Source organism: Manacus candei, unplaced genomic scaffold (assembly GCF_025592945.1).
Source record: "Manacus candei isolate 608988 ecotype Guabito, Panama unplaced genomic scaffold, ASM2559294v1 h1tg000013l, whole genome shotgun sequence".
NCBI classification, from domain to species: Eukaryota; Metazoa; Chordata; class Aves; order Passeriformes; family Pipridae; genus Manacus; species Manacus candei.
Window position 1 is genome coordinate 4,958,326 of NW_026138061.1, and position 72,089 is coordinate 5,030,414.

Here is a 72,089-nt window from a genome sequence, read left to right on the forward strand (position 1 = left end):
TTTGACTGCAAAACACTGTGTATGTGCTTCAACATTTAGCTGGGCAGATTTTGCCATTAAAAAAAAAACCAACATAATTTTCAGAAGTGGCAGGGAAAGAATCAATTCCTACCTAAGTAACAAGGAGTGTTCTCCCAATAGCAATACTTTTTAAATAGCTGAGAAACATAGGCAGACTAGTCAGGGGCAAAGCTTGTCTGCAAGGTACCAGACTGGAAAGTTGACACATTAGTGTTAGTTCCTATGTCAGCTTTCAAACAGTTTCTGTCATAAATGTTTAATTTAGTTTTTTCTTCGATTACATTCTTGCATGAATAGACAAGAAAAAAATGTCAGACTTGCAACATATTTGGATATGTTAATTTTCATGGGCTAAAAAATCTCACAGGACACTCTCTGAAGCGTCTTCAGTAACTAACAAAACTTAAGAGTTTTTAAATAATTAATGTTTACATGAACATGGTTTTCTGAAGGGGAATTTTGGTATTTTATTGGAACATCTAAAGGTTTCTTTTTTTTTCTCCTGAATACCCTAGATTTAGAAACAGAAAAATGTACAATTTTTAGATGATATTTCAGAATGGTTTGACCCAACTCACTTTGCTTCACATGTGAGCCACACTAAAAGTGTATGCGGCCTGCTCCCATTGCTCAGCTAATGAATGATAACCTTTGATCAATAATTAAACAAGTCAGTTGTTTTCAGGCATTAGTATTTTCCCTTTTCCACACTGACACAGCCAGGTTCCTCTCAAGAAAAGCCAGGCATGGAAGAGAGAGAGATCGAATGATCTTTTAAGGTGAGGGGTTTTTCTTGGGTAAAGTTGAGGTCTACAAGGTAGATAATCTCACTGTTTCCACAGTCCTTGAACAATACTGCACACAAATCTCTAATGCAAATAACTTCTCCTAGTAATACATTGCCATTGTACATGATGGATCAGATCAAACTTTAGATCTAGCCCGACTGCTGGCTCCCTGGTTACAAAAATAGCCAAATTTTTCTTTTTTACCTCGATCTATATATTTCTATATTTCCACCAATGTGAAGCAACAAGTTATGGCAAAATTAAGAAGAAAAAGAAGTTCTTCTGATACAGTCAGGTTCAATCAGAAGACATCAGCATCAGCTTGTTGTAGTCATTGCTGTGTGAAGTTTGTGTTGTATGATACAAGGTGTCACAGGCTAGATCCTTTCTAGCTTTAAAAGTCCATGAATTCCTCTTCTAATCAGTCAGTCACTCCTTACAGGAATATCTTAATCACTTGCTCTATGTAACAGACAAGAAATGGACAGAACTGAATCTTTCTACTTCAAGATGTAAAGTTATGTATATATCATGTATGATTCATGCACAAAAATCACACTCCGGATAAAATAAAGTGTAGACATTGATCATTTTTTTCCAAGCAATTGCTTATAAATTTAGTAAGCTGTCTGCCTTTTAACACTTTTCAGTCTGTTCTCATTACAGACATGGCATAAAGCTTTGTAGTAAATTTGGAATTTGCTGAGTGAGAAAATGAAGATTTATACAAAGCTAAATTGAACAAATGGTGAATAATTGATTTAACTGACCTGACAGCTCACACTGTGCTTGTAAATAATACATAACTTTGTACTATACTGATAATTTAGTATTCTGCACTTCTACATTTCTTTTTGTAACTTACTGCAAGGAGCAAATGATCCTTGAACACCCTAAAAAATGCAAAAATATGCTTACCAAGCATATTCTGGTACCCCAGTTGTAAATTGCAATAGTCTGATACCATGCTGATAAAGCAGCTTCTTAAAGAATTTCTGCCCTTTTGTCTTTTGTGTCTAAAATATTGTTGGAGAGATAACATCAATATAACTATTACATACTATTCCTCTAGCCACCAGCTCCAGGAGTCAATCCCCTGTGTAAGTTGACCCAGCACTGCCATGAAGAACAGAATCACAGTGACTTGTAACAGCAAATGCTCGTGACTGTTCTGCGTTTCCTTTTCCTTCAGTGCAGACGTTTGAATTCTTAATCAAATGCATAAGCACAAGCTATTGTTAAACTGGTTCCTGAAGTATGCATACAGCCCTAAGCTGATATGTATGTCTGATACCTTCATTGCCTTGTAACTACTGTAATAATCCATATAATAAGGGTGTGAAAGACAGCCACTAGGAATTGGCAGCCTTCCATACCCACCTTGCAGAAGTGCAGCTGTTTACATAAAAGCACAGAGCAGTGGAGAATTTCATCCACTTTATGTTAGGATCTATTCTCTTGCCATTGAAATACATCCACTTGGAGAAGACAAACAACAACTCTTTAAGACGGCAGGCAGTGTAAGGAATTAATATACAGTGACTCTGTATCACATATGAAAATACAAACTGCTGTCCGAGCAACCAGCTGAAAGGACTGGGAGCTGCATGCTGCCCATGGATCCAAAAAAATTCTCCATAAAGCCAGTGGGAAGCACATACTTTTCCAAGATCTCACTCTTGGAGAGAGAGCTAGTATGTGTTATCACTTTGCTGAACCTTTTCTAACAATCTTATCTCTGGGAAGTCACTATTAATACATTGTGTCTGTGAGCTGAAGCACACATATAGCTCTGAAATGTGAAATTGCCATTCCCAGTGCAATTTTAATCCAAACTGCTGCACTTCTATCATTTTAATACTGTATCATTTTTACATCATAATGTTTCTGTGCAGTGTGGCTGAGTTATGATAGCTGCAGAAAAATTCTGGGCTTGATTCCAGCTGCTTTCTTTGAAAGCAGAAGACACCACTCTCCTCTCTGTCAGATGATGTTTGTGTTAGGATCTACCTATTGTCCTTCACAGTCATTCTGCCCTCTGACTTCTCAAATTTATCCAGTCCTAGCACGTGACTGAAGTCCCAAAGTAGATTGTGTTTCTGGCATATGCCTTGGTAAGGAGCGTGGAGCTGAATGCAACAGAGGAGTGTGGTTTTGAGGACTGGGCCCCAGGAACAGGACCATGTTGCCTGACTGCAGCCCAGTAGTAGAGCTTCTCTCCTATTTGTCCCCTGGCAAATCAGGATATGGTAGATGAGCCACAGAGTAGAAGAGAGGCTGAAGTGTCATGACATATAATCACATGAAGTCCAGTCTGAGGAGCAAGTAGAAGGAGTTCATCACTCAAATCTCATCTTCAAGTTCTCAAGACTCATCCCTTGGTCAATTTTTGTTTGTTTTTGTTTGTTTGTTTGTTTTATTTATTTTGTTTCTGACTTTTCAGAATTTTTTTTCCCCTATTCCAGCCTGGATGAGTTTTTCTTTTAAACACCCCCGGAAATGGAGGTGAAAATTAGCTTACTGAGCTATTAAATATCTAAACTCTGTGACACAAGTGTGATGCTTGTAGAAGATGGACCAGACAAAATCAGAATGACCAGGTTTATGATGAACCTGTACACTACAAGGGCTTTGATTAAATGGAGCCAAAGCCCAGCAGACTGGGTCTACAAAGTAGTGAATGAGGAAGAGAAAAAAGACAGAGAGAAACTTGCAGAAGGAGAACTGTAGATGTCTGTGTCCCCTGTATACAACCCACACACACCCAGCTGCAGAGCTCTGCAAACCCTCTGCTGAGCCAGGCCTTCCCCGCCGGCAACAAGTTCTCAAGGGAAAGTCTGTCAGAAACTAGTATCTCTTTTACCTTTCCCTTTATCATGGTCTAGGTCAAATAGATTGGGCAACAGACAGGACAGGGCCGACTGACTTTGCAATGATGAATTTTTCATGCTGATTTCTCAGTGAAGATTAGAAAAAAATTCCGGGTTTGTTGCAACAACCTTTTATTTTATGTACATACCTGACGTTCTCCTGTACAGCCCCTCATATAAAGATTCTTGCTCTTCTCATGGTAAAATAACATTGTATTGTTATCCCATACCCTTCCTTGTGTTTGATTTCATGCCTGATTTTGAGGGTCTCTGCTCCAAAGGTAGTTCTCAATATGATAGGTTGCTTTCTCCATGGTAGTGTGAACAGCAGTAGCTGATGGTAGACTGCAGTGTGCATTGCGTGGGACTAATCCAGAGTAGAGATCAACACTGCTTGTTTCTCTAGGTTTAGGTTTTGCTTTTATCTTACAGGTATTTATGTTTCCTGATTCCCTGTTTGCAGGCAGGAGAGAATGAACAAAGTCCAGACCCTGTGGACTCTGACCCCAGAGAAATGACTGCTTCCCCTTTATAGAGAGAGTCTGCAAGAGGCCAATATTCCCTTCCTTCCCCAACACTTAGGAATGGTGTGTGCTGCTCTAACAAAACAGATGTGTTATCTAAAAGCTTTTGAACCTTACAAATGAAGCCCAAATGCATCATCTACTTCAACTAACAAAAGGAGCTAAAACATAGAGTCCTAAAGGGGGGAATGTACCACTTTGATACTGACAAGAGAAAGACAGGGTCAAGTGTCCAACACTATTTTAAGATAAGAGAGGAAAAGAGAGAACTTGCAAGGCTTTCTGGCCAACCTGGAACAATGAAACAAGGTTTTAAGGACTAAAATAGTCTTTTTGCATTTTTTAAAATCTTTCCACCAAAAGACCAACACATTCACTGCCTTTTTTTTAACCTGCACACAGAGGAACTGAGGCAAAGCACAGATAAAGATTCTGTGTAGACAAGCACTCCTGCATACATGAACTGGTGGCAGCAGTGCCCATAGTGAAAGTCTATTTTCAGGGCCAAAAATTATGTTCTCTCCCCTAGTTGTAGGTGGAGGGATGCTTATAAGTAGACCCAGCAAAACTCCCCTTTCAGGTGTTTCTGTCCTTCATATTTCTCAGGGACCTGTGTCTCTTATTTCAGTCTGGTTGTGCTGAAATAACTTACCTGGTCAGGCTGGGACATAGCCATATTGTCCATCATGCAGGGTGTTCAGGGCAAGATGATGACCTGGATGAGTTTGCCTACTCCAGCACAGGTATACAATCCCCCAAATGCAGATGCTTTTGTCCACCCTTTTTCTTTGAATCACATCACTCACTTGGAGGCTATTGGTCTTCTCTCCAAAAGCTCTCAGAGATGTGTCATCCAGTCTCTTCTGATGCCAGCTGCCTTCAACCTATTTACTAATTCATGTTTCTCCTCCTTCCTGCTTGGAGGGGAAGCGTCTTTGTCCCATTCTTGCCCCAAGGTCTCCTCTGCTTTGAGAATTGATTTTGGTCTTAGGAAGGACAACAGTAAAGTACTCTTCTACTCATAGTAGAAGCCACCCTAATTTGATCATTCTGTTTCTCCGTGCCTAAAATTCTTTCCTCCCTCATGAAGTTTCCCTGGCTTCCAGACATTTTTATTTAATTACAGACCTCTTCATTAAGAAGTTTTTATTCTGTCTTGATAGAGTGAGATTACTTCTCAGAACTCCACTTTTCACTGGTAAAAGGTTTATTAATTGATATTTTAATTGACATTTTATTTTATGTTTATTTATTAATACTTTAATATTTAGACAGTCTTCTTTGGTGATTTGGCAACATATAAAAAGGTCTTAAATATTTTCAGTATGTTTTTAGGGGACACTGTAAGTGATAAAAAAAAGCCAAGGCCAAGGCACAATCTGAAGTAGAAAAATACAAGCATATAGAGGTGCTGGATATTCAAGGTGTATGTCTTCTTGGTTTGATTCTTTGTACTACAGATATGACGTTCTTAAAAAGGTATTTTGATATACTTACATCACTTGGCAGAATGATTGAACATAAGAAATGTGTCACCAAAGCAAAATAAAATAAAGCTAATATCAAGCTTTCAGAGGTTCTATCACAATGGAAAAAAGTAATTCCTTTAAAAAACAAAAATCCAGATGACCTGAAGCGTAGATATGTTTCCATCAAACTTTTAAAATGGTAAATTTTTAAAAATGATAAACTTTTTCAACAAAATATTTTTGAGTGCATTTTATTTGCATCAGGTTTTCTGAAACGGTGTTCAATTTCATAGCTTTACTGGAAAAGCCTGAAGTGTGATACCTTTTTTTCCTCCTGTGTAAATAGGAGTGGTAATTCCAGGGTTTACATGTTAATCCAACCTTCAGGCTGTAAGGAAAACATAAAGTTTATGGGACTATCAGTAGCATTCTTGCAATGCTGAACATAACACTGTGGAAAAGAAAGTGCATGTTACACATAACTGAGTGAATGAAAAAGTAAAACTAAGGCAGTGGGAGTTTGAGTTAGTCGAGGGTAAGTAATCAAGCAAAACCAAACGAATAATGGCAGCTGTAGAAAAGTCAGCAAAAGAAGTAGTTTAATTGCAAACAAGCAGCAAGATGGGACAAATTTAGATGACCTGCAGAATTCCTGGGGTTTATCTGAAAATAACAACAGAAGGCATTTAGAGTGCACAGATAGAACGAAGTAGTGAAGAGTTCTGCATATTTTACAATTAAAAAAAAATAAGGTATTCAAAGACACATGCACTAGGATTGAAAAATGTAGTACAAATTCTGTAGGAAACATTTCCTCAAGGAGAAATCAGGGGTCATTAAAAGGTTACTTTTAACTAATGCTACTTGATCAGTTGTTAGTGTTCAACTTCCTCTGAAGTGACAACGCGTTAGGGTGACCATTGCCCTCTTCCAGCAATTATTGGTGCCCTGGCAATTGCACTCAGTTTTAATCAATTAGAGTCCTGAATGGTGCTTTTCTTGGTTTCAAACAAAAGAGCCAACTGTTGGACCAGAGATGTCCACTTCTTTCTGGCAGCTTCCTGTTTTCTTTCAGAAACTTTTTGAAGACCCTGTCGGGTTCAGGAACGATCATGATGAATCCCTTCTCCGTCAATGTGGCACTAATTATGTGATTCGCGTTCCAGCAGAAATCCATATAGTCGACAGAAAGCAAGAAGACAAGACAAGAGCTGCCATCCTGGAACTGAGCAAAGGCCTATCTGCCATCTGGTTTCAAATCTCCCCCAAGGTGTGGGGATGGCTGTCTAGAGAAAAGTTTAAGATTCTCGTAGCTGGGAGGTAAGGCATAATGTTTCTCCTTTTCTCCCCTTTCCTACTCCAGTTGGTCTGTTTTATATCTGTAATGTTTACATTTTGGCTTTAATTTTGAAGAATGAAGTTGAACAACCAGGAGGTATCAGTTAACAATATTTATAGCTCTGGATATTCTTGTTATATGTATGAATATAAATCTTATCATAACTCCACTTATTCACCTCTGGCAAGAATTCCTTGTTTCAGGTGCATGTGTCATTAATGATACATAGGCTATCTCAAAGACAGAACAACTACTGGCCTAACAGCTGAAAGTCCCTATGGAAAACATACACAAGCAGCCCTGAATGGACATGGTATTGCTGCACCATTACCCATGTCCGTTGGTGAGCCAGGACACTCCTTAATCAAAGGCAAACACTCTGCAACACTTGTTTCAGTATGCATTTTTTACTAATGGGATCAGCTTGAGGTATTTTTATTTTCCCACCATGTGTTCCTGCCTCATACCTTAGCACAGCACCTTCTCAGCTGGGATAAGGCAGCAGGCTGGGTAGTTGTGTTGTGCAGTGGCTCTGGGAGCTTGCAGAGAACCAGGCTTGGAGAAGCTGGATTACTTCCCCATTCCAGTTCACAGTACAGCCAAGCAAACAGTTGTGCTGAGACTAGATGGCTAACTTCTCCTCTGATGTTGTTTTATGATATGAATCTCCTATTGTTTCCCTCCACTCACCCATCTGTATCCATCTATTGCTGTGTTTAGAGTTGGAGAGAGCCCTTTTTGTTCATGTTCATAGCAATTTGAGGACTGTGGGGTTTGGTCCCTGATTGAAACTCCTTCAATTCTTGCATTAATTGCAGTAGCTGAAAGGCTTACCCCAAAGCTTATTGGAAGGCCGTGTGTTTTGGATGGCTCGATGTGACTGTGAGACAGCTATGATTGGCTCAGGTGAAAGTTTTCTTCCTGTCCCACGAGAGCTTAAACTCCTCTGCTGAGAAGTGACTTCTCATTAAACCACAGTGACTTGAACACTGTGACTGTCTGTAGCTTAATTCAAAACTTCTTTTCTGGAAGTCTTGCAGAAGAAAACATCTGTTCAAATTTTATGCTGTTGTGGTGCTCATGTGAACTTATGATCTTGGACTTAAGATTCAGTAAAAATATAGTTGCTATAGATCACATTTAATGAATGAGTAGCTCACAAGGTAGTTTATATTAGGGATAAAAATCAGAGAATAGGGAATTTACTTCAACTACTCCATAGAAATAAAAAAAGCCTGTTCTTCCTCCTGTCCTCCAGCATACTTTTCTCACCAGATTATCCCTTGCCGCTGGAGAACCCACTCCTGGGATGAATCTTGGGTTTTATTTCTTCCTCCTGAATTATTCATTGAAATTGATCTAGTGGTGTAAAATTTAGTGGCACCCAACTCATAGATTCGTAGTATTTCTGTATTTAGAAAGTCGGTGCTTTAAAAAAAACAAATTTAAGTCTCAGAGATTTTAAAACAACCTTTGACAGTTGTAGTCTCTAAGTGTGAAAGATTCAGTAGGTAGTTGCCAGATTATTCAGTTTTGTGCACTGAATAGTTAAGATGCAGTGGTCTGTGTTTCAGGAGAGGGAAGCCTTTAATTAGGAAATGAGTCATTAAAGAGCTTTCTATTGACACCTGGCACCAGCAGGAACACGCCTGAGGCTGACCTGAACTCTGTTTCTTCAAGGTGAACTATGAAGTAGTGAAGAGATCTTTTTGTTGTTTTACAACACACAAGGAGGTCTTGATACTTGCAATGTCATAACTTATTCCTCAAAAAAGGCCTTCCTGGGAAAGCAGGGCAAAGGAATGCCTGATTGAAATAATTATAATAATAATAATACCCCCCAACCTCCAAAAATCTGGTTAAATTTTGCAAGAGGAAAGGGAGGTTGGAGTTTATTGTAGAGATGAGCAAGATACATCAATGTTGCTGTGACACCAAGACAGTTCTTATATTATCAGTAAAATACAGGAACCTCCTCCCAGCAGAGCATCCAGTCAAACTGCAGAGTGGCCTGTCTGCAATATTAATTAGCATTGCATTGTAGAAGCAGATCTGGACAGTGTGACAGGTTGTAGCAGGGACTCAGTGTTCATACTGTCAGAATTTGGGGGGGTCCCTGTAGACTACCTAGAATGTATTGGACTGAATCACAGTACTTAAGCTGCAGGTAAATTTTCCTCAGCTTTTGGTTCAAGGACAGCTTCATATCCCATGCTTAAGGTAGAAGGCACACTTAAACACAGAAAAATCACACAGTTAAGCATTTCTTGCCTGTGTTGGTTTTCCAGTCAAGACATCTGTGTATAAAGAGTCCCTAAAGAAAGGAACAGGAAAAAAATATTTTGGTAAATAATGTGACTTGGTAGGATAGAGGAGTAAAGACTTTCATGGATTGACTAAGAGGTTTTCTCTCTGCTGCATAATAGAAATTATCTCTAGGGAATAGGAAAATCTTCTAATCTTCATACAATATCTGAGCAAGCTTACTTTTTCTCCACAGATGCTTTGTTTTTTATCCCACTAAAATTCCCTGCATCAGATCCTGAAGCAATCACTGCAAATTAGAAGTGATACAAATTCAGCCTACTGTTCTTGTGCACAAAGGTGGTCTTACCTTACAGTTCGTGATGTCATGGAACTTCTTTTAATAATAATAAAAGTTGATTTTTATTTATTATTTCTATTTTACTTATTTAATGCCCAATTCTTTTATGATTTTGATGGCATAAATCTAAAACGGAATTACTCCACATTTACATCCACCCTCCTGGGTCCTGAATTTGTTTTGTGTTGGTGTGAAAAATATCTGTCACATGCTTCTTCAAATCCCTTTTCCCTCCCTAGATTATGTACACAGAAACTGTGTGAAAATTTCAGTGGAGCTTTTCTGATTTGTACTATTGTCATGAGTGGAAGCCCCTCTGCCTGTGAGGAGGGCACTACACAAGGGGTAACCTTCGTATGTTTAGGATGAGCAGTGTGAATGGGGAGACCCTGCTCACACATCCCAGATTCACAGTTTAACGATTAGCCATGAGTTTTAATAAACTTTTTTTTTCCTTTAGCAATTGGATACTATTCTCCTAGAATACTGAAGGTGAATGAGGAGCTGTGAGGAAAACATCAAACAGAAAAATCCATGGGAGAGAGACTGAGTCCGAGTCAGTTACCAGAGCTGTGCTGTTGCTGTCTGCTGCACAGCTCCATGTTCAGAGTCAGAGTAGAAAAGGTCTCCCTTTCATAGACCCATGACGTGAAACCCTTACAGAGGATTTTCCTTCATATTTTTGTTGGCTTCTGAGGGCTTTGGATCATACCTGTGTGCCATACATAGCTTACCATCTCCTGGGGACAAAAATAGAGAAAGGCAGTGTTAGCTTGACTGCATTGGTTGACAGTCACCGTTGCTAGACCCAGTGTCTTGAAAATCAGTGAGAAGTTGCTGGCGTGACCTGCTGGTGAACTACAGCCACGGGGGAAGGAGCAAATATTCCAAGGAGATGAAGCAGGTCATGTACTTGCATCTGATCTGAATAACTGCTGTACAAAGGAAAAGTGAATGCAGCCGGCACAGCCAAGCTGGTATTTCATGACCTTCTGATTGCAGAGTTCAAGATATCGTAATTTCTTTTTTGCTGGAGGCTTCTAAGTCGAGGGAGGAGGAGTTTGCAGTGGTGAAGCAGGAGAGAGTAAATTTCCTTTCTGAAAAATATTCTTCCGGTGGAAGCAGTGTATTGTTTCTTGAAATGGACAAAGTTATTTTCTAACTTCCCTGTATCCTGTCACCTGGCCCTTCCTTCCTCCTCCTGATACCGCAGTAAAATACACAAACATACAATCTATGCATTATTTGCATCATGTCAGGATTTATATTCTGATCGAGGGTGGTGATTTATACTTGTTGGGTTCTCTACAGACCACATTCCAGATGTGGAATGAATTTTACTGGCATTTATTAGTCACTAGGGGTGACTGAGGATGGCTTCCTTTATATCCCTGACATTTATGCTCTGGTGTAGCTTCCCTTTTCCTTACAGTGATGCTTTTCCTTTTAAAAGAGTTAAAAACAAAAGGAAAACAAAAGGAAAAGAAGTCCATTCTATAGCAGTGCAAATATAATGGGACAGATTATGTTTATGGAGAAGGATGTTTGGAACAGAAATCCCATTCTTCTAATAAGGAAAGAAAAAAAAATAAAGCACTGATTACCTTTATTAACAAGCTGTTGTTGATGCTTCCAAGATTTTAATCACCTTTACAAATGCTGTTATGTCAGCACTGACTTTCTAAGCTTGTCTGTTCTAACATCTGAGCTTTAAGTGCATATGGTAATAGCGAACCCTTTACTTTTCTCTTACAAATTAAGAGCTGGGTGAAAATTTTAACTTAAAAGGAAAAGTGTGAGATAAGTCTTCCCAAAAGAACAAGAAGACACAGCTTCTTGGGTATTTTTTTACACATAGAATATCAAAAGATCGATTTTATGGCCAGAGCAAAAGAAACTGAGGCTTGAGACACTCCACAAGCTGCATGTGGCAAGGACCACGCTCATACTACCTGTTGAAGGAAATGCAAGTAATGCAAGTTCAAGAGAACAATAATATGAAATCTAATTTGCATGTGGTATTCTTGAGACTGATGAGAAGCAGAAGCGAGCTACTTTCTTCTTTGTGAGTGTTGTCACTGTGCATTTTTAGCCTGCAATTGAAATGGTGTAAACTCTGATGGATGCCACATGACGCAAAATTTAGAGAGCAACAGAGGGAGTGATCATGGAGAAGGTGGATGGGAGAAGGGGTAAGAACTCCTGAGAGAGGAAATTCTTTTGGTAGAACAGATTTAATAGATAGAGGTGGGATTATAAAGCAAAGGTGCATTACATGGGGTTAATCCACCCACTGCTATTCCTCCCAATTTGGAATTTGATTATCACATTGCAACAACTATTGAAGCTCTGCCTGAGAGGCTCTTTTGTTTGTCCAAACCTGACATGCCAAAGGCTAAGAGAAGTCTGTCGTTGGGTGGAACACTTTGGGCTTGGTAGGGAGTGTCTAATGAAATTTTTGCTTTCAAACTAAAATCAAAGTGTATAACTCTGTTATAAAGTGGGTACTTGCTGACAGCCAGAAGATGCTTTACTTTCTGTTTGATTCTGCTGTGCCCATACTGCCTTTTTTGTACTGCCTTTCAGTGGGGAAAGAGGGTTTCCATGAATGATGATGAGGGGTTGGGTCTGGCTCTTGTGCCATTGACAGCTCAGAAATGGTAACCGCAGGGGACAGGTAGAGCTATTTTGTCATAGGTTTCTTTAAGAATGTACCATCAGATTAGGTGGGGTAAATCCCGTGGAAGAAGAAAACAGCTCGCCGGAGTTTTTCAGGGATGAACTCATTGTGAGAGCACAGGATAAGTATAAACAAATAAGTAAATGAAGAGGTGGCTGGAGCAGATAAGAGGAACAGCTCAGGGAATTATTTATAAGACATGAGAAAGCAGACAGCATATGTGATGGGTTTAACTCTGATGGTCCCATTAGCTACAGGCACTACTGAGTTTAAAGAGTCCAAAGTTCCTGTGACAGCTAAGATCAATAAGAATCTGTTCTCTTTGGTATTTATTACATGAAGGTTAGGTTAATGGATTAAATTGTCAGATTAATTTGATAGTTGGTTCATATAATAAATACTAGCCCTTACAGGGAAATATTAGTTGACTCTTTTGACTATGACCTAGCACATTAAAATAGGGCAACTCTTTGCCCTCTGTTGTTTTTCAGAAAAATAAACAAATTGTGCGAGTGGGTTGGGAGTCTTATGCATATGTTCATGATATGAATGAGTTTGTTTCTCATGGCCAATAACTCAAACAAAACAGTAAGCGAAAAACCCCAAAGCAGCTGATATTATCATTTACTCTCCCAGGGATAGACTCAAAACAAGCTAGCTTCCACACAGGGATTGGTTCACTGATCCACTAAGACCGGTGTGAATCCTTGTTATTCTTTCAACAGGCATGAGATCAAACCTCTGCTTCTCAGACTCTGTGCTTTGACTCAGCTGGTGGAGTTTCTTTTGCCATTACAGTTTGTGGGTCAGAATCAGGATCAGCGAAAGGCATTGCCACAGCAAAGCAGTGACAGCTGGGTGCAAAAATGATAATGGTACTGGTGCTTAATCACTGTACATCAGGACACAGGACAGGCAAGCTGGAGTCATGGGAGAAGTGGAAGGGGAAGAAAAAGCAACACTGCTACCTCAGTGCATTTCATCACCTCAGCTGCATCCCCCTGGCACAGTCCTGCAGCCCTACTCAGCCTCTTCCCTGCCACATCCATCTCTTGCAGCCAGAGAAGCCAGCTCTCACCTGTCTCTAATGGGCCACACAACTCTGTTTTGTCTCTGGAAAGTCTTGAGCAGATCTAGGTTGGAACTCACTGTGTTAAAATCAAGTCAGGACAGCAGAGTTTACCTAACAGTGCTTCTCATCCCTTTTATTTAAAACAAAAGGCCAATGGTGTGTGGCTATTGATGAACTATTTCTTTGGTTTTGGCATAACAACCCATGTCACAAGTGGGTTGAGGATCCCAGTTCCATTAACAGCTGGGTCAAGGCACTGTATGCTTTAGTCCTGTGTGGTTTATATAGTAGGTCTGTCATAGTCCACAATGCTACAGTTGTGTCTGTAGCCATCTGTATGTTTGGTGTGTTTTGCACATTTTTCCCCCAATGTGTGCTGCAGCAGTCAAGATAATGCTGTTAAAAAATACACTCTTGAGATTCTAAGATCTCTAAATCCTGAAAATGAGCAGAGTCACTACTAGGGATTGACTAGTAGGCTTTATGTATTTGATTTGAATATTGTAGCAAGCCAAATGTTTTTAATCATCCCCAGAGGACATTCCCAAGGCAGTAAGAGTAGCAATGGGCCGGTCTCATTAGGAAACCACTGGGAGAAGTCAGTCAAAGAGCCTGGGGAGAATTTCATCTCTGAATGTGAACACAAACGAGGCAATGCCTGCCTACGGCATACCATGGCAGTGATGGCTGATGGCCTGCTGTCAGGAAGCATGTTGAGGCTCCTGAGGTGGACCTACCATCAGAAGGCTGGCAGGGAACTGTGCTCAATTCCAGAACACAGGAGGGTGCAGACTAATAAGGTCTGCTGGGGCTTACAGCTCTCTGTAGCACTTCAGCATGATCCCATCCACTCAGGAGATGTGACATCCTGTGAAATATTCACAGAATTCCCATTCACCTCAGCCCTGCAAGCCCTGCAAGACACAGGACCGTGTCTATGTCTGAGCCCTTTGCTATTGCATTGGGTTTGTGTAGCACAGTTTGGGTAGCAGGGACCTGCAGGGGGGGCTTCTGTGGAAAGCTACCAGAAGCTTTCCCTGTGTCCAACAGAGCCAGTTCCAGCCAGCTCCAGGACAGACCCACTGCTGGGCATGTCTGAGCACATCAGTGATGGTGGTAGTGTCTCTGGGATAACAGATTTAAGAAGGGGGGAAAAATGGCTGCTCAACAGCAGCCAGAGAGAGAATATGAGAGAGAAAACCCCTGCAGACACCCAGGTCAGAGAAGAAAGAGAGGGATGAGGTGCTCCAGGCAACAGAGCAGAGATTCCCCTGCAGACTGTGGTGAAGACTATGGTGAGGCAGCTGTGGCCCTGCAGCCCATGGAGGTCCACAGCAGAGATCCACCTGCAGCCCATGGGGGACTCCATACTGGAGCAGATGGATGCCTGGAGAAGACTGAGACCCCATGGGAAGCCTGTGCTGGAGCAGGCTTCTGTCAGAATCTGTGGCCCTGTGGAGAGAGGAGCCCACACTGGAGCAGGTTTGCTGACAGGACTTGTGACCTCATGAGGGACCTACACTGGAGCAGTTCCTGAAGGACTGCACCCTGTGGGAACGACCATGTTAGAGCAGTTCATGAAGAACTGCAACCTGTCATAAGGACTCACATTGGAGAAGTTCATGGAGAAATGTCTCCATGGCAGAGATCCCATGCTGGAGATGGGAAGAAAGTGAGGAGTTTTCCTCCTGAGAAGGAAGGAGAGAGAGAGAGACAATGAGTGATGAACTGACCACAGCTTCCATTCCCCATCCCCTTGTACCACTGGGAGAGAGGAGGGAGAGAAAATGTTGAGTGAAGTTGAGCTCAGGAAGAAAGGAGGAGTGGAGGAGGTGCTTTAAGATTTGATTTTATTTCTCATTATCCTGCTCTGATTTGATTGGGAATAAATTAAACTATATTACCCTTGGTAACTGGTAAATGATCTCTCCCTGTTCTTACCTTGACCCATGAGCCTTTTGTTATATTTTTTCTCCCCTATGCAACTGAGGAGGGGAGTGATAAAAGCAGCTTTGGTGGGTACCTGCTGTCCAGCCAGGGCCAACAACCCACCACAGCTGTTTGGAGACATTGATAGGTACATCACAGGGTTGTGAAGGCTGTTCACACTTGTACTGTGTCAAGAGTATTTTTGAAGGAAAAAAACTTGGGGAAGCCAGTGGCGTCTTCATTGTAATCAAAAAGAAAGCAATACCTGAGGCTGTGATTTGTAAAGAAATGCTGGCAGTAACACAGAAAAAGACACAGGAAACTGAGCTCCCCAGATGACAGGCTCAGGGCCTGGGTAGTTCTTTCTGTATCTCCTGCAGAACATGGCAATGAATGTAGCTTTGCCATCCTGGTTTGACTGGTTTTTCCCTTGCACCTCCAAGCACAGGCTGGAATGACCCCAGTCCACAAGGCACTGTGCAAACACCAGGGTGTCTCTGTACCAGGAGATTGCTGAAGTAGCCCTGTGTCTGTGTCTAAACAAACAAGCAAGGCAGTGCTTTACTCACTTGAATTGCCCTCAGAGTCAGCTGCCTTGTGGCATTCCTTAAGTCAACTTTGTACTGCATGCTGCAATTCATATTCTCATCAAAGGCTTCAGAGGTATAAAACACAGCTCTGCCTGCTTTTGCTAGACTTTCCCAGGCTTCCTTCAGAAAGATAAGTGGGGCCCTTGGGGTATTAGCAGAAGTAGGTAGAGTGTATTTCTCCCTTGGCATATGCAGCCAGAAGCCAAGCAGCATCTGTCCTGGAGGTGAGTTAGAAAAGGATTGTGACAGAGGAAGATGCAGAGGCATGACCCAGAAGAGATGAGTAATAAAAAATGACTTAAGAGCCCTTCTCCAAGGATCAAAGGTTAAGTCTAGGTCAATTGTAATAACTGCATTGCTTCACCAGTCAGGACATGTGCAGTGTCCTAGAGGAACATCTAAAGCATATTCTCAAATGGCAATAAAGTGGCTGCCATTTGCAAAGGATTGGTAGGTATAGTTTTACACCAGCCTGAAGCTTCTCAGTAACAGGGTCACAGAATTATTTCTTTTCTCAAAACCTCCCTAGTGAGCAAGGAATTTTCTCTGGGTAAAGCCAAGATCACTGAGTTCCCTGCAAGCACTTTCCCCTTCAGCAGCATGCTTTGCAAAACATGGCAAGAAAAATGGGGAAATGTTCCCACTCCCATGGCTTAGACTATTATTGCTGCTCAATAGGATCTAAGCAGAGTGTATTTACTTTTCCTAAAAATGGATAAAAGAGTGCAGGAATAACAAAATGTGGGGAGAATTGATGAATAAAAAAAGTGGGAGTCTGCCTGTCTGCACTATGTAGAATAGTGCTGTGGAGAGATACCCAAGCCAATGCAACATAAGCTAACCAAAGAATTAGAAGTAGGGCAGCATCCTATACTGAAAGATTTTAAGCACTAGGATCCAATTCAACTTCCAGGCATCCTTTGTTCTCTGCTGCAAAACTTGGCAATACTGATGCATGTTTCAGTTTCACACACTGGTTTGGGAAGTGCTGATTCAATGAGATGTTTTTCCTGCCAGTGCCTGAGCTTGCTGCCTCGCTGCAAATGGGAGTTTAGTCACAGCATTTTGCCTGACACATACCTTCCCACCCTGTTGTCATTATCAGTTTAAGTATTTCCGTCTCACACAGGGGCACACAGTAAAAATATATTACAAAGGCTAAAAAGATTTAGTCATCATCATGAGTTCAGTTAAGCCTACATAGTTGACTGCTCAGAAGAAATAAGATTCTTAATTGGATAGTTTTCTATTTGAAAAAGCAGTATGGCTTAATGTGGAGCTTCTCCTAATGAAACAACTGTCCAGAGGCATCAGTGGGCAGCACAAGGGGTGGCTAACTAGTCACTACAAAACCCTTCTGCTCATCAGCTACTTACCATTATCTTTTTAAGGACACTTTTTTTTTCTTGTGCAACATTTATTAGCACTATTAAACACTGCTCATTTGCACATTAATAGGAGAATATGTTTTCTTTTAGTCCAGCTGGATGATAACCATGTGCATTTTCAAGGTGAGCGATCTGCAAAGTTGCTTCTAGTGCTTGATACAGATGAGTTAATAGCTAGATGGAGCTCTAGCATGGACAATTCTTCTGGGTTCGCACTGCTTATGCCCGTTTGCCTTTGTAAAACCTTTTATTTGGAAAATGTGCCACCCATATTTGTGTAGTGTGTGTTAAATGTTAAGTGCAGGGCAAAGGCACAGGTAATTCTTACTGTAAGCACCAGGTCTGGTATGAGGGAAAAGTTCCTGCTCTGTTTTTCCATATGACACTGAACTGGGCTGGGGTTTTCCCTGGAAGCAACTATTTCACTGTGAAACTATGATAATGAAAACGTCACTTAAGCCTAATTCTCCTTCACAGAACTATTATATAAGACTTTTCAGACTTCTATGTGGGGAATTTTTGCTTCTGTTTACTCCAGTAGAACAGTATTTGGCCAGTGCTGAGTGCTTCTGATAATCCCCATATAAATGTCTGTGAGAGGGAGTCAAGAGGTTTTGGCAATTTCTTCACTATGCGTGGCATTCATAGGATTAGTCCAGATTTTAAAGCAAGTTAAAACTTGGCTTTAGACGTTTTAATAAATTATGTAGATAACTGAGACCATTTCCCTTTTTTCCTGGTTAGTTTGGGAACAAGCTGGTATTTATATCTTTATTTGTTATTTGAATTTATTCAAAGATAGTATTTTACTCTGTGAGTAAAATCCAGACCAAAGACTGGTCACCAATTACTTATGACACATACTCACTAAAGACACCGATAAGCAGAAGTCAGTGCGTATATTGTTTCTCCTGACCACTGGAACTGCACATTACTTTCTTTTTTTTTTTTTTAATTTTAGAATAGTCTAAAATTTTATAAATTGGCAGAGTCTTTCAGCAACTTGATGCAAGAAATTATCTACTGATGAAGGAGGAAGTGGAAGCATATGTGTGTGGGAAATAACCGAGACTAAAAAATTAGAAGACATGTAAGCCCTGTTCTTTATCCTTTTACAAAAGGAAATAGAGAATCTAGAGATAAACTCTCTGTCTGGTTGAGTTGTATCAGTCCCAGAAGTCCTTCCTGCCTTGCAGAGGAATGACAGGCGAAAAGCAAAAGCATTGGGAATGTTATTTATTGCTGACTAGATTTTATATATGTATATTTTTTATAGCATAAAATTTTCCCATAGTTGCCTCTACATGTCTAAGTGCAGTACTGCTTATGATGCCTTTTATCTTGTGTAACCACCATCCATTCATGGGTGAAAACACTGACATTTTGTTTCGTGGAATTTCATTTTCCCAGGCAGTATCAGGTTTGGTAGATTAGTAGCTCATGAGAGATCATTGCGCTCCCTGTGTGTTGTCTGAAATATGCCTGAGAGATTTTTCCACTCTTTTCCATTACGTGTGGCTTGGTAATGTCCTAGAACTCAAACATCAGGTGACTGAATGGCCTGAGAGTCACGGCCACCGCCTCATGGGTCTCACCAGAGTGAAGTAAGGGAATATGATTATAATTTTCTGCTGTCTAGAGGGACCTGATGAGGGCTTCAAGACCCTGAGATCTTCCTACAGACTTCCCTGCTTTCTGGTAAGTTTTCTGCTAAGAATAATATCCAAAGAGTCTCATTAGTTTATTACTTCTTTCAGTTCCACAACCTCAAAACAATAGGGAACTAGTGTGAATGGTATCAGCATCAAGCTGAAAGGCAGTTATCTGGTAGGTACAGATACCCGAGGTAGGATCTCCTATACCCAGGCCACTCCTGATAAATGTGTGTCTGACTTGTTTTGAAAGACCTCCAGCGTAGAGGTGTCACAGCATCCTCAGGCAGTTCCTGTTCTTTGCTGTTCTTATCATTAGAAAGTATTTCCTAATGTCTGACGTAAATCTTCCTTGCCACAAGCCGAACTCATTATTCTTGTCCTGCCCACTGTAACCAGAAGCTACTCCAGTAGTTACCCACTCACTTCCTTTCCCAGCGAATGCAATTTTGTACTTTAATTCTGATGTGAAGGTGGATGATGATTATGTTCACAGGAGTGGAACATATGTGTTGACAAGCATTCCTCAAAGCTTTACTATTTCTTGGCATTAGGAATCAAGGCCATCATGTATAGTGCTGCTGTGTTGAAAATGTAGTTGTCTTCACATGAACAGGGATCAGAACAGACTTATAAGGCTACTGCAGGTATAGACAATACAGATAGAATAGCAAACATCTAATCATGTAGTGCCAAAAAGGAAGAAGGTAATTTTATTTTGACTGGTTGTGTGCATTTAATATCTGCTCAGGAGCATACCGAAGATAGTGAGGGCATGTGTACTTGGTAGCTTAAGACGGGACTAAAAAGTCTTTCATTGAATCACAGAATATGCTGTGTTGGAAGGGACCCATAAGGATCATCAACTCCAATTCCTGGCACTGCACAGGACCATCCCCAAGAGTCACACATGTGCCCAAGAGTTGATATTGAAGGCTGACTGATGTTTCAGTCAGTTGGATAAGTCTTAATACTATGGGAAAGCTCTGACTCTGTCCAAACTCTTCTTGAACTTTGTCAGGCTTGGTGCTGTGATCACTTCCCTGGAGAGCCTGTTCCAGCCCCCAACCACCCTCTGGGTGAAGAACCTTTTTCTTAATATCTAACCTAAACCTCCCCTGACACAACTTTAGGACATTCCCTCAGGTTCTGTCACTGATCACCACAGAGAAGCGATCAGCGTCTGCCCCATCCTCTTCCCCTCATGGGGAAGTTGTAGGACCTATCCACCCCTCTAAGCCTTTGTCAAACCTGCCTTTCATAGAAGCAAATTCTCAGCATTTCGAATGCCTTAACATGGGTTCAAGCTTTTTTTCACACAGCCTGGACTTCAACTGTCTTGACCATTACATACCATACACTGTCAGGTGCCTCAGCCTTGACACTTCTCAGCCTAGCACAGAGATTGTGGAAGGAATCCATCTCTCCTAGCAGTAGGTGACAAGAGTGTAGTTCCTACATCTAAACTACTTATCATAGAATCACACAGTGGTTTGGGTTGGAAGGGACCTTCAAAGACCATCTACTCAACCCCCCTCTGACATGGGCAGGAACATCTTTCACTAGATCAAGCTGCTCAAAGATCTGTCCAACCTGACTTTGAACACTTGCAGGGATGAGGCATTCAGAACTTCTCTGGGAAACCTCGTTCACTATCTTGTTACCCTAATTGTAAAAAATTATTTATGTTTTTTTCTCATTCTTTTATTTTAAAACCATTACTCCTTGTCATTTTGGTAAAGGCCCCAGTAAAAAGTCTCTCCTCATCTTTCTGTAAGGCTCCTTTGTACACCAAAAGGCTGCAAGGAGGTGTCCCCAAAGCCTTCCCTTCTCTAGGCTGTACAACCCCAACTCTCTCAGCCTTTCTTCATAGGAAAGGTGTTCCATCCCTTTCATAGTTTTTGTGGTCCTCCTCTGGAGCCCCTCTAACAGGTCCATGTCTTTCTTGTACTGGAGACCTGAGCTGGATGCAGTACTTGATGGGGGTCTAAGGAGAGTGGAGTGGAGTGGAGGGGCAGAATCACTTCCCTTGATCTGCTGCCCACACAGCCCAAGATGCAGTTGGTTTTCTGGGATGTGAGTCCACATTGCCTGCTCATACCTACTTTTTGCCTACTTATATCCCCAAGTCCTTCTAGGTTCATCCATGACCCTGCCTGTGTGATACTGAGGAGTTCCCTGACCCAGGTGCAGGACCTTGCACTTGGCCTTGCTGAACTTCGTGAGGTTTGCATGGGGCCACCTCTCAAGGCTGTGCAGGTCCCTCTGGATGGCATCCTTTTGCCCGTCTATCCAGCATACTTGCTAGCCTTTTATCAAGGACTGTGTCAATACAGTCAAGTTCATGTGGGCAAACATAGTCCTCTGCTTGAGCTGCATCACGTGCAGTCTGTGGGAATTGCATTGTTTAATTCTCTGTTCTCTGTGACAGCAAGTGAGGTGACTTGTGGAGATGTAAATGCCTTCATTTGAGACACCTACAGTTAGTCACATGTATCTCTGATGTGAAATGAAGCCACAAGTATTCAATGCCAAGCCCAAGCCATTAATATGGACAGAAAGCATATGAGTGATAAGGTTTGTTATGCTTTCACTTTCTCTCAACTCATTGGTTAGCACAGGCAGAGATCAGAGAATCACAGAATATTCTCAGCTGGAAGGGATCCACAAGGATCATTGAGTCCAACTCTTAAGTGAATGGCCTATACAGGAGATGGAACCCATGACCTTGGCATTATTAGCACCAAGTTTTAACCAATTGAGCTAATCTCAGATGGAGAGTCTTTCCCTCCATTTCAGAGGGCTCTGCATAGGCTCTAGTGCAGAAAGTCTGTTTGCCTTTGAATGAAAAAGAAAGACAAGTGGAATAACTTACTGTACAAGGGTGCCTCAGACTCCCAGTTAAAATCTGAGAATGACTATGCAGGTTTGAGGGCTTTGATTTGCAGAAGGGCAAACTTCACTAGCAGCTTGATTCAGAAGTTCTTTTGAATGGTTTCCACATTGTAAATTTATGGTAATATTAGTTTGGTAAGATTTAGCTACAAAACAAGAAGTCTCATGATTGTTTACACGTACAATGCAAACTATGATTGAGAAGAACGTGAAAGTATTTCATGTGGTTGGTCCTCCTTGTCACTGCACTTCATTTTGACAAAGATATGAGACTCAAAGCTCTAGATTTCTTCCCAGGTATTTTTGCAGCTGTGTTTAAACCAAACATTCACTTTCTTTAAGCAACACGATGACTGTGTTTTTGCAACAGTTCACCAAGTCATGGATGTTATCTGGAAGAGAGAGCTGGTTAGTATCTGGTGTTTGTTTAAATGAAAATTTGGTTGCTACTGTATCTTTTCCATCATGAGGGGGTTTCTGTACTTGCCTATAAACACGTGGTTTGGGTCCTGTCCACTGGGACTCACTGCTTTTCTTTGTTCTGTTTTAAAGCTCAGTTTTTGCAGCACATTAAAACTGCTGCAGAAACTTATACATTACGAGTCAGAGTCTGCCACCCACTTCTGGGGAAAAATCTGGAAGTCTAGAATTACAGATGAAAAATTTCATCAAAGAGTTAAACACAGCCAAGCAGAAAATCTCTGTGCTTTCTTCTTTATTGCACACAGAGGCTGGACACACTATCATTTTGTTAATGCTGCTATTTAGATAGATCTTGTTGGATGTACTTGAAGCACTAAGTATCTTGATTCAAAGATATTTTCTAAGCAAGGCTGCTTCTGTGACATTGAGTTGAACTTGAAATTGGAAGTGTCAAGTGAAGTATTTTACTGTTTTCTATCTAGCTGGCTGCAATTTATCTATATGAAATCTGATCTGATCATCTAAGGACTCTAACTGGAGAAAATGAAATGTTTTATCACCAGGAATCACTTGAGATGACTTTCCAGAAGGTGTAAAAGGCTGCTATGATGGGCTGTCCTTCTTGTACTTGTCAATGAGATATTTTTGCTGTAGCAAAACTGGACTATTAGGGCACATGGCTGACAAAAACTCCTCATTGCACCTATGCTCTTATTTTGGCCCGATTCAGCAGCTCCCAAATACTTCGTACTATGAAACAGAGTGGGATATGATCCCTTCACCAGTTCACACAGTGTACTGCTGCCCTCTGTCAAGAAGAGGGTAGAGCTGGCTCCAAGGCTACAAACTCCTCCCTGACTCAGTACCAAGAAGTCACAGAAGCAGCTCCAAGTTGTCCCTCATCTCAAGATTCCCTTACTTTTACTTGGCTCATATTTTGACCTGATATCCAAAATTAATTTATCAAATCTACTTCAACAGTTTAAGCTCAAAACACATTCTCCAGCTCCTTTGTCCTCCTGCCTCTTCCTAATCTGTTTTCACAGGAGAAGTTTGGGCATGGTTTCCAGTTGGAGATGGTGTTATCTCACCGTGTCTCCTCTGTCACTGAGTGGGTACAAAGGGAGGTCACAGTCTCTTGTCATTAGCTGGAAGTCAGATGTGCCTTTTGTGTCTACCTCCACCTTACCTTCCGAGTGTGACATCCACAACACAGCTTAACCTAAGGTCCTGTGGGAAAGGAGAAGTATGTTGTTATATGAACATCTGATTTTTGTTTATTCTCTTTTTCTCAGGAAAAACAAATTTTAAGTTCTAAGGAGGGTCAGTCCTCCTGGCCACTCCTCTTTGCTGCTTCTTCATGTCTGTGACTGGTGAGCAGATTAAAATGATAGTCCCCATCACATGTTCACCTTGGAATGGGGTTGATTACTTCAACCCCACCCTCAACACTGGAAAAGGGTCTCAGTCATTACTTCAGGGTAGAGGAGAACAGCTTCAAACCTGCCTTCATGACGCTAAACTCACTAAAAATAGCATTAAACCACAAAACAGAGTAAGGTTCAAGTTGCTTCTCAGCTGGAAACTCTGGAGAGACAGTAAACAGAAAGCCTGCCGCTTTCCAGGGAGGTGTTTGTTTATGTTTTTCCTTAATGAAACAATTCTAAAGAATGGAGCCCCGCACTCCCCGTCGTGCAATGGCAGCCTTAACCCAGCTCCTGTTGTGATAAAAGCAGTCCTCAGAGAGAAGGAGCATGTAGCAGTCACTTATACCTTCCTGTGTGTTTTTAAACATCAGTAAATAGATGCTTTTGAGAGTAAAAAGGAGTGTGAACAAGGGCTGTTCACTGTTTTCCCTCGAGGGCAGACAGCTGCTCCTTGCTTTAGCTGCCCACTGCAGACCCAGCACACAGGGAATGTGGCAGCACTCTTTGGCAACACTGGGCAGGTGTTTATGGCTCCTGGATTTTGTGTATTAAAGTAGCTTGGTTATTTAAGAATCTGAGTCTGTCAAGTTCCTGCTATGCTCCTACCTCCTGTTGAAGTTTCCAACTCTGTGTGGGGTGAGAATTTCACCTCTTGAAGAGGCAGCTGCTGTGACCCAGGACAAGCTTTCATGGTAGCAATTAAAATTTCCTATGAGGTATGAGAGCTGGGAGCTTCTTCTGAGGTTAGCATGGCCCCCAGAAACAGTTTTCTCCACCTCCAGCATCAGGAAAGAACAATAATTTTTTTAAACCCTTACCCTAGATCTCTATATGTTAGAAAAAAAAGAACCACCCAGTTCATTTTTTTCCTGACATTCCTGTGTGTCACACCCTCATTACAACATCCTTCTACAGGAGCATTCCTGTGCGTGAGAAAGAGAAAAGTGAATCTGAAATGACTTTACTTGGTCTAACTCTGGTCAAAATTTCTACCTGCAGTTACTCCCACGCATAGCCATTGCTCAGAGGTAGACATGAAACTGGAATTAAGATTTATCTTCTGTTGTCAAAAGGGCTCAAAACATCAGAATCAAAAAACATGGCTAGGAGAGGAACATGGTGTGTGCTGGTGAGTTTGCTTAATTCACAGGTCAACAGCAGAAATCATTTCTGTGCCAGGCGCATGAACACCTTTAGTAAACCATCCCAGTGACTCATACACTGAAGAACGTGTCAGTCGCAGCTGGAGCTCTTGTAGTGTTACAGTCACTGAAAGGGGCATCAGCTCAGGTGATGATCTTTGGGGTTATTTCTCAATTCTGCTTACTGGAGGAGTGGGCTTACACCAACCTGCTGCACTTGTGCCAGAGCACCCACCCACTTGCCTGCTTGTAAATGCTCACTCTCCCTTTGGGAAGCAAATCTCTAGCACATGACAGCAGTGCCAGCCCCTAGGCATGTTAAATATGGTGGCTGGAGTTTCACAGATTTTCTGTCATTTTTGTCAGGCTGAGACTTTGAACAATGGCTGTGATGAATGCTGAATTTTAGAATAGGGTTATACTTTTGCTCCAACCAGATTGCCTTAGGAATTTTGAAAGAGGTGCTCTCAGCTCTTGGTAGGAAAAGTAAACGCTCATAATTTGGTGGAGATACTACATGCCTTCCCTGAAACAAATATTGTAAGCAGAAAGCCAGGTGGAATCTGATATTCATCAGTGCTTGGAACTGGGTATATTGTACCCAAGAATAGAGGACTGTTAGATATGTCAAGCACACATGTAGAAGTATATAATGACACAAAATGTTAAAGGCTCTTGAGTCCCCTTTGGAGGTGACATTTTTCCAAGATGTTATTTTCAGGCTGCACAAGGAGCAGGAATCTTACATGTAATGTGAAGAAAGCTGCACCTTTAAAAGTCAGCCTTGTGATGTATCTTGTCATGTGAAAGTTTCAGCTGAATGCTAATGAGGAAAATCTGTTTTCAGCTAAGCCAATGTAAACTTGGGGAAACTTCGCTGGGATTGGTGAAGTCACTTCAGATTTGCACCATAGCATAAGTTTGATTGGAACATTTGCTTTCATGTAACTTTTGTGGCTTTATTTCATTCATTATATATGACCATAATTTATGGAGGTTCCACATGCACATGCAAGTTAAGACAACTTGGTTTCTTTTATTAAGCTGTGAGCCTATTTTATAATCAAAGTAAATCAGGCTCATTTGCACACCAAAAAATCTTGGTGTGGATTTCTGTCTGTGGGAGTGGAGACAAAGTATCCTACTTGCTGACTAGCCAAACTATGCATTTAGCTTAGTCAGTCAATTTTCATGGTGACTCAGTGCAACTCATTTGCTCTAGTGAGATATGCAAATGTTAATTTTTGAGAGCTATATTCGAATTTAATTCTTACCAAAGTACATATGAATTAATACGAAGGACTTCAGTAACGTTACACTGAAGTTCCACCCTGACAGTTGAGAAGTGAACACGGCTTGACACAGGGGAGAGGAGAAGCTGTGAACAGATCACATTATAAAGTAAATTTCCACTTTTCCCTGGCTGTTACTTATCACTCTCTGACTGTCCTGGAGATATTCAAGTGAAGATGTCTCCATCAGTACCACTTGGCCTCCTTCCCCCAAGGCCTGACATGTGTGACAAAAAACCTGAGGTCCTATCTTATCTCTGACCCTCTAAATGCTACATTGATAAAAGGCATAAACCTCAGGTCTTTTTGCTGCATGAGCTAAAACACAAGCTAACTGCAAACCCATTGTGGCTCTGGCCAAACAACTGCATTTCTTTACATTAAGGACTGAGTAATTCCTTAAAGGAAGGGTTCTGTGCTAGGAATAGCAGGAATTTCATTGCTGAGGAGACAGGTATATCTGACTTTTAGCTGAAGGAAAACAGCCTGCATCCTTACTACTACTCTACACATAAGGAAAGCTGTGCCCTTCTTGCCATGTGCTGCGTTCTGTTTACCTGACTGCCTACTGCACCCAGATCTGCCCTATGTGTCTACCAGATGGGAAAGAATGGAGCAATCCTAATGTTTCCCCCCTAAGTAGTGGAATGAAGGGCTCACAGCTCTAAAGGTCTTGGTTGGATTTAGCAGATTTATGTTGGCTGTACCATGAATGCATTTGTGAGTATAGTGTAGGAAACGGATCTCTTAGAGGTGCCTGAAATCTCTTTTTCGGTGACACATTGCCCTAGATGGTTTTCAGAACTGACACGCTCTCTGTGGACCTGATGTCAGATTGCTATCATGTCAGGGTGGTACAGAGGTGTTGTACTTTCCAGGCTCTGAAGTCTGTAATACCTTGCTCTCTTTATCAGAATCTTTAACCCCTCGCATCTCTGGTTCCTCAAAGGAATAACTCTTTGACACAGAGGCCTCTTTTGAGTTGTCTCTCCTACTTCTGTGAGGCAAAATGGGTTTCCATTCTTTCCCCTTTTTGATTAGTATTATGCAACCTTCATTATAAAAAATCTCCACCCTTTTCCTGGGATAACAAGGAGAGGTTAAAAGACAGTCATGTCCAAATGCTAGAGACAACTGAGTTTTTTTATTAGTGAGGCCTTTTCACTCTGTGGATGCTGTCCTGAGTGGGCTCAACATCTGACCATTGCTGCAGATTGCATCTCAAACAGCAATTTAGTAACGGAAAGGTATCTTTCCACAGAAATCCTTGAAAGATTGCACTGTCTATCAAAACAATGAATATGTGAACAGATAAAAATGAAACACCATAAATAAAACATGCACCATCTTATTTCAGCTTGCCACAGGTCAGCCTGAAAACGTTGACAGCTCTTGGAAAAGGCTTTGCAAAATATTTCAGCATTAAACAACTGTAGTTTCAACTGCTAAATGCCTTTGTTTATCTGGGCCAACATCCAGAACTCGTACAAAATAATTATCTACTGACACACAGACTGTTTTCATGTGAGCTCTAGACATATACATAGCCATATCAGATCCTTATTACTTCTCTTGGAACTGTCCTGTAGGGATGACTGTTGCCTTTGAACAAGGTTAATGAATGCTTGATCCTGAAGCTAATGGCAACTCCATTCTTGAGCTAGGATTGTTCAGATAAGGCACACTATTTTATTACTGAGGAACAGGTCAGGAGAAGACACTTACAAATTCTGAAAACCTGACACTATCCCACCGATTTTTCCCTTAATAGTTCAAAATTTTGTAACAGAGAATATGTTGCATTATTTGTTGCTTCCAGATACTCCTGCTACATTCATTCTAATGTGTCTGTGTAATAGCAGTATTCCATATAGAACAGTTCATTCCCCCTTACAAATCTTTGTGCAATTCTTCCTTTCAATTCTGCAGGGAAAGAATGATGCACTGGGAACCTGGTATTTTTCCCTTGTGTTTTAGTTTACTATTTGAAAAAACTAAGGACTTTTCAATGCCAGCTGCATAAACTGTCCTTCGTTCCTAACACTCTACCTGTCATGTTGGTTTGGTGCTGCTTCGTGCAGCCATGATGCATTTCAGGGATGAAAACCTGAAGTGGTTACAGCATAGATGCAGCTGTGTACACAGCACATTAGGGTTTGGAAACCATCTTAAAAGGTACAGAAAGACAGTGCAGCACAATATGTGAACCACTGGCTTAGGATCTATGAGACAGGGCTCTTATTCTTGGGTCTACCATGACCCTATCATGCGACTTAATCAGAGAAGTCACTTCACTTATCATCCTCTGACTAATCCATCTAGGCTGTAGATTGGCTTAAGAACTCTGATACTTAGGACAGTACTTAAAATGATGTCACCTTTTCAGAATGGTCCTCCATACATGGCATCACTAATAAAAAACTCTTAGGGGTTCGTAATCACGCTGATTGCTCATTTCTTGAATTTAATACACTATTAACATCATAGTCATTATTACTGTTAAATTTTAGACTTAGATTTCTTTTAGAGATATTGTTCCATTTCCGTTGCTTTTTACTCAGTAAAAAGTTTCCTTTTGAAAACTACCAATTATCAGTAAGATACCAGTGTGCCCTGGGTGAAGAAGATATGCCATCTGAAACTGTCATAGTGCTGAATTCCCCATCAAATAAGTATAACAGCTACACTGTTGATGCAAAAGGCCTAAACCAAATATGAAATGAGAAAGAAAACCACTACTGTACATTTTGTAGTAAAGACAAGTGTCAATATAACTTTGAAATACCATAATTTTCTGTTAAGGGAAAGAGCATGGCTACATCCTACCATACATTTCCTTTCATACACATACAATTGGCATGCAAGGCAGAAGAAAGACATGTGAATCATGTGAGAAAAATTTTAGAAGCCCAGATAACTGTCAAGACAATAAAACAGGGCAAAAACAGGTCATAACTAGTCTGAACTACTATTTGTTCAAACTATCTGAAGACAGGTTTAAGAAGAGAATAAACTACCTTCAGGGCAAAGGCAGAATGCATTTAGGTGTGCTCAGAATGTGTGTCATTCTCTGCAAAAGAAATCACTACTAGGGCTATAGCCAATAATGAGCCAAATCCTTGGCCTGGATTCCAAGGCACACATGAATACGCAGGGACGGAGAAAGCCTTTGAATTTCATTTCTCACTCTCTTGTCTGAGAGCTGTGGATGCTCTTACAGATGTTTCAGTCAGCTGAATAAACCTTAATACTATGGGAAAGCTCTGACTCAAGCATAAGACTTTCAAGATGCATCCTCAGTGTGCAAATGAGGTAGTTATAAACTATTGGAATGGGATTTGTGACCATCTCCTGTCGGTCCTACTTATCAACTAGGATAAGTAGCCCCTCTCCTGACATGATTTTCATTGAGTCAAGCAGCAGGGCAATGTACTGAGATGGCTCTTGAGATCATATTTAAGCAGGATGTGCAGGACTTATTCCAGGAACAGTGTGACACATTCCACCAAATGGACATAGCACAAAGCACACACTGATATTGACATTTTTATTCTGATACAAATTCCTCCCATCCTGAAAACTTCCAAAAGTTTATAGTGATTTTTTGGAAACTGGCATGACTGGAATTGGTGCAGGATACTAATTGAAACCACATAGCATTTATGGTATGTTCCATTTGAACAGAAATTTTATTGAATGTGATTGTAAGAGCAAGTATGAACTTTTCAGACCTCTTTTAAAATTTAAAACAAGAAACAACAGTCTGAAGATCCAGCTCGTAGGTAACTTGTTCAGGTTTGCTTGGGTACAGCCCAACCACTGTAAATGTAGTCACCCTGCACTTTCACCAAGATAGATCAGAACGAGATAAAGAGATGAGAATGAAACCTGGAGATATTCAGCAGATGTCTGTGTGATCCGTCTGTCAAATGTTTGTCAAAGATATATCAAATGTATTTATTATTTAGTAATATAATATAATAAAATCTATTATTTAGCAAAAATGTATTCAAAAATCTCCTTTGTCTAAAAAGGAAACTTGTTGATTTATCATGCTGAGATATAGTTTCCCTCTAGAGATCACAAAAATGAGAATACTTCTCCTACCAGTAGTACTTACCAACCTTTATCCATAGTACAAAGAATACATCTCTCCAAATCATTATTTTCCTATTTAGGTGTGGTTAAAATCGACCAAGAGGCCCAAGCTTGCTGTGTCACATAAGTACTTGGAAAAACATTTACTGTGTTCTCCACAAAAAAGACACTGAATTCATTACTTTTATGGCATAAAAACATAAATAGCAATTGTTGAAATTATGTTAAATTATGTGGAATCACAAAAAAGAAATCTAACATACTCCAGTTTTATTCCTATGACTATTATCTTAACAGATGATGATCTTTAGTTCTCTTGCTTGCTAACTTTTGTGGCTTTTGAATGCAAAAGTCAGCTGATTATGATGTACTGGACAACAAAGTTAGTCTTTATCACTGAGAAAGTACAGCATATTATTCCCTTAAATTTCCATACGCACTCAAGTCTTACTTATTCCTAAATTATCACATCCTGATGATAGAGCAATTCAACCATCAAACTAAGTCATGGTACATGCAGGGAGCATTTAAGTCTTGTACGGAAAAATCTTGGTGATACTTAGTGAAGATTACATTTCCTAGCAAACTGAACACTATAATGAGGTGAGATGGGAGGTTATAAGTATGTATTGGATATCAACATGAGAGTTGTGAGGAGCTCTTTATTCTAAAAGAAATAGTGGCATCAGAATAAATTGATGTTACCCTTAAGCACATTAAGGCTAGAAATAAAACAGTTTCTAAACATCAGTGAAGTAAGGTACTGGAACTGCCTTTTAACAAGAGTCATCAATTAAATCCACTGTGAAAGTCCTTTGTCATTTTCTTGAAGTCCTCTAAAGTGTGATTGAACCTGAAGATTAAAAAGTGTCTTTCCATTCCTTCTCCCAGTAGAATTTTGGTTCAGCACTTCTATATTACTACTTGGAAATAAAAGTCTTTGAAAACATGGCTGGGGATGTAAGTCTCTATATGTGGATGATGGGTGTTACTTTTGAATGTTCAAGATTTTTGTAGTTTAACCCAGTGGACAACTCAGTCCCGCAGAGCTGTTCACTCACTCTACCCTGTGGGATGGGAGAGGGAAGGGTAAAAGTGAGAAAACTCATGGGTTGAGATAAAGACAGGTAAAGTAAGAGACACACACACAAGCACAGTAAAACAAGGAATTCATTCACCACTTCCCATGGGCAGGCAGGTGTTCAGCCATCCCCAGGAAAGCAGGACTTCATCATGGGCAACAGTGACTTGGGAAGACAAACACCATCACTCAGAATGTCCCCTGCTTCTTTCTTCTCACACCAATTTTATATGCTGAGCATGATGGACCATGGTTTGGAACATCCCTTGGGTCAGCTGGGCTCAGGTGTCCCCTCTGTGTCCCCTCTGAACTCCTGTGCCTCCAACCTCCTTGCTGGTGGGGTTTGGTGAGAGCCTTGACTCTAGGTAAGCCCTGCTCGGTGGCAACTAAAACATCCCTGTGTTATCAATGCTGTTTTCTTCACAAATCCAAAACACGGCCCCAAAATACCCAGTAATATAGAGAAAACTAGCTCTATCTCAGCCAAAACCAGCACAGGTTTTGTTTTCTTTCAGTGGAAAGGATTTAAAGACGGTAGCAGCAAGGAGTACAGACTTTCAAGAAAATAATTTTATTGTGTACCACTTGTGGCTTTATTTTACAAAAACTTATACAATGACCTTCCTCCTAACTCTTTCGCTAATTTAATTCTTCAGTCTTTATTAGAAATAATTCAATTCTGTATTCTTTATTAGAAAGCACTGAATAATACTTAATCACAAAAGAGAACAGATTCTCAAAAAGAGCAGATTTGAAAACTGAACTCATTCACTTGACTGAAACAGAATGAAGTTATGAAGTTTTACATCTGCATTAGATTGCTGGACAGTATTTTGGGGTCACCAATGACCAAAAGTTATAGTGGACTCAAAACTTCGATTTGATATGCCAAACCCCTATAACATCAGAGTCAGTTAAGCTCTTGATGTTGGTCTGGTCTAAAATGAGATGAGAAGCTGATTGATCTTGTATTCAGGGTGTCATCTTTTGAAGAGAGTGGAGTGATGACCGATGTTTTGTTTTTTATTAGAAAATCCAAATTTCTAAAACTGATTGAGCTACAGGCAAAGGTAACACTGATAAATGTTTCAATATGAAAATATTCAGGAAAAAGGGGTAGCTGTGTTATTTTATTTCAAAATTTCCAAATGTCATTGACAGAAAGAAGAATTTTCAGTGGAACATGCTTTATACTTGACTTTAGGCTTAGAATAATAACACGCACACAAAAAATGTTGCTGCAATTATTTTTCTAGGATACCATAAACCTTATTTCTTGTCCAACTCAGTAGAAATCACAAATTTCTTTTAATATCAATTTATTTCTATTTGGGACCTAAATAAGATTCAAATTCAAATCAACAGAGACCCAGATTTTTATTTATTTATTTATTTTTAATAGAAAATACAATTTATTCAACAGTTCTGCCTTTAATCCTTTAATTCTGTCTGTTCTGTGATGTAATTATAACACATCTGAGTTCAGTGAAATGTCCTGGGATGATATCAGAAGGGGTTGCATGTGAAAATGCAGTCTGTAGTTCTGACAGTGTGAACAGATGATGATAATCAAGACTGACATTTCAACAATATTTATGTCCTCTGTGTGCATGGGAGAGAATAAGAAAGAGAGCAGTAGGTTATTCCCTATACAGGAAAAACCTGCTTAAAGGACAGGAAAGTCCCATGGGTTTCCATTCACAACTGTTTCTTCAAAGTTATCTCGCTGTGGGCAACAGGTTTTGCTGCTCTATTGAAATTCCTATGAGTTCAACCTGCTAAAGCAAGAGATGTGTCTCAACTCCCAATTTCCTTCCAAGACTCTTTCCTTTTCTGTTGTCTTCCTCTGCTAGCAGCACAGATCCTGCAAAGGCTGTGTTCCTACAGGCTGCCTTTTTGACTATAGAACACTTTCAAATCCTTTTCTGCATCTGAAGGCAGATCCAAGCACATCAACTGTGTCCTAAGAACTTATGTTGTGAGGTATGATGAAGTCAAAATTTTCCAGCTGAGGAATCAGGAGTTTGAGCTTCTAATCAAGAATTGTTAGATCAGGAATAGCAATTCAATCAACAGGATGCAACTTTATCTGGATTGCGTGTATTTTGTCCTGAACCTACTGACAAAAGTTAACTCCAGGGAATCAAGAAGTAAACAAGTTCAGTAGATATGCTCTTAACCCCTGTGTTCCTAAAGAAACAAGGCTTGTAGGATTTTGCTTTTTGTTTCAGCGGCCTCACTGCTTCTCCTGTATTTGTCAGTAAGTTAACAGTCTGAGATATGTGATGTCCCTAAAGGATCAATAGCAATGGGAGGATGTGAAGCCATATAGAAGAGAGCCTGTTAACATGACAGCTAAAGAAAATGCCGCAATATTTACTTCTCTGCCAAAAGTTTCAGTCTGAGCTCGCTCTGCCAAGAACCCCTGAGGATCCATCTGACCATGGCACAAACTCACCTTAAGCGCAAACTTTTTGTTTCAGTGCTCACAGCCTTAATTGCACACTTACAAAAAGTTGTATACAATCCCTAGATTACTAGGTTTTCCAAAGCCCTCAGCATAGGCCTCAGTCCTCTTCCAGGAAGGCCAAAGGAAATTTTTATCAGTAAGTTCTGTAGAAGTCTTGTGAGACAGAGCTTATAGTAACACACAGTTGCATTGCAAACATTTTGAACACATGAAAATAGTTAAATCAGACATATTTTGAATAACCTGATGTGATTTGCACTTGTGCTGCAGAAGATTTTTTACCTTAAGAGTAACGTAGTTGATGCACACACATCATTTGCATGGGCAAGCAGCGGTTTATATTTTCTAAAACCTAGTTTATCTTCACGTTCCACTTCTTAACTGGCTTTCTCTTTACCTGGTTGTTAACCTACAGGATCAGGTATTAGCAAACGGTAAATTAAAGACAACACCAACAAAAGGTCAATAGTATATTCTCCCAGAGCTAGTTCATACCCAATCCAGAAATTTCCTCTTGCTCCATTTACTCAGAGGAATTAAGAGCAGGTGAAGGTAGGGTTGTGTGCAGCTGATAATATCGAGAACACACTTAAAAACAAAGTCTTAATGAGTAGTTCTGGCCTGATTGCCCTCAGTCTGCTGAGGTATTGACCTGTTTTATCCTAAGTAAACCTGAAAAGAACCATTCTGAGCCAAGAAAGAACAACATTATGGAAATGCCAAGTTACTTATTGCTATTATTATTGTGTGGCAAATCAGAACAAGAAGAGCAAAAACATAGAAGTATCCAACAACAGTTTCAGATTGTCCTCTGTTACCTTTTGTTAATCAGCTACAGTTTTGCTTCCTTCTGGTTAGTGTACTGCATTGTCTGTGTACTGTAAACTGGTTGCAAATCATACTTTGTTGTGCTGTATGTAAGTCTGGAAGGCTCCCAAAAGATCTGTGAAATAATCCTACTAATTCTAAGTAATTGCCCAAAGAAAATAAAAAAATCTTCTCTTCTCCAGGATGAACAGCCCCAACTCTCTCAGTCTGTCTTTACAGGAGAGGTGCTCCAGCCCCCTGATCATCTTCGTGCCCCTTTTCTGTGTCCATGTCCTCCTTATACTGGAGGCCCCAGATCTGAAAGCAGTACTTCAGGTGGGGAGTATATACAGATATATAGGAATATATATGGATAAATATATATATACAAAGAGTGGAGCTGAAGAATAAATTAAAGCATTGTGAGTAAACCCCAAGTGTAAACTAATCTGTTCAGGAAGGAGTCTTAGTCTTAAATAAAGTGAAAAGCTTTCTGTTAACAGATAGCGTACATTGGACATTTTTTTTTCTTTCTATAGTACTTAAGTGCCAGGCAGGTAAGTGTTACAAGTAACTGTAACATGAGAATATCCATTGAATTAGTGTGCAAAATGTGAAGAGGAATAATTTTCCCAGTGTCAAAAACCTGCATTATTGTCATTCCTCAGTTCAGAAGCACATACAAAGAAAGGGCAAATTAGGTTTAACACCATTTTCAAACTGCAAATCCTTTTTGACTTTTTCTTAATAATTTATTCTTTTCCAATCTGTGCATTTCCCCCTGCTTGAAAAGACTCTCAGACTGTCTCCATGTGCTGAAATAGTCCCTTTACTGTCTAGCAAATATTTTGACTGCTGGTTTTTTTTAAGTGAAAACATGCACACACACAACGCAGACGATTACTTTTTATCTGGTGGTCATGTAATGTCACAGTCTGAGTTGAAGGCACTTAGTACCAGTCTATAACACACACTGCTCAAACTTAACTTATCAGTCTTATGGGCTAAACATGTTTTATTTCACATACAAACAAGTGAAGACTATGAGAACAACAAACATAAAATGTTAATGACTGCAGAAATGTCAAATATTGATCAGGAAAGGCCTTTGTGTACTTTAAGTACAAAGAGTTCCCCAACTAATACTTTTCTCTTGTCTGATGGAAGTGAAAGGAAAGCAAGTGTATGTTATAAAAAAAAGAACAAACACAACTTTTATGGGTTAAGTGATGTAAGTAAAGAAGGTAGCAAGTAAAACATCCTAACTTTCATATACCTAAGAAGATTACTTTCAACATAAATATCCTTGGTGTATGAAACAGTCCTAACTCTGTTTAAATCTCCACAGTTTGTGTGTATCCCTATGTCAAACTGATTTTTTTTGGTCTCTTACACAATCTCACTTCCGTCAGACAACCTGTGATAGTTTAGAAATAATAAATGTTTTTTCAAAAGCATTCATTGAAACCTTTTGTGCAAGGCACTCTGTTTCTCTGTTTAGATTTTATTTTAGCGAAGACTTTTCTATTGAGATTGCCTCAGATGCTCTCATTGAAGTTTCTCTTCATGGACTGAATACACTGTCTGCTTCAGGCAACCAAAAGCATGTCTGGAGTCTGGAAGGCAGTATATCATTGTAATTTAACCAGCCTCAAGGATGGAAGTAAGGCTGGTCTTATCCTCTGAGTGCACGCCACCCTATGTGGCAGTTTATGAACAATATTGTCCTTTCCAGCAAAAAAGAGACAGTGTGGGGGAAAAGAGGGTTTATGAAAACAGTGGAAATTTCTTAGCTGGAAAATCCAGCAAGGAAGGTTACGCAAAGAGGCATCAGCACTGCTTCAGCAAGTGCCTGAGCGGCAGATTACTGAGTGCTGGAACATGTACAGTGAAGTATTTCTAGAGAATTTATGCTTTTTGTATTCTTTCTGAGGTATCTGCCACTGCCTACTGGCAGAGCCAGGAGAAGAGGCCAGGCAGACCCTGGGGCTGACTTGTGTTGGCTGTTCTTGCATTTTTAAGAACACAGTAAAGGGGTTCCCAGAAAATCTGTGCTGCCGCAGGTGAAGAGTCTGCTGTGTGATTGGCATCCTCCCCACTTTTGTACTGAAAGTATGTTTTGTGCATTATCCTACACAGTGGCAGAAAAAAAATCGGAAATGAGAAGCTGCTGAAGCCAAACAATAGTTCAATAATACAAAAGCTTTTCTACCAGAGAAGTTCAGGGATATGAAGATGTAGTGACTTTTTCCCATCTTCCCCCCCCCCCCCCCAAATACCTCAGAACTGAGAACTGGATTTCCCATTTATCTGCAAGTGTCTCCCTGATAGTCTGTTTGATGTCCCCTCTGTCTTCCTAACACTTGCCTGGGGCTATTTCTTCCTCTCTGCCTTTCTCAGTCTAAGACTAGCTGTTTCTTTTCTCTTGTAGATGCTGCTGTTTCAGGAAGGACACTCATCTCGTTCCAGTTTTTTTTGAAAGAACAGAGAAAATGGTTCATCTTTGCTCCTACTTTAGTATCCACAGAACCTGTATATCAGCCTGGAGATTGAAACAGTAGTTTGGCTCCATACCCCAGGAGAATTTCCAGAGAACCTGAGCCCATCAACTGCAACCAAAAAAGACAAGGTAGCCTGGCTGAGGCCTTCGTATCAGACCACAGATTTAACAACCCTGCCCTCTGAATTGTGCCAGAACAAAATTTAACCAAAGAGTGTGACAAAGTAACATGCATTGCAGGAAAGAAATAGTTAAAGCACTTAGTCATCCTGACTGTGCAACATATTTATCTCTTGCCATAGCAGCCTCAAGAGCTTTCATGTTAGCATTTTGTGTAAAAACCGCCGTCATTTGCTGCAGTCATCTTTTTTGTTATGAATGCTGGATTTTCCCCCCCACTAGGGACACAGTTTGATTATAGCTCCATTGGGGGAGTCTGAGAGCCCATGTGTTAAAAATTGTAATTAAATACTCAAGATTGCAATAATCACAGGTAATTTTATTAGGTGGCCCTCTCAATTCAATTTCTGCTCTGCAAGAGGGATTCTCGCTCACTCTATGCATATGCAATTATGCATGAGAAACAGTTACAGTATCTTCCACAGAGATTTAATCCTTCACCTTTCCCCCAAGAATGAAAATACAAGAACATCCAACAGAGCATGTCTGTATAACGTGTTACCCACTAATGTGAACAGAAGTTTGTTCAGAAATATTAAAAACCTCAGGTTTCAGTCCAGCATTAACCAAAGCTCTGCATGTCAGCAACACTAACCAGAGTAACTCTCCCATTCAGGGAAAGAAGTGTTACCTCTGCATGTCTTTGCAATATTTGCCAAGCACGGGGAGTGGATCTGATGATGTGTTAAATTCTTACTGCAATTTAATTTTTATTTTTGCCTTTGCAATTCTCCTCTGTTAGAGACCCTTAATTTTCTTTGATTTGTTTGCTTGTTGAGACAGTTTGGTCTGCTCTTCGCCAATCGATTTCCACTGTGAACTATCACGATTTAAACTCTAATGAGATCTTATTTTGCTAAGGCATAAGTGTAATGTTGAATTTGACGTCATCAAAACAGGTCACCTGTGCAAGGTCTGAATTACAAATTACACAAATAGTTTGTAAATTTAAAAAATTATGAGCCTTTTTATGTATAACCCACCACTAATACAATTGTATGTATATGTCTGGTTAATCTCAGGACTGCTGATGTGGAAAGGATAAATGGACAGGTCACTTCAAAGCACTGAATTTGATGTTGAAAAGTTTTCTTGGGCCCTTTTCAAATTCATTTGAAATATCCAAGAGATGGATATTAGGCTGGGATTTTTCCATCACTGAGAGAAATCACACTTTAAGTAGGTCTGCAAATAGATTTTTCAGAAATGTTTAATATTAGTTAGGAAACCAGAATTTTTTATTTTCTTATTAAGTACACTATGCTATTTATACCCCTAGAAGTATACTGGCAACTTGTAGTCAAAACACCTTATCCTGAGAATCTTAATGCTATAGGCTTCAAAATGACTGAGTTAATTTAGAAACAATTATATAAATCTATGGAAACTTCATTTCCCTTGGGAAAAACGCAATCTGTTTGGAGTAGCCAAATTGTCTATCTCTATAAAGTGAGGTCTAATTATGTGCGTGGGTGAAGCTATAATAACATATTTTTTTAAAATATATGATTGTTTTTGTTCATACAGTTCTTATTACAATGAAATGGTCAGATAATGGAGTGAGAAATACTATGACAGGAAATTTCCTACCCATAGATAACATTTGGGTTTGGACACGAACTGTCCAAGGCTGTATCCTGTTGGATTGCTTGACTTTTTTTTCATAATACCACATATGTAGATTAACTCTCGCAAAACAAAACCTCTTGAATGAAATGTATATAACATCTTTAGCCTTATTTTTAAGTAAGTCTTAAGTGGATTCTAAAAGCTCTCTGACCTTTCCATCTCCTATAGCACTTAACAGCAATAATTAATAATCATGTCAACAACAAATAATTACTTTCAGGTGAGACTTCCACTGTGATCTTATATTTCAGACTATTTCTATGAAAGATATACTTACAGTCCTCATTTTCACAGATCAGACTGCATGACATTATGTCTCTTTCCTGAAGATCCTACTGATTATCAATCCAACATGACTGAGAATTTCCCTGACATGAATAGGACTATCTGTGGGCTTAATCATGTATATGAGCATTTGCAGAGCAAGAGACATAACTGTTTCATCTTGCTTTGAGTTTGTAGTTGATGCTGACAGGACACCTACAGCCTGTGATCAGTACCTGTTGCTGAAAATTTAAATTAAATATTTCCTAGTTTAGAAATAAAGTTCTCTGTTTTAAAGATTATTTAAAAAATAACTTTCAGTACTACAGCAAATTTAGCATTTTGCCCATTTACATTTGTTATGCAGACTCCCTACCAGTCGAAGGACGCACAGTGAGTGGCCATGTTTCAGGGCTGCATAAAAGTGGGCTACATCTATTTAATATGCTTCCCAGAGTGCCTGATTTGCTTTTCTAGGCAGTTCTAATGTTTAACATCTCATTGTTAATTTACAATGAAAAGATATTTTTACTCCTTTATCTTTTGATAGATTTAACACTGTGTCCTTCATAATTTAGTACTCTATAACCCTGCTGCTGAACCACTTGCGATCCTGAGGTTTAATCACAATATACTATCAAGAACACTATAATGAAGCCAAGTGAGGTACTGAAAAGAGTAAGTCTTATGACAATGAGTCCATGTAAAGAAAAACACATGTTTTTGAAGTTAGCCTATTCTTCTTCAAGACTGATTTTTAGCAGGTAACATGCAGCCTGGTTATTTGTCCATACAAGATATGCTAATGTCTTGGATAGAACAAGCAAACTTTCATCATAATGCATTCACACAGTAAATGAGACAGAAAATGAATTCAGCAACAATTTTCTTGTCCCTTCTGCAGTTATCTCAGGTTGTTTCTCTAACATTTCTACACTGACAATACCAATCTTGTCAGCCTGTCCTTTTAATGTTAGACCTTGACAAGGATGAATACATTTCAGATTTATACAGGATTTGTTCTTATTTTTCTAAAAACGTGTGTTGTTTTGATCAGCATTTCCTCTTGGTCAAACAAAACAGACATCACATGCTAGGTAGAGCTGAGCCTGAATTTCATAAATCAACAATGTTCTTAAGACATTTTCAATTAGATTTACTATTCTGGTCCTCTCACAAGATGACTTTCTAGCTCTACAAGACAGGACAATGACTTGCTGAATGTCTTGAAAAGATAATTTTATGTTCTTTGTATTCAGGATGCTTTTTGGTGCAGTGGTTCTGTTCACTCACACAAAGAGCACCAGGAGTGAGGAACTGAGTGTTCTCACATAACAAACAGCAAGTAGCAACATGTAAGATGGATACTTAAGGGTGTCCTAAGTTCACTTTAGCCTCACCTAGAATTTCCTCTGTGGTGGATGGCACCCCATAGCCAGCACTAACATCTCTCCTACTCTTCTCCTCTTGGCTTTACCTATACCATAATTACAAACCAAATTACAATGCACACTGCTCAGATGTTCTTTTTTTTTTTTTTTGTCTGTAGCAGGCCAGATCATATTAACATCATGACCAAAGGAACTATTCTACAACTGCAATTGTTTAAAGCTGTTATATGCTTTCCTAATGAGTTATGAAATTATTTTGATCTGGTTTATAAAGGCAAAACCCAACTTGTGTCTATTAGTATACTACACCCTGGACAAATTAAAATTATTTGTAAATGTGGCAGATGGTAGGGTTTAGCAAACTAAGTCATCTCCTTTCTAGTAAAACATCCAGGAAGAGCGATTCAAGAGCAAGCAAAAAACTTTAAAAGGTCAAGTGGTTTTATTCTCGCAAAAAACATCTAGCAAGATTTGGAACTGTAAGGATAGAATATCATATGTTTAAACTAAGATATATCTTTCTCATCAAATATTCTGAAAACAATTAATTATCTAATTAGTAGTAGATGTGTTAAATGTAGATTATAAGATCATTGAAAATATATCAAGTTTAAATGTATTTTATTCTGGACACATGTTTTGCAATTATTCTGTTTCATCAGTTCACAGTGATTTTTCTGTGATTGAACCAGCATTCAAATCAGCAAATAGAGCAAGGAGCATCTGAACACTGGACCAGTCCTGTGGAACACAAGCATCCAACTTGGTTTTGCCTCAAATCAGAGCAAAACTTAGAAATTCGTAAAATTTTTGCGGCTATATCTTTTTAGAATTTCTGTTGACAACCTCATCTTTTTTGTTGTGATATTTTAGGTTAGATTAGATCTTTTAATGTTCATAAAATGTCTTCCTTTTACTTGCTGAACATTAAATACTTTTTTTTCCCCAGCTATTATGTTCACTACTATCTTTTTCCATAGTGGTAAACTAGCCTTGAAGTATCCAGTTCTTGAGAATCTTATTTTTTTATTCTTCTTCAAAATCTGAGTAAACACCTATGAGTCATGTGAAATCCACAGCCTGTTGTGGGAAATACAGTGCTCCTGAGAGTCCAAGCAGTAGGACTGAATGGGAACTTAGATTACACTTCACATAAATCAGTATATCAATACGGAAATGAAGGATAATGATTTATTGCATTAAAACAAAACAAAATATTTGACTTATTCAAAAAGAAACATTCTTATTTAGGGTAAATAATTTATTAAAAACATTTTAATCTTACTAGATTACTAGGGGAAATCATACTGGAAATGTTTTGATTTTACTAGACAGGGGTTGAATTACTGAGGTTTCAAGACGAATTACCCTGTTTTATAGAAACTAGTAGATTGTTCCCACCAAGAATTCTCCTTTCCTTGTAACACAAAAAAATCTGGACTCTGAGTCCTCTGGCTTCAGGCTTTAAACCACATTTCCTCTTCCTCAGACTTTAACTACACCTTTGGAATAGTTTGCACCCAGCTAAGCAAATGCTATGCACACTAGAGGCATGTTGTGTTTTGTGCAGAGAGGGATCTGGACCAAGAGATAAACCTGTGTTGCAACACAAGGTTGTCCTGAGGGAACAGACTCCACTGCTCAACAAATCTCTTTCTCATTCTTGTTAAGGCACCACTTTCCAATCCTCACTTTCATCGCATTTGGTGTACCATGGATTTAAGTTTCTTTGTATTTGATATGGGGAGGAGACTTTTTGTAAAGGAACAATAGCATCAAGAACCATCAGGCATAATCATGCTAGTGTAATTCTGACACAGCAACAAGCTTAGTGATTCACTGTGTTTCCTGCCAAATGCTTTAAATCAACGTGAAGCAAGCAGGCACAGTAATCCTGTCTTAGAACATTCCTCCTGCCGTCAGTGCTCCCCAAAAATGTTTTTGGAAAACTCAGGTTCCCAGAGCCATATACTCACACCTGCTCCAGGCTGTGGGGGTGTTTCAAGTCATGATTTCTGTTCTTTTGGACAACTCTTGTAAAGGCCTGTTTTATGTCTGCACACCTTGTATTCATAGTTTACATGGCAGTTATGGGACTGAAGTAGAAATGAAGAAACTTCCAGCACACAGCTAACAGGAATAGAGTGAATGAAATATACACCTCTGTGCTGTTGAACCTGCCTGAAAGTATTTTTGCACAAGAATTCTGAGCAAAGGGCTGCTGCAGGCATAATCCTTTAACTCAACTCCAATATCGGCCTCAGAGAAGTGCAAGATCCTTGCTGGCATCCTTTTGAAAATAACAGAATGGTCTGCTTGTCTGTTGTTTTGATCACCTACTGTGCCCCCTACGGCTTTTGTTGTTCCTTCACCTGCCATGTACCATCTCTTCCTTTAGTCAGGCTGGATCTCCTGCCACCCTGTCAGTGGTGGCACCTTTCTCCCTCAGAGAAGGGGGACTTTCCTGTCACTCCCAGCTCTGAGTCACAGCTCCCCAGGAAGCAAGTGGGAGCCAGCCATATTCACAGACAAATCAGGCACACAGGACAGGTAACTATCACCTGCAGAGACAGATATTTTTTAGCTCAAGAGGTTAAATGCTCTCATCATCACATCCTGCACCTCTAAACCAAGGAAAGATGGTAGTTTCAGCATTTGCATCAGCATAACGCACATCTGTCTGATTTATGTTTAGGGAAAATGATCTCTCCCTCCTCATTCTAGAAAATGGAGGAAAAAACTACCTGTTCCTCATTTCCTTATTGCCATGAATCTTTTAGGTTCAGTTAAGCTAAAGCAAAGGACTATAAGAGCAGGCTGGCGCTGGGGCACTCTTTTCATTTCACTCAGCTCTGTGAGACCCAGTAGGAACATATGAAGGGCTTAAAAGTGGGGTAAGTTGGCAGGACAGAGCAACCCAGCATACTTGATAGCATGCAGCAGCACCTATAAGGTCATTGTGGTAGTGACGCTGTGGGAGCACAATGCTGACAGGGCCTGTGGTAGCAAAAGATGAGAAAAGTCAGGAGGAAACCAGCCCTTGACATCTGGGAAGAGGAGATGCAGGGCTTCCCTTCAATCATGATTCACAATCACAAAATGAACAGCTGAGGTTACCAGGAACCTCTGGAGGTCACCTGGTTTGACCCCTCTTCCCAAGCAGGGTGACCTAGAGCTGTTTGTCCAAGACCATGTTCAGTTGCGTTTGAACCTCTCCAAGGATGGAGACGCTACAGCCTCTCTGGGCATCCTGTACCAGTGTTTGAATACCCTTACTGTGAAAATTGTTTTATTTATTTTTAAACATAATTTCCTATTTTTTTCAGTTTGTGTTCATGGCTTTTTATCCTGTTGATGGACACCAGTAAGAAGGAAATAGTATCTTTAAATAAGAAAGTCACTGTATTTTGGGTTTTTTGTGCTTTCTACCCACTCTTTTTTTTGCCAAGGGCTTATGAACTGTAGCAGAGTGGCAAAGTTTCCACCACTTGATCTCAAGACTTTGTACAAATACATTGTTGCAAACCTGTCTTCATAAAAAGCTCTTTCAGAGCTGGTGCAGTACTTTGGGTTTGGGATTTGCCACATGCCAGTTACAGTGCACTTACATTCTGTGTCAATGCTCTTATGTACAGACAGTGTGACATAAGTTACTCCTCTTCCAGACTGTGGCTTATGGATGCTCACCCTACCCATCAGCCCTGACTTCTCCAGGAGACAAGCCCTGGAGTGAAAATGCACCACACTGCACTCACATGAACAGTGTGAAAGTTTAGTTGGTAGCAGGCACCCACAGTAAGTGTAAACTGCGAGGTAGAACCTGCCTCCAATGAGACATCTCACTAAAAAGCAACATGTTTTACCCAGAAGGTCTGGCAGTCTGATATTCAGGGTGTCTGACACTTAATATTCACATTATAGCCCTCAAAAAGATCAACACAGAGCCTTTCAGGATTGATAATGAACAACCCCTCTAGTAATTAAGCTCTCTGCACCTTTTGAAAATGGTTTCGAGTCTTCTGGGATTCTTTAATTCTCAGATGCGTCACTGAAGCACAGGTTCAGTATTCCCACAGAAAGCAGTGATCCCTCTGATTTACGGACTTCCCCACCCTTGGAACTGAGACACTGACATGTTCTGCTCCAGGCACTGGAAAGCTCAACTAAGCTCTCTCTTTTTTCTTTTTTTTTTTTTTTTTTCCTTTTTCCCCTAAAGAAAGTGTTCACTGTCAAATTAACGTTCCCAATTACAAGTGGATCTAATCCCCGGTGATTACCTACCTACCCTAATTGACTGTCTTGTTCCCAACCAAGGCAGAGTGTTTGAACAGACAAACAAAAAAAGGCTCTGATTTGCTGAGACAGAGAGAAAACACTCACCTCCAGAAAATGTGAGCCAGTTTTCTCTCTCCCAATTACCGCTCTTCCTCCTCTGAGCAATTAAAACTGTCTTGAAAATTTTATAGGTTCCAGAGAATTTAGTCACATACAAAGTCTGCTGGTCCAGCTGGCCCCCATGGAGCTGGCATTGGGATACAACTCCAGTTTTCTGAAGTGCTTTGGGAATTAAAACATTTCAAAAAATTGCTACTTCATACCAAGACATACTGTCTAATTCCTAATTTCAAGGTATTGGGTACTAGTTTTAAGACTAATAGAGACAGATTTTAACATACCTAAAATTATGTTTTCTCTCTAACATCATCTTATATTAGTTTCAGAGATGTTTTGCAAGGAAGAAACCAGGTACCTGTTAATAAAAAATAAGATTTTAGATTAATAAAATGTAAGTCATTTGTATCCATTGTACATATTAGTCACAGCAAATATGGCAAATCAGGGAGTACAAGATATGCAAACTAACAGGGAATTTCTGCCTGTTTGGGACTTTACCTGTTGGTACAAAATCATTAGAACTAAGGGAGGAACTAATCTTCTGATGTTTTAGCAACATCCTTCAAAATATCAGAGGCATATAGAAGAGCTGGGTCTTCTAATAAGAAGTGGAGAAAGTGTAAATTCACCCCTGCTCAATTACAGCAGCACAAGACCTGGGAATTTCACCCCCTTCAATACCACTGAGCATTGTCCTTCCTCCTTCCAAAAAAACCTTATAAATACCATGGTTCAGATCCAAATCTAGGGTCAGCTGATAGCGTTTTACTGACTGAGTAAAATGACCTGATCTACACTATAAGAGGATTTTCTATATACTGCAAAAGGTTAGAATGCAAATGGCTCTTGAAAAGATTTCTGAACAGCCCCATCACTCTGAGCAAAGCCCTTTACCAGCCCCGCACATGCCAGACATCAATCCAAGGAGACATTTAGATGTTGTCAATACACTACAACAGAAGAGTGACAGGCACCTTGACATATTGGTTTTGTTAGTGTAGGAGAGCTACATGAGCCTGATGGCAGAAGATACCCACTGGTTATGGAGTGATTTATCAGCCTTGTTTAAGGGAAAATGCAAATTAAAGGGGAAAAATTTAAGTGCACAAATTATTTTTAACATTATTGTCTTATATGGAAATGCAAAGTAGGCAAAACGTGGCTAAAAAATTATAGGGTAGTATTACAGTTCCTAAATCATCAAAATACCTCCCAGGACATGCTTTTCCATGCTTAATTCAATGAATGCATGCAAAAGGAGGGGAGTGGTGTAGGAGGAAGAGCAAGGAGCCAGCAAGCACTCTGTACGTGTTTCTGATACAATTCTGCATTTTAGTAGCCTATGTCCTTGCTCAGCATCATCTATGCCAATACCTACATTTACCAACATCAGACAAAAGGGGCACTTAATATCTATCAGATCTGCAGTAAATGTGCAGAAGTAGATATATTTGTTATGTCCATTTGTTATGTCCATGCTCCACTGGATACTGTTCCTTAAAAGAAAGTATCCTTATTTCTAAGATGAGCATTCACCCGAATTCTGATAAAATCAGAACAAGAAACAGCCCCAGTCAGAATAAAATGGAAACATACCCTGTACAACTACCATAATATTCATCTTAAATATACTTTAATTCTTTTTTACAATGACATTTTTGAAAGTATTTTACATTCACTGTCTACTGGAAAACCAGTGTACCCAGAGATGGTGTCTTGCAGTCACCTTGAAAGCTAATATCACCCCCTGAATGTTTTAGTGAAAATAATTTTTAATCCTGATTAATTACTGATTATGAGCAGTGTTCATTATTCTTACTGATACTTTTTTTCTCTTTTTATAAAGTGCATTTTTTAAAGCATAAAATTGGTCAGGATTACAAATAACTTGCCCTGACAGCTGGAGGGCAGCATTTCTCTCACAATGAAAAACAATTTGTCTGCAGTGAAGACAGATGCCAGAACAGTAATTAGTTTGTTTCAACTACAGAGGACCAATAATTCTTCAAAATCACCCCTGATAAGACAGAAATTTGAATCAATCTCCTGAAGAGTTTGGGGAAACAAGAATACATATAGTCCTTCCTCTGAAAACAGCTTCAAGGCCCATGGTACATCCTTGGCATCCTATTGCTGTAGAAGAGAAAGGGGAAGGATAGACCAGCACCCCAGACAAGATCCAGTGGTACCAGCAACATCACAGGACTACTGTGGACCCTGCTGATCCTTCTAGAGCGTGCCAGTGAGGGTTATAGTCTTGAAAGAGTATAACTTCATGGCTAGATCAGGCAGTCCTGAGACATCTCTCATTTGCAGGTCACATCAACTTCATCAACAGGGGTCTGTGCAGAACCAATACTGCTAAATTGATCAGGTTGGGCTCTGTATTGGCATCCCTGCAGTTTATGATGGGGAGGTGGAAGTGTGGTGGAAAAGGACGAGGAGGGAAGCATCAGGGGGCAGTGGCAGATGGCCAGTGGGAGGGTGTAGAGGCAGCAGTGGGAAGCTGGAGCACGCTGACTTCACAGCACAGGTGAGCCTGAGTGCACCTTTTGACCTGGGTCTGATGTGTCTCCCTTGTGAGGGTGAGTTCACACTGCAGGCTATTTCCATTTATTATTAAAGTGTCATCAGCTTAGGGATACAACCCAGCCCACTTTTGTGCACCCACAGATTACAGTTGAAATAATCAATTATCTCCTACTTTCTGTAGGAGATATGGGTTACATGTAAAATAAGCAAAATAAGTCTTAATATTTGTTAATTGTGTTCCAAATGGCAAAAATTAGAGACAATTTTAATTAACATGTTTCACGACGGCAAGTTTAGGTTACAACAGTAAGGGCCAAAAACTCTCAGTTCACTCAAATTAAATGTCATCATGTTTTAATCCTACTGAAGTGAGGAATATTTTAGCCACCTAAGGTAAACCACCTAAGGCTGAAGATTTCTCCCAATATTTATTTAGTATAACAATAGTCATTCTGAAGCTTTGTTATCTTGTTGTCTGTTGTGGTTTAGCCCCAGTTACCAACTAAGTCCCACACAGCTGCTTTCTCACTCCCCTGCCCTGGTGGGATTGGGGTGAGAATCAGAAGGGTAAAGTGAGAAAACTCGTGGGTTGAGATGAAGACAGTTTCATAAGCAAAGCAAAAGTTGCCCATACAAGCAAAGCAAAACAAGGAATTCATTCCCTACTTCCCGTGAGCAGGCAGGTGTTCTATCATCTCCGGGAAAGCAGGGCTCTAGCATGTGTAATGGTGACTTGAGAAGACAAAAGTCATCACTCCAAACATCCCCCTTTTCCTTCTTCTTTCTCCAGATTTATATGCTGAGCCATATGATGCCATATAATATGGAATATCACAGAATCATAGAGCTGTTTAGGTTGGAAAATACTTCTAATATCATCGAGTCCAACCGTTGACCCAACACTTCCAAGTCCAGCACTATCCCTAAGTGCTACCTCTACATGTCTTTTACCTCCAGGGATGGTGACTCCATCACTTCTCTGGACAGCCTGTTCCAGTGCTTGACAACACTTTCCATGCAGAAATTTCTCCTAGTGTCCAATCTAAACCTTCCCTGGCGCAATTTGAGGCCATATCCTTTTGCCCTAATACTTGTTACCTGGGAGAAGAACCTGACCACCGCCTGGATGCAATTTCCTTTCAGGTAGTTGTAGAGAGCAATAAGGTCTCCCCTGAGCCTCCTTTTCTCTGAGCTAAACACCCTGAGCTCCCTCAGCCACTTCTCATAAGACTTGTGCTCCAGATCCTTCCCCAGCTCTGTTGCCCTTCTCTGGACACATTGCAGCACCTCAGTGTCTTTCTAAAATGAGGGGGGCAGAACTGAATAGAGATTCAAGGTTTTAAGTATAGGGGTTGGTCACTGCCCTGGACCTACTGGCCACATTTTTTCTGATATCTGACATAATGCCATTGGCCTTCTTGCCCACCTGGGCATAGACTGCCTCATGTTCTGCTGCTGTCAGCCAGCAACCCCAGGTCCTTTTCTGCTGAGCAGCTTTCCAACCGTTCTGCCCCCAGCCTGTAGCATTGCATGGGGTTGTTGTGACTCAAGTGCAGGACTCAGCATTTCATCTTGTTGAACTTCACACCATTGGCCTCAGCCCATCTATCCAGCCTGTCCAGATGCCTCTGCAGATTCTTCCTATCCTCTGTGAGAACATATTCCCTTATGTAAGTTGGGGTCAGCTGTTCCAGCTCCCTTCCCAACTCCTTGTGCACCCTCAGCCTCCTCACTGGTGAGGGTGATGTGAGGAGCAGAAAAGGCCTTGACTCTGTGTAAGCACTGTTCAGCAATAACTAAAATATCTCTGTGTTATCAACACTGTTTCCAGCACAAATTCAAAACACAGTCCTATATCAGCTACTAGAGAGAATATTAGCTCTACCCTGGCCAAAGCCAGCACATTGCCCAACTCCTCTCTGAAAATTACAGCCGAATTATTAGCCTGCCTCCAATCCAAGCAGTAAGGAGAGGGATGCACTGAGTGATCACCTCAGCAGTCCATTACACAAGTAAATCTGTATGTATGTTAAGATAGTGGTATCTTAGTAGAATAAATTAAAACGTGGTGTGATACTACCCACAGGACTGCATTGTATTTACTGCATTAGCTTTTTTTGGGGGAACCCTAAATGCTCAATTCTTTTTTTTTCTTTCCTTATTTTCACGCACATGGAGTATTGATATTAGATTCCAGCCACCTCAAAAAGCAATTTCAAAGAAGCTCCTGACATGATTTGTGTTCCAGTGGTCAATTGTTCTATTTTCTCACAGAAGGTCATTGCTAAGACAAATGCATGACAGAAATCTGCTGTCTTTCATCATTAGATTTTTCTGAGCTGATGGATTCCTACCCAGGGAAGCTTTACATGAGCTGCGCTGACACAGGCGGAAAGACCCTACTGTAAATTTGTACCATTTTCTCTCCAACTCAGTGCTTCTCAAACTGCTTCTCAGGTGGGGAGCCAGGACTGCCATGTCTTGAATTATCCATCTGCTGCTTCCTTTTCAGAGCACTGATCTAGTGCAGGATAGGATTTACATTTTCAAGTGACTTTTTAGTGCCTTCTGACTAAAAAGTTAATGCCAAACTGGTCATAAATTGAGATTAAGCCAGTTCGTGAAGCCATTTTAGGGGCAAAAATATTTCTTTGTTTGTGAAGATACTGTGGTGGTTGCTGGAAATCCATACAGCTCTCGTACTGACAGCACGGCAGTGTTGATTTTCACCTTCTAAGGACTTTGCTGCTTCCTACATGGGAATGCTGAGCAGCTTTTTTTTTTTTTTAAGGGATGTGAGCTTTTAATTATTGTATTAACATTGTCAACTGTCAAATGCTTTGAAATAATTTAATATGCCCAGTCTCCTTACAACCTGTTTATTGATATTCATGAAGTGAATCCCCCCTTGAGATGTCTAGACTGAATGTCAATATGGTTTATAGATGAAAACATGGTTTATAGATGGAAGGTATTAATAATTGAATCCTGAAATTGTTTAATTTTACTTCAATAAAAGGCCAGGTAGGACAGGAACCAATATACCCTTCTACTAAATTGATGCACAAGTGAGTACAGCAAATCAGAATAATTTCAGCCATCAATGATGAAAAGAAAAAAAGTGATTGACTTGGGAGGCATATTTTAATAAATAGAATTATTTTGCTGGAAGTATTTTCCCTGGGTGAAATTCCTTCTTGACACACAAGACATGAGTAGAGATACTTCTTTATTGTGTCTACATGCACTAGACATAACGTACAGGAGATATATTTTAGCTTTCTACCTCTCCTTAAAAGACATACCAGAAAGGACTGAGTAGAGACATGTTCACAAGAGTAATATTTAAGGTCTATGCAGAAACTACAGAATAAATATTGTTTCTCCTGTATTATTCATAACATCACAATAGCTGGTCATAACACTCCCTTTGTCCTTATGAAATATGCTTATCCAAATAATCTAATCAGGTTGAGAAAAGGTCTGGGAATATCTTGAAGGAGCCTTTCAAATATGAGAAAAAACTTTTTCCATGGACAAGCAGATGACAAATCCAGACCTAGAGGAAAGAAGAAATATTGTCCAATCTGTAAATCACAGTAGTTCTACTAGAAATATTGGGCTCCCAAAGGTGCCAGCAAAATTCCGGGGAGATCACTTGATCAGTGTCTCACTTGCCCGTTATCTCTATAACATCTTCTATCATTGAGGACTCATTGTTCAAATATCCACAGTCTGATTCCATGCCTATTGAAGTCAATATGACTTTATTTCTTATTAACTTCAACAGATATTGTACCTCAGTCCTGAAGAAAAGACCAATTTATAATTTTCCCAATTATGTTGTAATCCCTGATAGACCTAGTATTTATTGTTTATTAACAACTTAGGTTTCTACAGCCTTTTTTATTTTTACTATGAGTAGAATCAAAGTGTTTGATTGCTTTCATAAAAGCAACTGAGTGTTTTTCTGGGTGTATGTGTGACAGGAAGGAAACATTGCTGTGAGTTTCCTGGTCTACACAATATCTCAATTATCATTATGATCTCTTTGAAAAGGGCATATATTAAATCCTAACAGATATTCTAAAAGAGTTCTGTGCTGATGTAAAACAGTTCGGAAGATAACTTCAGCGTAACATCTAACCAGTCTGAGTATGAACAAAGTTGAAAGATAATTGTAACTGAAAGCTACAGGTCGAATTTAGATAGATATTTAGTACATACAATCTGACCTGCCTAAGATTCAAGATTCACTAAGAACTTTTCATTAGGAGGGTAATAAAGTTGCTCTCATTAGGAGGCTTATGAAGACCCTCTTATAGGAAAATACCTTTTCAATTTTAGTCTTATACAGCGCTAGACTGGTACTCGCCTTTGGATAATTATGTTTTTAAAATACAGATGTCCCTATTGTCATGGTAGTAACAAAGAGGCAATCACAGAATCATTAAGGTTGTAAAAGACCTCCAAGATGATTGAGTCCAGCCTTTGGCTGACCGCCATGTTAACTAAACCACAGCACTAAGTGTCACCTCCAGTCATTTCCTGAACATTTCCAGTGATGGTGACTCTATCAATTCCCTGGATGGTCCATTCCAATGCTTAACCAACCTTTCAGTAAAGAAATTATTCCTGATGTCCAACCTGAACCTCCCCCGCTACACCTTGAGGCCATTTCCTCTTGTCCTGTTCCTGGTCACCTGGGGGAAGAGGCCAATCCTTGCCTTGCTACACCCTCATTTCAGGTAGTTGTAGAGAGCAATAAGGTCCCCCCGAGCCTCCTTTTCTCCAGGCTAAACACTCCCAACTCTCTCAGGTGCTCTTCCTATGACTTATTCTCTAGATCCTTCCCCAGCTCCACTGCCCTTCTCTGGACTAGCTCCAATGAGCACCCCAATGTCTTTCTTTAAGTGAGACACCCAGAACTGGATGCAGTACTTGCAGTGCAGCCTCACCACTGCCAAGTATAGAGGGACAATCACTCCCCTAGTCCTGCTGGCCACACTATTTTTGATACAAGCCAGGATGCCATTAGCCTTCTTGGCAACATGGGCACACTGCTGGCTCATGTTCAGCTGCTGTTAAACAGTACTCCCACGACCTTTTCCACCAAGCAGCTTTCCAGCCACTCTTCCCCTCAAGCTCAGGTAGAAATTTAATTCAAGTCTGTGTAACAGTGGCCAAAAGGTCCATACCCGATAGCTTCTAAGGAATTATAAAATTATATTAAAAAAGCAGACAAAAAAAAAAGCCATTTTGAATATTTACTCCTCCTGTCACTTTTAGGTCTGTAGGAGCATGATCTACACTGAGATACACCTGAAATATCTTAGTCTCTGCTTCAGTGGATCCTATTGTCCAAATATCAGTCAAATGTGTTTCCTGGTTCCCTAAGAGAAAATGTAGGTGCTCTGCCTTTGAACAGGGTTCAATGTTTTCCCTCAGTTCAGGCATCTTTGCAGGTCTTCTCACACCTACCAGTCCTTTACCCTCTCCATCAGTGGAACCGAAACCCTTTTCTTTACCATTTTGCAACAGCCATTGGGCACCATGACAGAAACTCTGTAATTAGAGAAGTAGGTTTCCTAGAACATCCTCAGACACCTCCTTCCTACCAGCTCTGACCTTTGTGGGTTGTATCCTGGTGTCTCTGACCCAGGGCAGTGCACACAAGTATCCAGATCCTTATCTTGACTGGGACTTCCAGAGTGTCTTATAAAGCAGGCAGTGGTCTGTCCTGCTGAATAATGTGTCTTTTCACCAATCTGATTGCTTTGCCTGAGATGAAGTGACTCCCTGTTTGACTTCCATGAGTGCAAGAAAGCTTTTCAATAGCCTTTCTCAAGTACGAATTCCCGCTAGTACCAATATAAATCAATATCAAACAATGTGGAGCACTGTGCTGTTTACTTATGCGTTTATATTTTAGCAGGGAAAGATTTCTGTTTGAATCTTTCTGCTGTGTTCAGATGGATGGCTTAGGAGGAACTGGATAAGAAAAGAAACAATTATATTCTTATATCCATGGGTAACAGAGAACTGTGGCACTGACAATTCTTTAATTTGATTGTTGAGTCTAATCTTTTCATGTCAGCAGACAAACAAACGATATGCCCTAACATTCCTGCACTGCTGATCCGGAAATATCACTGTTTATAGAGTGTAATGAATCCTGAGACTTACTCCACTGGAGGGCCTTTTCTCCACCCACTAGATCCACTGTCCTTTTTGTTTCAGTCCCAAAATATGAGCATATTTTACCACAATGTCAACATCATGTCAATTAAACATCATGAAAGAAGCAGGAAGAACTCAACCTTGACAATTCATGATGGCCCACGTTCAGCTGAATCATAAGTAGGACTTTAATTCAAGAGTAAAAGAGTTATGTCTTCTAAGCTGTACAGATAATCATACAATAGATATCCCTGACTCAGATTTCAGGTGTTATAATGTAGATAATTACTCATGGCATGAAATAAAGAAATGGAAAACATGGTACTTGTATATCATTATGGAATAACCATATGTCAGCAGATAGAATCACCTCTCTGAGTAAAGTTTGTACTTCTGAGTAAATTTGTTCCATTCAGAAACAGGGAAGCACAGTAAAAGATTATGTTATAGTTGGGTTTTTTCCCAGTCGATTTCTGTTCCCAGCACTATTTCTTTTCTCATTCCTGCTCTTTTACTGAACAGTGTTTTTGTACCTGCAGTGTGATGTGTTTCTTTAAAAAGCAAAACAAAACAAAAGAAACCCCAAACAAACCGAACCAAATACAACCCCCCCAACTTTTAGGTTAGATCATCTGAACAGTGTATATACTGTAAGATAACAAATAAGCAGAGAGGGAGGTATGGTACCCAGACATCAGCTGGTATTTCAACAAAATCTGGGTCTCATGAAGCCCACAGACTAAAATGACCAATATTATAGAATTATAGAGCAATTTAGGTTGTAAGGGACCTTTAAATATCATCTAGTCCACCCCTTCTTCAATGAGGAGGGACATCTTCAACTAGACCAGTATTAAAGCTCGATCGGACCATAAATCATGATCCAAGTTAAAGCTCTTGGGAATCTCTCTATCGGTTTCAACAGGTTTTAACTAGGCCTATGACAAGTGCAGTGAATCTGTGTGTTCTGATCTGTTAACAAAACATACAATGCTTATTTTATATAACACATAATAGTTTCTTCATCCACAAAACATTTAAGGCAAGCAGAGAAATGTGAACATCATGACAGCCTGCAGTAAATGAAGGTCATTTTGCCTATGGGTCCCCTTAAATTGTGACCATCTGTTGGCCTGATGAAACAGGTGCTGAGCATTTTCAACTCCACCGAAGCACAGGGAGCTGGGTGGAGTTCTGCACTGCTTGAAAGTCTTCTCACTCTTTTCAGTCCACAATTAGCTATGAGCCAGTGTGTGCTGCCGTTAGTTGAACCAACCCAATCTCATAAAGGAAATCAGTTTCTTTCCAGGTCTAAAACCATTCATGTTTTTGGAAGTGATTGTTATTTAATCCTTTGTATTTGGGGTTTATCTATGCAAGAAGTAAATGCAGCAAAATACTATTTCTTTGAACTTATGGGCACGCTAATTAACCACAAGAAGTGTTGGAAAGAATTACTATATTGTCAGTCTATCTTTATAGACCAAATATATTCAGGCAATTAATTTTAATATGTTCCAAATTTTATTCACTATGGCATACAAAATGGAAATGAAATAGCACTTAGCTGAAAACAAGGAATAGTTCCTCAGCTGGAGTTAAGTGCCGTTACTCTTTTCAATTTCAGTTGTTCTTTTCTAATTCCTGTAAGCTGTCACACAATGCAGATTTGACCCAGATAACTACAAAAATGGGATTAAATCTATTAGGATACTCTAAACCAATAGATGCAAGTTGCAGGCAAAAGTGACCTTTTTCTGACATAGCTATATTTCTGTGGGATGCAAATGTTCCCCTGGCTCGTGCCTACTAGCTAAAAAATATTGCCACAAGCAAATGATAGTTTTAACAGCACTGTTGCATGGGGCAAACAATCTGCTGAAATGGTTGAGAGGTTTAGGAAGCTTATTCCAAACCACTAGAAGATTGCTACAATAATTTCTGCAGGATTTATAGTGCCATTGTAGCCAGTTTTTCTTTATACTATCCACATTATTGATTCAGCTGTGCTAGTAATTGTAAGGGATGATGTTATAATAATGTCATTTTGGCAAGATGCAGTACTATTTAACTAATACATTATTTTCTAAAAGGATTCCTTTTAGAAACCATATGGTCTTACTATATCATTTATTCCTTTCACCCTTGCCTTTGAATACAAACAGAAATAGAAATGGCAGGAGGTAACAAAGCTTGTCATACAATCCCTTTCCCCTTAACCTTTATTCAGGATGATCCCTTCAACTCATGAAAAGTCTACTTTGGAGCAATGTGAAATGTTTGTTAGGAAACCCAAAGCAAAGTAAAATTCAGCTGTTTGCAGCTTTTGCTACAGATGTGCTATCCAGCCCGTGTTTTGTCAAAAGGTTTGAGTCTTTTGATTAAATCTGAGGCTAGTTATGAATGAATTGGAGCCAATTTATTGTTTTGTATCAAAAAAAAAAGATAAGCCCCAGGATTTCACATGCTCCCAGCTACACATTGACCAAAATCTGAACTGTGAAGTTCTTGTTCTTGCTTCAAAGATGGAAAATGCCAGGGTTGAACCCGAAGACAGAGGGACTGTGATAAGCAGAAGGGCTGCAGGCAGAGGGTCGCAGCTATTCTTTCACATCCTCCACTGCTCTCTCCAAGAGAAACTATCCAGATTCCTGATTTGCATCCCTGCCACAAATGAAAAAATGAACAAAAGAAGCTACCCAAAGCAACTTTTTTTCCCACACGGACTGCAAACAAACTCACAGCACCAATTACAGCTCAACTTTGTGATATAGGCACTTCATAACTTTGTCCTGGATAAAGCTCATAACCTCATTTAAGATATATAGTGAATAGTTGTCATATAGCTTTGTGTTTATTACTAAAACAGGAGAGTTTCAGGCTGAACTAAGCAAAGAACATTTCTTAAGATTTCAGTCCTCCAAGCATGTTCCCATTTCAGCCCTAGAACTGGCTTCCAGTAACCTGCATTGGCCTTTCAGAGACAAAGAGAAGGCACAGGGAGGATTTTAAAGGGTCTCTCAGGAAGCCAGTCTGTGCAGATGGTGAGAATGGTAGCTGCAGATACAAGAAACATGCAGTTAAAAGCCATTTTGGTTTTAGAAGCAAGGACCCATGGCCTGTTGTTGCCCAGCATTTACACTTGGCAGGTGATTAGCTGCACAACCAGTAGAGAAAGACAGATGATGGGCAGATTAGCAAAATAGTGCCTAGAAAAGGGGCAACATAAGAATCCAGATCAATGGGAATGAAAACTTCCAGGCGAAACAGTATTATAAAAGCTTTAGAGTACTGGAAAGAAGAATCCAGTCTGTGTAGACGACTGCCTAGGGAGATTAAAATAAGAAAATAAAAGTAAAACTTTTGTTTCACTATCTCGTAGGAGGAAAAGAATAAGAAGTGAATGTAACTTTGTAGTTAAACATAATAGCGGATAGTACTACATCTGTAAAAACTGAAGGGAAAGGACAGATCATCACAGATGATCGAGAAAGTTTAAGAAGTTAACGCATCCTCGGCTTGATTTTACCAACCCCCCAACTGAAAGATGATCATTGACTGTGTGAGAAGCCCCATCATTCAACATGGAGTACAACAGGAAAGCTCAAAGCACCCTTCACAGCACTTTTCAACTGTACATCTCAGTATGTTTTACAAAGGACTTAAAAGGATATTGTGTAGTTCTGGAAACATAAAAGATGTTCTCATTAGAGACAAAATTGCTGGAGGACCACCGCCTGCAATAGCAGAGGGAACAGACACACCGATCTTACTCTAGAAAAAAAGCCTGAGAATGACAAGAAAAGCAAATGTATCCAGAAAATAAGTTAAGCCATGTCAGACAATTAGGGTGGCAGAGAATCATACAGCAAACATAAGGTCACCCACTGAGGTTGGGCTGTATGGGAGTACAAAAGTCCATCAGCACAAGTGTGGAAAACAGAATAAATGGGAAACTCAAAAAACTCAAACACTAAAATTGTACCAGAAGTAGCAGTGCAAAAAATTGGGAAATGACCACATAATGTCTTAATATGTCAGCTAAGAAGAAAGACGATGGAATTTTCATGATGGTTTCTAGTGAAAGAAGAAGGCAGCCACTTATGCTGCTGAGAAGGATACCAGTACTTGTCAGGGACAACTAAGCTGTTGGATCAACAACCAATTTGATTTGTGTGTGAACTGTGGAGTCAGTGCAGCTCCAGTGACAAGTATTCCTTTTAGGGAAGATGTTCTATAAAACTGGTTTTAGACCAATGGCAATCAAGTGTGGGATCTTGTAATTAACAGCTCATGATGCACACAGTCAAAAGCAACAGGGAAATGCAAATAGGACATCTGGCATCACACATTTGCCCTCTCTTGACCAGAGGAGACAGAATTATCACTATGGGTTTTGTTCTAGCAGTTCTACAGTGATTAAAAGGCAATGGAGCTTGGAGGAACACTGAAAAGATAGTGAACCCTATGCTACCCCACTAGATTACTGAAATGCAGAATTTCAATTGAAAAAAAAAAGGCATTAGAAAGGCTACAAAGATATGAAGCAATGCTGGACCTTCTTAGACTCTTTCAAAGGAAGGGAATATTCCAATAGTAGGCATAACGACCGATGTACTGTTGAATAGTAAATGGGTAGAAAATTAGTTTCCACAACTGATGACTGAGGGCAGATTTATTAAGGGCAAAAATTCTAATTGTAATGCCCAAATAATTTTTTGGCATGGTGAGCTAAACGAGCCATCCAGTCAAGAGGCCAGAGTTCTTAGAGAGAAGGGTCTCTCTTAGAACATTAGTCTAAACGTAAAAGCATAAGCCTGGTTACAAGGGTGTTTATATGTAAACTGGCCCTCACCCTGGAGATCCTGCCAGGCATCTGGCAGGTGTTGGTGAGGTGCTAATGAGCTGGCTAATGGTAGTTTATAACCTGGTCATATCCAAAATGAAAGTGAAGACTGCCATAGGAGGTAACCTTCTATATGAGGTGGCACATGGGTGAAAGATCAGTATGTTTATAGCAACGCAGCAGTAATGTCAGCAGAAGGAAGAACAGGTGTCATAAAAAAGAAAAACACTGCAGTAAAAACCAAGCTTGAGATGAGCTAAAGCCTGTGTTCTGCTGGCTAGGAATAAACCCCCTTTGTGAGGACATAAATGAAATAGAACAGGTTGTCCAAAAGTTTCCTGTGCTTAAAAAGTCATCTGAAATCCCAAATAGGTCTGAGAAAACGTTGGACAGATCTGTCCACGACGTGAAGAAAATGGTATGCAGATGGAAGACAGCCATTCCATTTCTGGAGGTGGTGCAGATCTTCATCCCAAATAACTTTAAAAGTTGGATGGAGGTACTGAAGCAGCAGTTGCTTTGCACTGATACACTTGGAGAGTAGTTCATTTGATGCCTGAGGTTAGCTGAGATGGATCTAGCGAAAGGAGGCTTGTGTGCTGCACATAGCTGAAAGTCCAGCACTTCCTACCTAGTTCTTCTAACAAAGAGCCAGATTCATTTCAGAAACATGCAGCCCCTCATGTTAATGACCATGGTACATGAAACAAAGAACATTACTTTTGCCAGGGATTTCAAAGGGCTTAGATCAAATGTCAAGTGAAAATGCACTTATGGAAAAAACGATTGAAATTCAATGCCGAGGCCACTCAGAATCTATTCTCTGTGCTCCTGCTCCTAAATTTTACCATTTTCATTTCACATTATCAAAGGCCTTTGGGTTTCTATAGTAGTTTATATCGTGCTTGTCCGTGTCCTGACATTACATTAAAATGAACAGTGCTGTATGAAACTATCAGCACTGCATGCATGTGCTGCAGCCTTGTTTAGGCAAAATATCTGTGATGTCTGAAAGTGCTGTATTGTACTGTTTGACTTGGCTTTCCTTGATACAGAAATGTTAGGAAAGCCAGTATTTTAATACTGTGTATTGTTATCAGATAAAAGAAAAAAATGAATTATTATGCTGAAGATTTTTTTTTCCCCAAAGAGATAACATCCCACAGTGCTGACAGGCTTTTTTCTCTAATGATATATGAATTGGAGCTAACAGGGGGAGACAATAACTGCAGGCCCTTTGATTAATCTATTTTCTTTGGTCCTCTCTTTAAAATGATAGATTGGTCCGGGAGGACAGTTTGCCATAGATATTTGCAATAGAAATGTGAGCTCCAAACAAAATAAGGAACCAAGGTTTGTTTAATATATTGTACATCTGGTCCATTTTCCCTCGGAAATTAGCATAGAGTTATCATCTGATTATTGTGCATGTGAAAGGCTGAAAAAAGAGTCCGGGTGTATCTGATGGCACAGGGGCAGAGAAGAAAAAAATTCCTGTAGCATAATTTAAGAGAAGAATGTATTTTAGCACTACAATTTAACTTTAGTTGGATGCACAAAAGAAAACAAGCCCCTTCCAAGACGTGACATGCTTATAAGTCTTTCATAACATCTCAGTTGCATTACTTTTTCCTGTTTATAATCAGTGAGTTGTCTCACATTTTAAAAGTAAAGATGAGCAACAGAACAAACTGTGCTGGATAGACAACAGCTGTGCAATCTCTTCCTGTGATGGTATCATGCTTTATTGTGATAAACCAGAATCTACTCAGAATGAAATTTAAAAATTTCCACGTCTAACTTAGACCTGCCAAATGGTATTCTGCAAAAAACTACCATTTTTAAAACCTATTTGCTAAATAACCTTATTTTAAAAATTGTGAAATGCCTATAGAAAATGACCGTAGAAGCCATGCCGATACTTGGTGACTGTAGATCACAGAATGGACTAAACAATGTGTTGAAATGTGTCTCCAACCCTTTTCCAACAGCACAACCTCCAGCATGTAACACAATGTAAGGTGTATTAATTACTCCTGTGCACTGCGGTCTTAGCAAACGTGCACACTGACTAGATGAAGGGATAGAGGAAATGAGACATTGATCTGGTGCAACATGTAACAAATATACAGCTTGATTTTTGAGATGTACTACACAAATAAATCAACAGATAGCTGCACACTAAAGAGAGGATTTTCTACTGCTTCTTGCAAAATGGATGAAGACAAGTCTTCTGTGATGGTAGAAATGGATAATCACTCAACGAGTAGTTTTAATTTAGCAAGCCAGAGGTGCTGAGGCAGTGTTAATGGAGGGCCAAATATTTTAAGACTTTGAAGATAAGTTAGTTGAGGAGTTATTAAAGTAAATCTAGCCACCAAGGCAGAGATCCATCTCTCCTTATGTTAAACATATGATTGTTTATGTTGGAAGGCTTCCTGTAAAAGGAGAAACAGACACTTCCTGAGAGAAGTTCAGATGATCAGTGGCTCTTTCTCATCCTTGGCTACCCAGGAAACACTTGAACAGACCAACTTACAAAAGCTTAATCTGGACCAGTGGGTTTGACTCTCCCTTTCTTGCTACCCGTTTGATGCTGACAGAGGTTCAAGATTATAAGGAAATTACTACTTACACTTTTTTATGTTTGGTGTGAATATGGTATGTGGTATATACGAGTAGATTCAAACCCACTGTGTCATTTGCTGTAGCAAATCAGAAAAAAGGATGAAATAAAATGTCACATCACATTATTTCTTTTTAAACCATTCACAAGTTGTTTTGATCAACCTCAACATGCATTTTGAGGCAAATATAATAATTGGTTATAAAAGATACCCTATACCAATGACAGTGCTATTGTAACGTGTATTTTGCGAGGAAAACATATATTTACACTGAATCTTTAGACTGAGGAGCCCCTTTTATGGCCCACGTTAGACCGTGACACATAGGCTCTGATAAAAGTAAATCTCCTTTTTAGTGCTTTGGAGCTACAGACCTGAGTGGAGAAAGGGATATAACCGCAGCAGACAACTGTCTCTATGGCAGATTTTGCTTACAAAACAACAGTTTATTTCGGCTTGTTTCCTTTTATTTCTTATGCCCTTATCTTTTTACTCTGTTCTTTTTTCTACTTTGCTTATAAGCGTGTTGGGCCATTCCAATGACACAAAACCACACACACCACCATGAAATGAAGGCATTTAAGTGGTGACATTTCATAGCATTTCTCTATTGCCCTTTGGAAGTTAATGTGTCTATTCTGAGTCATCAAGGCTTTCTTTAGACAGTAGAGAGGTAGTCTCCACAGTACTGCAGAGAAGTAGTAATACTGTAGAGAAAATTCCAAGGGGAAGAACATCCCATGTGTCTTTAGTGCCCCTTCTGGCAGCTTTGTCAAAGATCCCCAAAGAGGAAGCAACAAAAGAAACTGAGTTGCTTGCTCTTACTTTTTGAAGGAAATCTGTTATCCTATAACTGAGATAGAAAATGAAAAAAAAGTCCAAATTTTTAGAAGAAATGGAAGAAAGAAAAGATATGACAGCAGTATAATTCTGCCTGAAGGTAAGATACATGTTGCAATGTGCACTGAATTTTTCACTGAATTAATTTGCATGAATATTGCAGATGGAAATGTGTCTGTGCTATGCCTTTAAATGTAGATGTTTCCTAGAATGTTATTTACCTGTTCACAAGTTCTGTATTCCTATTATACCGTGTATTGAAAAATAAAAATAAATGTAGTTACTACAAGGGAGGAGGGTCTTTTTAATCTTTAATTAAATATTAAATAGAAGTGTTCTTTGATGATGTCAGTCTCAACTTCATTAGCTAACAGATCATACCTAATCCAGTAGTTATGGTAGACTAGGATTTACCGACTAATTAAATAAAAACAGTCAGTATTGATACATAAAAAGTCATACAACTAATTAAAGTTGTAACAAATTTTTTTTTAGTAATTTCCTGCATTCAGCAGCAATCAAAATTGCACTTAATGTGCAAAAATCCAATTTTAGTTTGCTTTATTGAAAGAAGCCAAAAAATAGGCTCTTTTACACCCACATATACACTGACACACTCTATGAAATCTGTTTTGACAGCTTCCTATAATATTTAGCCAATGACAACAGGCAAGCTAAAGAATCGATAACTAAACCTTTGGTGCATGTTGCAATCATAAGTAATTATTTACATGTCATGTTGAATCATTTGAATGGTGAAGTACTGTTCAGATCCATCATCTAAACAGACAAGTGTATATATGTGCTTTCAATTGGCTCCTTGGTCCCTTGGGACTTCATTTGAATTATTCTGATGTGAATATTCATGAGGTTTGACGGTAGTGTTTACCACTTCATTACGGCAAAGATTTAAGAGATATGCTATAGTTCCTGGAAAGGAGTAGCCATGACATTTGGGAAACAAATAGCTACGGTCACACCACCTGCATAGCTCATATGTGGAGAAGCTGCAGCTGCTCCAAGACGTCTCTGTGCATCTGTGCACAGTGGGGTGATGGGATTTATATGGAAAAATTAATGCTTTGTACTGGATCCAAAAGCCAATGGTTGTAAGGAATCCCACAGACGACCAAGTCTGCCTGTTGGGCAGCCACCTAAGACAAGTCATATAATGTATGATTTCAAAGCTTACCAGTCTGTGCCTTGCGGTGCCAGGCTGATAGAATGTGGACCACTGAGGTTGACTCTGATGCCCCAGCTGCTCAGTGCCATCAGCTCTTGCTCAGCCGCACTTCTCACTTGATGACACTTTTCAACATAAAGTACCTCAAACCAATCAAATAAAAGCTGAGGCAGGGAAAATCTCCAGAAACCTTTGAAATAGCTGGATGTCTAGTTTTACTGATCATAAAATGGTCAAAGTAATTCTTGTCCCATTTATCTAACCCACAACTATAATCTCCTTATTGATAAAGTGCAGAGAACTTTGATCTTGGAATTCAACAAGTCCCAGTAATATTATTTGTGCTCTTTTTCACAAGTGCAGCTGTTATTTTACAGGCCTCCCATAAGGCACAGAGACAGTATGTTCCAAGAATGGAAGAACTGAGTGCTCAGCACCTCTGCTGTGATTTAAACTGGATTAAAGTCTGAACTCCTGAGCTGGTAAATATTTGCATTTTTATATAGTGACTATATACTGTGGAAGTTGCATGACAGTGCAATATGGTTTATGACAGTTACCAGTTATCAGTTTGACTTTTGCATTGGCCACGTCAAGAGGTTCAAGAGCATCTTGTGAGTTTAGGAACTCACATCTCTAAAGGCGTTTTGTCTTTGCCACTTTACCGAGGGTCAGTGGAACATAGACTGCTAATTCCTTCAGTTACTTCTGAAAAACTGGGCCTCTATTAGCTCAAAAGTGGACAAGGAAAAGCTTGTATAGCACTGGTAATGCTGGCTGACATATGCACTCTACTGGTCTTGAGCTGGTTTGAGAATTTGAGTTGTCTCACTCCGAGTTTCCCAGATGTGAGGATTTCAGTCTCACCAGACATTTTGGAAAATCTTGATAGATGGTTTTCTAACTGTGGTACCAATACCTTGCTAGTACATGAGATTCTTTAAAACAGGAAAAGACATTATTACCCAAGGAGCTGACAACCCTGTTCAATGGGTATAAAGATCTGGAGGTGGGAATTAGCCTGGTTGCTACAGCTGCCTTCGATAACACAAACCAGGTCCTACCAGTGCAAACCATTCTTAGTATCTCTCCTTTTCTTTTCTAAATGAAATCTTCTGATATCTTTCAAATATTAAAAAAAAAAAAATACCACCACCAGCAAGTGGCTGGGCTCACAAAGACAGGTCAAGTTGTCCCTAAACAGTGTTTAGGTGTCCCTAAACATAATGTTTCAAGGAGCAATAGTTCTTTCATGCTCATTAAATCAGAAAAAGGATACCAAGGACCTCTCCTAACAGTCAATATGATACAGGATTCAGTTGTCTGCAAACTAGAAGGTCAGGAAAATCAAGTGAAGAGCCTGTGGAGCCTCACCAATTGAAAGCTTATTAATAATAGAAGAGATTATTCACTGTTATCAAATATAATTACAGACATCAAACAGCCTGCAGCTGAAAGACCATTTATTTAACATACAGAATAAGTAGATGTAGTTGTGTGATGCGCTGCTCTGCAGTATCTCAACACCAGGCTTCAGGTGGCAAAATAAACTACATTACTAGAGCTAAAATAGTGATTACATACACAGATTTTATGTGGCATAGTATGCTTAAGAAAAAAAAATTACCATCTTACTTTTGTGTAATTTTAATGCATTTGAATGAGTATTTTATCTATCCATCCACATATTTTATGTTTGCAACTTCAGGTCCTGGAACTGAAATATTCTGCAAGCCATTTTTAATGGTTCCCTGTGTACTCAAGCACCTAGACTATGATTTGTGATTCTTAATCTGGAAGTTAAACTACACCTTCAACCCAATGCCTGGGCCCAAACACAGTGATTGATGGATTTAACTGGAAGATTACTACTGACAGGTTTGAAGCAGCTCTTTTGTATTGGAGGAGTATCTCCATAGCTAGACCACAGCACCAACACAGATGGAAAATATATGATTCACAGGGTGTGTCTTTTTCTGTCAAATATTTTATCTGACTGGTTCAATCTTAGGTCTTGGCATCCTCACCACCTACAGTAAACATACATTATTTCTCTATTGAGTAAACTAACTCATTCCCTCCATAAGAATCTCCTTTGTAGTCAAAGGTTCTGTGCTAGTTTTAGTCTAGGCCTTCCTTGGTGACCAAGGAAGTGACCATGTTCCCAGTATTCCATATGATTTTTACATAAACCAGGGTATAAAGAAGAAGAGAAGAGAGCCTTCACTCTTTTCCCTTCCAGTGGTTCTTAAGGCGCAGGTTCCCTACTGTCGGTTCTCATTATGTGGGGGAGTGAGGCCTAGTGAGGCCTTGTAGACCTTGGGAGGCGGAGGGTACCGGCGGTCGTTCAGCACGATTCTGCTGTCCTAAGGAAAGTAGTAAGATATTCTTTTGCTAATTCTTTATTCTGCTAGTTCCCGAGTTGTTGATTGTGCATATCTGTTTTGGGTTTTTTTGTCTCTTTTTGCCCCTTTTTTTCTTTTTTCCCTTCTCCTTTCCTCTTTCTGGGAGCTGTTTAGGGTTTCTGTGGTTATATGTACGTAGTATTTTAATTGTATATATCTGTAATATATGTAATATATATATATATATATTGTGATATAGCTTTTTCTATTCCGTTTTTTTTTACTTTGGAGGTTTTGTTTTTGCTGTGGTCTGTTGGGGTTTGGCAGGAGGCCAACTACAACCAACTACAGGTTCAATGCCAGCATCACTCTTCAGAGGTTAGGAGGACAAGAATTGGTAAGATTTGACCCCTTTCAATTTACAAATGTCTACAACATCCTCTTATAAGGGGTTAGTATATAGATATATTTATTTCTTGTCCAACTTCTGCCAATTTTTGGCCCATTTTTCCTTGATGATGTGTTCACAACCAAAGTGTGCTCAGACTGTGCCCTGGCCTTGGGGACAGGCAGGGGAAGTTCAGACTCAGATGAAAGTGCCCGAGACCCCCTTGGCGAGGAATATGTTACCCAGGCCTCGTTAAACTGCCAGGCCTCTTTCCTGTGTTTCCGTTCTCATTGTCGCTGGTCCCCAAGACATAGATACACAAAAAGTTTGACAAGCAGCACAGAAAGTCAGAAAACATATATGACTGCTTAATGGCTTTGAGAAAAAAAAATATACCAGTGTTTATAGTTGCAGAAACAAGACAGCATGTCTTTAAATGACATAATGGACTTCATCTGTTAGAGCATTTGATTAAGTCTCTCATCATTTACAAACTAACAAAAGCTTCATCAGGCACTAAAGAAAATTATTGTTGTTTTTGTTATTATTATTATTTTGATTATGCATTTATACTGCAGTCAGCTCTAAGAGTTCCAGACAAGGAGTAACAGCTATACAAGAAGCAAAAAGAATAAAATAAAACAACTTTAATAGCAAATGACTGAGTCACAAATATTTTAAAAACTAGGTAATTCCCTGCATTTCTTCTGCCAGATGCCACCCTTATGCACATATCTGAATATGTATATTAAAATATATATAACAAAATTCTACCATTAGTGAGAGCAAGAGTACAACCTTTTTTCCTAAATATCAGGATAAGATATATGTCATAATTATCTTATTTACCTGAAACACATGTGCATTGTGTTTATCATTGACTATTTCCAAAGCTAAAACTTCTAGCTAAACTAAAGGAAAGGTACATGTGGGACATGCAGAATTGCACAATATCTAACTATTAATTTTGTATGAACTTTATGAAGTGTTGCAGAAAACCGTTATCAGTTCCTTCAGAAGTTTTGGCATTAACAATCATAAAAGCTAAAATAAAATCTGACCTTTTTTGAAAAAGACCTCATGCAACAATATTAACATCAATTTTTTGTTTGTTTTGACTTATACAATCAATTTTTCCCAACACCTCTTTGTAGCAGCTGGCAGGTGTCATTGTGCAGTGTTATTATTCCAGCAGTTTTATTTATTCTTCTTCCTATAGGTTTTTTGGAACTGCAGCATGCAGGGATGATGTAATGACTACAACAACTACACCAATATAGGCAAAGAATGGTACAGGGAGTTAGAGAGAGGATATTTTTAGGGGATCTGAAAAGGTTGAAACCACTGCTAAGCATTCAGGCTGAGTAGCTAAAAGCTTGGCCTTCATCAGCAGAACTGATAGCAGCCCAAACCAGGATGAATCAAATGGTAAATAAATAAGGAATTCCAAATTTTTAGGTTGTGATATTCTCTAAGCACTTTTAAAGCCATGAGCAGATTAGGATATTCTATTTCCTCAGGACCTTAGACATATTTGTCCTGAGTCAAAGGTTAGTAACTGTGAATAAACATATATATCCTTCAAGGGCAATAAAATTTAAAAATACAGGTCCTTTGCTGACAACAACAATAATGCTTCTGACTTCAGCAAGTTCACTCTGACTTAAACAGGCTGAGGATTTGGGCCAAACTTAGAGCAACTTTCGAATTAAGAAATGTTAAGCCAACAATTAAAATTGTTTTTTCCAGAGAAAACCAGAGAAAGAGAGATGGTGTGAGAAAGGGAGAAAGAAGCAAACATGCAGAAGTTCCTGCAGGAGACTGAGAGAATACAGCAGCAGAAACAGGGGATTGAGTGAGGTATTTGGCACATTGTCAGATAACTAGAAACGGGACAAGTTTTGTTATCCCACTTGCTGTGATGGACAAGGTTCCTGGCCCTGCTTTTCTTCTTCAGCTCAATTCTGAATCATTTTACATTCCAGAAAAGATAGATGAAGCCCCAAGTCAGGTTTATCTCAAATACACACTGATACCTACCACAACATCAGGCAGAATTATTCAATACAGAGTGGGCTTCCTACCTCAAAGTTGGGCAATCACACCAGTGAAGGAAACAACACAGATGAGAGAATCCAAAATGCATCTGTTTCACTAAGTATTAAAGGCAGAATAAGACTAAAAGCAAGTAAAGTGGGTGTTTGCCTAAAGATACAGGTAGGAGATGAACAGACTGAGTAAAATTAGAGATGAAATCCTAACCCATGAAATAGACAACATCAAGATCTCTGAAAGAGAAATTAGAACAGTGAAGGAAAATCTGAGGTAAGCCAGGGCTATAAAAGAGTGGAAAGAATAGAAGGAACTGCTTTAGGAAGTCACTGTACAGAGGCTGTAGAATGTGTAACAGGAGCCTGTGGGAGTTGATGGATTGCCACTTCACAGCTGCTGAGAAAGAGGAAATCTGGAGTCTAGCATCAGAAAAGATATTGAACGGAATCTCAATGCCTGTGATAGTTATAGATTTGGAAATATGAGACCAAGAGTGGAGACACATCCAGTATTAGCTGTATTGGGTTGTACAGAAAGAACAGTGCTTGGCTTCTGAGGCATCAACATTAAAAACAGTAATACAACACAAGGTAACTGAAAGCCCATGAGAGTGATCTCTTTTACATAATGTGTCTGTTTTCTAGTGAATTCTTTTGATAGATTTCCTTCATTAGCAGTAAAAAATAAATATTCAAGGAGAGAAGAAAATATGTTCTTAATTAATTAGTCTGATTAATCACATTTACAATCTGTCTCTTTTAGTGCATGTTTTCAAAAAATTGCATTTTTGATGAAGAATTGTACTCTGCTGTTGAGTGTGGATTGGAAAGTCTGATAGAAACAACCTATCAGCTGCATGTTTATGCAAATATAGCGGTTACACATGCATGTACATATTGTTCATTGACAATTCATTGAAGTTGTTGGTTTTATTCTGTGAATTAGAGTCCCTGAAATCATCTTTTAGCTGCTGAGACTCAGAATGAAATGGTGGTTGTCATGGGAGACAAACAAATTTTTCAGAGACATAACAATATATAATATGTAAGAAATAAGACAGTTATATAAAACAGTTTGTTTGGGATATGTAGAGAGAGCACAGTCCAGCTACCGAAAAAATTGAAAAAAAACTCTTATAAACTTTGTTGAATTAGATTCTTTAATAAAGCAATTTTTATTGGCATCATTCAATGCTGAAACTATTTGAATCAATGAAAGGAAGTATTTTCTCAGAAGTATTCCCATGTTTTGCATGCTCTGGTGCTCTCACCTGGACACTCCTGTGCCTCTGCGGCTGGGAACAGGGATATGCACAGGCGCAGGGCTCAGGGCTTGTGGGCTTAGAGTAAAGGTAAAAGCTCAGCTGTTCTGCTTGGCATTTACTCATGATGATTCCTGGGAAATCTGCCAGGTTTATGCTTAGGTAGCATAGTCTTTTCCATAGAGACTGGGGAAAAAGCAGTCCTCTCTGGGTAAAACACAGGTAAACCCACGAGGGAATCCTGAGAGGGAAAACTCAGAGACTTTGCATCCATTGTCCTTATAGCAGAAGTGGTTCAAAGCTCATTCTGTATTGCAGTTAGAAAAAACCAATTACTTTAGCTTATTTTCCTTTTTTTAATTTCTTTTTTTTTTTTTTTTAATAATATTTTCAGTTTTTATGAATGTGCACTTCCAATGAAAAGTTTGAAGTAACATCTTTTTACTCTAGAGAATCCCTGGAAATTTATCTGCATTTCTAGTGTTTGGAAGATTCACCAGGGAAATATAAAGCCTGGGTTAGCTAATGATGTAGAGTTCCAGAGCCCACGATGAGCTCTGCTTCCCAGGTTAGGAGCTAGCAGATGTGCTGTTTGCCCCTTCCCGCCTGCAGGATTCCCTTTCCATGGGAACCAAATTTTGGAATAGAGATGAGAAGTTTGCAAATATCTGTGTCTCATCACAACATGGAGTCTTGAAAAACATTTTTTATCCAGGATCTGGAAAGTTTTCCCAGCTCCTGTTGTGTAGACAAATCCTCCAGCAGCTACTGGCTCAGGCATAGAGGTCCCACATCATTCCACGCATTCCCAAGGAGGATTTCTTATTATGCCCCCTACACCTTCAAGGTGTCCATGGGAAAATTTCTGGTGTAAACATTCTAAGCACACACAAGCACACATTCCCACATACGCATCTGCAAATAACTTTCATGTCTTCTTTGCATGAATATTTCTGTGAATGAAACCTCACTCCAGCAAATATTCACAGAAAGAAAAAAGAAGTGGTCATAGTTGCTGTCTGAATGCTCTGATGCTAAAGGAAACTTTAACCAGCACTGTTCGTCTCTTTACCCCAAGGTACTTTGAGTCTTTAGGAGTTTTTGTCATATATGGACTGCTGAATTTTGCCCATAACACTCCTTCCAGAAATTCTGGATTAATCCAAAACTCTAAACTAATTTTAGCTTATTTAATTAAATTTTCCAAAGATGTCACTTCACAGAAGAAGAAAAAAGGTTTTCAAAAGGTACTGCCTGAAAGGTTAAAATTTACATAAGTCTAGCATTATTATCATTATTAATACCTACAACATACCCCTCACAAGCCTCAAGGTGCTTCACAGAATTAAATTATGCCAATTTTCAAGGAAGTGGGAAAAGTCCTGTCACCTACATGATCTGAAATGAGATTTTTCAAATCCCTTAGAAACATTCAGATGGAAGCATTTTTGCCCAACTGCATACACAGAGAAGAAGACCTCATCTTTTTTATTGACCTTTCGATTTCCCTGCCTGCCAAGCTAATTGTACTCATCCCTGTTCCTTTTTTCTTATGCTCCCCTCAGAGATGATGTCCCAGCTAAACTGCTTTCAATGAGGACGTTCATGGTGCAGGGTCTGGTGTGTTACTTTCTGGGAACAGGTCAAGCATAGGTGGATTTGCTGAAGCAGTTCTACAACACTCAGTGTCTCTTAGTACCTGACAGGCAATATTAGACCTCTTAGTTTTTGCCATCTTCTCATTTTCAGAAGTGTGGTTGGGGATAGATTTTCTTTTTCTTTGTTTTCATGACTGGATTTTTATGAATGTATTGCTTCCCAATGTCTGAATTCTGAATTTGGTTGAATTTTTGATCTAGTGTAATGCTGTTAAAAAAGATCAGGCTGAAAGAGATCACCACCAGGGTCATTCTCTGAATGAAGGTAGAATAACACCTGTGTGAAAACAGAAAGGTCTGGCTTCTCTGAATGAATAAATAAATATCTTAAAGACAATGTTGAAAGCAATCCATGGTATCACACAAACCTATCAGTTAGCTGAGTTGAACTCTGTATGGAAGCAGCAAACATGTTTAACCAAATTGTAGTCCATGCAAATCACTTTACATAGCTTTGAACTTAACTCCCATTTATTCCTTACTTGGTTTACAAGGAATTTTCTTTCTCTCCTCAATTATTTGCTTTTGTTTGGTTTTATTCTGTATCATGGCATGATCTCTGGTGTAGGAGGGGCAAGTTCCACATCAGACAGCTGTTCCAACCAGAAAAAAACTAACCTAGATAAACAAGTCTCTAATCTGGAGGCATATGAAAGTTCTCCAGACAAGGTCTGCTCCCTGCTTGGGGTTCATTTTGCTTTCTGGTTCTCATATACAGAGGCCTGCTTGGGAAAATCAGACAGACTGTGTCTGCTTTGAATTTATCAGGCGAACACACACGCAGAAAACAAGAGTGTTTAGACTCCAGGCTGCTGGTGAATGCTCAGAATTCCCCACTGTCCCAATGACTGTAGAGCTAGTTGGCACATCTTCAATAAAAAATTACATCAGTGATGCTCTGGAAACTCAATTGAGGCATAGGAATGACAAGAAAATAAGCAAATCTGCAGTGAAAGCTTTGGCAAAAATTCTCTACTTCATTTCAAATGTAATAGCATTCCTGGTCTCTAATTTCTATTTTATTTTTAGTGACAAATGAATTACTAGCACAGCTCCTCATAATCTATTTCTTTCCATTTCTCAGACTCTTTTGGGGAGTGGTATAATTTTAGACTATAAAAATATACGCCATCTGGTTTATATATAATTGAGCCACTCATACACACATTTTTTAGATGTAAAGCCATGCTTTAGACAGAACTGGAGAAAGGCTGTGAGAAGTTACACATTGTTGAGAGCAAAGCTGACTCCATAGC

At 39.6% G+C, this 72,089-nt stretch overlaps 1 long non-coding RNA gene across 1 annotated transcript; it reads left to right on the top strand.

Moving 5' to 3' along the window:
• The first annotated feature begins 760 nt into the window (after positions 1 to 760).
• Positions 761 to 37,742, top strand: LOC127467053 (uncharacterized). Its single transcript, XR_007902947.1, has 3 exons — positions 761 to 800; positions 6,748 to 6,992; positions 36,994 to 37,742. It is a non-coding gene; the product is annotated as an uncharacterized LOC127467053 (long non-coding RNA).
• The last annotated feature ends 34,347 nt before the right edge of the window (positions 37,743 to 72,089 follow it).